General features: G+C 50.7%; 2 protein-coding genes across 3 annotated transcripts; one reads left to right on the forward strand and one right to left on the reverse strand.

Moving 5' to 3' along the window:
- The first annotated feature begins 2,901 nt into the window (after positions 1 to 2,901).
- On the forward strand, positions 2,902 to 16,105 carry LOC101934388 (early activation antigen CD69-like). Its single transcript, XM_065564134.1, has 5 exons — positions 2,902 to 6,916; positions 7,626 to 7,745; positions 9,602 to 9,771; positions 12,658 to 12,761; positions 12,994 to 16,105. The coding sequence occupies exons 1-5, from the start codon at positions 6,724 to 6,726 to the stop codon at positions 13,127 to 13,129; spliced, it is 723 nt and encodes a 240-aa protein (XP_065420206.1). The 5' UTR covers positions 2,902 to 6,723; the 3' UTR covers positions 13,130 to 16,105.
- Positions 16,106 to 33,194: 17,089 nt separating this feature from the next.
- On the reverse strand, positions 33,195 to 49,671 carry LOC101935439 (L-amino-acid oxidase-like). Of its 2 annotated transcripts, none has more exons than XM_005313065.4 (7): positions 49,582 to 49,671; positions 44,299 to 44,522; positions 41,925 to 42,031; positions 40,873 to 41,074; positions 38,108 to 38,161; positions 34,986 to 35,116; positions 33,195 to 34,082 (listed from the first exon to the last, which is right to left on the reverse strand). In XM_005313065.4, exons 1-7 carry the CDS (start codon positions 49,592 to 49,594, stop codon positions 33,287 to 33,289), a joined length of 1,527 nt encoding a protein of 508 aa, XP_005313122.1. In that variant the 5' UTR covers positions 49,595 to 49,671; the 3' UTR covers positions 33,195 to 33,286. The 2 variants fall into 2 exon arrangements, with proteins under 2 accessions (XP_005313122.1, XP_065419218.1); XM_065563146.1 differs by lacking the exon at positions 49,582 to 49,671 and adding an exon at positions 47,609 to 47,860.
- Between the last annotated feature and the right edge of the window lie 21,060 nt (positions 49,672 to 70,731).

The raw sequence follows: 70,731 nt of genomic DNA on the forward strand, positions 1-70,731 counted from the left end.
TACTTTTATGAACCACATTAATGTGTTTGGCCCATTTACCAAATGTTGGTAATATCTGGGGACATATTGGACAATTAAAACTATCAACGGGATACTCTAAATAAAAAACCCCATCCTTCCACGAACTACTTTCTAATATATTTATATTACTACCTGTACTGTTAAGATCCTTATTACGATCCCTATTAAAATCAGTACTTGATTCCCTAACATATGGATCATCAAATGTACTTAAATACTTAAAATCTGGATTAAAACTGTCCATAGTTAAATCATTAAAAGTGTCCCTTGTAAAAACCATCAGTAAGATAGATAAAATCTCCTCACCATGATCATCACAAACATTCTCCTCTACCTCCTCTCCATGCTCCACTGGGAGGACTTGATTCTCACTCTCATGCTCATGAGACTTCATTATAGTCCACACCATTTTATCCATTGGTCCAGCGACCCTGATCACACCCCTAATATATTTAACACTGTCAGCCGGGGCATCAAAGCCAACAGCGGGGGCGTTATTAACCCGGTCCAGCGCCAATCCGGTATAAAAATATAAATTACTTTTTTCCATAGCTAAAAGATTTACCCTTCTCAGGGGGAAACTAACCCTTTCCAGGGGGAAACTAACCCGTACCTGGGGGAAACTTACCCTTTCCAGGGGGAAACTAACCCGTGCCTGGGGGAGACTACCCTTACCAGGGGGAATCTAACCCTTACCAGAGGGAGTCAACCCGTACCTGGGGGAGGCTACCCTTACCAGGGGGGCATCCATGTGGCACCATATGGGGCTGCCCAACCCCGTCCCACACCCCACTGAATGTGGGATGTGGGTTCGTCCTCCGCAATCCGCCTGGCTATCCAAGCCAGTTACCGACTCTCACCACGAGGAGGTAGCGGTTGGACTTGCAATCCAGAGGCTTTCCTCAAAGAGGGGTCCCAAACAGCATAATGTCGAGCTCTAACGGGCGTGTGAGAAAAGGCCCAGATCTTGGTAGGGGTTGCCCCTATTGACCGGGCTCACGCCCAACCCCACCTCACCGATAACCCATTCTCTCACTACCCTCAGGCAATGTTTCCGTCCAAGCCCGACAGCTGAGAGGGTCCAGAGACGCATGGAGAGCCATTAAGAGAGCCATTAAGCCTCCCTGTGCCTTGTCCCCTAACTGCCCCCTCTTGAGAATGCCCTACGACCCTACCTGTCCCCTGACTGCCCCGACTCTTATCCACACCCCCACCCCATATTCACACCCGTGCCCCCAGACAAACCCCCAGAACTCCTGACCCATCCAACCCCCTCTGCTACCTGCCTGCCTCGACCCCTCTCCACACCCCTGCCCCTCTGACAGCCCCCCCAGACCCATCTAGCCCCCCCGCTCCCTGTCCCTGACTGTCCCAACCCCTCTCCACACCCCTGCCCCTCTGACAGCCCCCCCAGACCCATCTAGCCCCCCCGCTCCCTGTCCCTGACTGTCCCAACCCCTCTCCACACCCTTGCCCCCCTGACAGCCCCCCCCCAAACTCCTGACCCATCCAACCCCCCCTCTCTGTCCCCTGACCAGGGCCGGCTTTAAAGAGCCCAGGAATCGGGCTGCGCTCCGGCCGGGGTTGCGGGGCTTGGGGCCGGGCCAGAGATGCTCGCCCGAGCCAGGCTGGGGGTGCTGGGGCCCAGGCTGGGGTTGCTCGCAGCCCCCGCCCCAGCTTACCTGCTGCTGCCTCCCGCTTGCCCCTGCTTCTTTATACACTTCCTGCAAAGATCTGATTGGCAGGAAGCGGGGGAGGAGCAGGTGGGCGGAGCGTTCAGGGGAGGGGAGGAGGGGGAACACAGCTGCGGGGCCGGACAGCGTGGTAAGGCTGCAGGGGATGGGGGGAGCCGGGAAGGGGCTTTTGGTGCCCAGCGGCGCTTGGCCATCGCTTTTCTATCTATAAATAGCCGCCCGGGGGGAAATCCCGGACATTTTTAGATTTTTAAAAATCCCCCCGGACGGCTATTTATAGACCGAAAAGCCGGACATGTCCAGGGAAATCCGGACATATGGTAGCCCTAAAACTGCTGCATTTTCTGTCTCCCGGATTCCTGCCCTTGTAGCATTTTATGACACACAATGGGACTATCAAGCAATTCCCAGCTGGCTGAGGTAGCCGTTACCCCCCTCCCCATTACCCCACGGCTCTGCTAATACCCGAGAGGAGCTGAGAGAGGAGGGGGCTGTTTGTTTAGATGCCTTTTATTGGTTCGTTGATACAGTTTGTGACGTTGTGCAGTCTATATGGTTTTAGAAAAATATGGTAAAAAGTGAATATAACTTAACTGGGATATGCTTCATGCAAAAGGTCTCTTGTAAGGTATCATTACAAAGCTTATAATCTACTGAGTGTGATCATCCTATTTGTATAAATGTATCATTCTTGTATCTAAAACTAGAAATATAAAATATACCGTAACTCTGAGGCCCTATTGTAATTATGTAACGTGTGGGCCATTAATGATGGTTTAGAATCTTGATGACTCCCCATTGTCTGCAGATGGCTGTGTTTACCTGTGAGTCTTCCTCTGTGTGTGTGTGCGCTGGCAAGTGAGTAATGAAGTCTTGCAGTGACATGTGATCATGTCACCTGAACTGGAATCCATCTTTAACCTGGTGCTTTTCCAGTGAGGGGGGGAGGGTTGGAAACCCAGAGGGACAAAGGCTTCCTGCCTTATGCAAAAGATATATAAAGGGGTGGAAGAGAACAGAGAGGAGCCATCATGAAGAATCCCCTAGCTATCACTTGAGCTGCAACAAGAGCTGTACCAGGGGAAAGAATTGTGCCCAGGCCTGGAAGGTGTCCAGTCTGAGAAAAACTTACTGAAGCATCTCTGAGGGTGAGATTATCTGTATTCAGTTTGATTAGACATAGATTTGCGCATTTCATTTTATTTTACTTGGTGACTTACTTTGTTCTGTCTGTTACTACTTGGAACCACTTAAATCCTATTTTCTGTATTTAATAAAATCACTTTTTATTTAGTAATTTACTCAGAGTATGTATTAATACCTGGTGGAGCAAACAACTGTGCATATTTCTCTATCAGTGTTATAGAGGGCGAACAATTTATGAGTTTACCTTGCATAAGCTTTATGCAGAGTAAAACGGATTTATCTGGGTTTAGACCCCATTGGGAGTTGGGCTTCTGAGTGCTAAAGACAAGCACACTACTGTGAGCTGTTTTCAGGTAAACTTGCAGCTTTGGGGCAAGTGATTCAGACCCTGGGTCTGTGTTGCAGCAGATGGGAGTGTCTGGCTCAGCAAGACAGGGTGCTGGAGTCCTGAGCTGGCAGGGAAAACAGGAGCAGGGGTAGTCTTTTGCACATCAGGTGGCAGCTCCCAAGTGGGTTTCTGTAATCCAACCTGTCACACAGTTGTTCCTTTATTGCCCAAGTGATTGAAATGACATTTCATTTCCACTAGGGGGCAGACACTGTCTGACTGGGGCCAGCCAAGGGGGGATCCTGGGCAAAGGGCCCAGCGCAGAAAGACCCCCCCACTCCCCAGCCAAGGGTCCTTGCAGGCCAGATGGGGAGGGGGATCTTAGCCCGATGGGGGCTGATGCTGGGAAGAAGGGTCCCTCCACCCAAAGCCCAGAGGTGTGTGGCCACCACCAGAGCAAGTGCCCAACCCGCAGCGTCCCTGCAGCACAGCCAAGGCCGGAGAAGGAGGCCGTCCCATTCAATTGACAGCAGGGTACCAAGGGAGGGAAAATCACTTTTGAAGTGGTAATGAGAGTGGCCCATTACAGACAGTTGACAAAAAGGTGTGAATAACAGTAGGGGGAAATTAGGTTTAGATTTTGTAATGACCCAACCACTCCCAGTCTTTATTTAGGCCTAATCTGATGGTGTCCAGTTTGCAAATGAATTCCAGTTCTTTATTTTCCCTCCCTTGGTATCCTGCTGTCAATTGAATGGTCTTCTGACCCAGGAACCTATCCTTGTAACAAAGCCCGATGCCAACTCTGTCCACATATCTATTCCAGTGACATCATCATAGGGCCTAATCACATCAGCCATACCATCAGGGGCTTGTTCAGCTGCACATCTACCAATGTGATATATGCCATCATGTGCCAGCAATGCCCCTCTGCCATGTACATTGGCCAAACCGGACAGTCTCTACGCAAAAGAATTAATGGACACAAATCTGACATCAGGAATCATAATACTCAAAGACCAGTGGGAGAACACTTTAACCTGTCTGGTCATTCAATGACAGACCTGCGGGTGGCTATCTTACAACAGAAAAACTTCAAAACCAGACTCCAACGAGAGACTGCTGAGCTGGAATTGATATGCAAACTAGACACAATCAACTCAGGATTGAATAAGGACTGGGAATGGCTGAGCCATTACAAACATTGAATCTATCTCCCCTTATAAGTATTCCCACACTTCTTATCAACCTGTCTGTTCTGGGCTAGCTTGATTATCACTTCAAAAGTTTTTTTCCTCCTCTTACTTAATTGGCCTCTCAGAGTTGGTAAGACAATTCCCACCTGTTCATGCTCTCTGTAAGTGTGTATATATATCTCCTCAATATATGTTTCACTCTATATGCATCCGAAGAAGTGGGTTGTAGCCCACGAAAGCTTATGCTCTAATAAATTTGTTAGTCTCTAAGGTGCCACAAGTACTCCTGTTCTTTTTGAATGGTCTTGTTAGACTGACCTCACACGTGGTAAGGCAAATCACATCTTTTCATGTATTATACCTGCTCCTGTATTTTCCACTCCATGCAGCTGAGGAAGTGGGTTCTAGCCCACAAAAGCTGATGCACAAATAAATGTTAGTCTCTAAGTGGTGCCACAAGGACACCTTGTTGTTTTTGCTGATACAGACTAACACGGCCACCACTACCTGACGTTCCAGAGACACTGTTTGTGATGTTCCCTGCCACAGAGCGGGGTGATGTTTTCCTTTAACCTTTCCCATTTTTCCTTATTCTTTTTTAAATTAATTGCTGACTAAATAAACTGTATTTTCTTTAAATTGTATGTAATGATCAGTGGGTCAGGGAAGTGTCTGGTGCAGAGAGAGCACCCCGGAGTGGGGACACCCTAGCCCCTGTCCCAGGTGATCACAGCAGGGTTGGGGGTCGAGCCCCCCAGGAATCCTGGGCCCAGCCTTGTTGGGGTTATGAGGACTCTGCCAGACAGGAGAGTGGAAGGGGAGTCCTCGAGGGGGAAGGGGAGCACAGTTGTTTGCTCCACCCAGGCCTCTGGGTTAAGAAAGTAGGAGCGAGGACTCAGATCTTTCCGCTAGCTCATTTCACCGGGGTCGCGCAGAAGCCAGGAAAGTTCCCCACAATAGCGGGACCATGGCCCTGCTTACATGTGGGGCAGGGGGTGCTGGGGACAGGGACAGTGATGCCCTGGGCAGGCCCCAGTGAACAGCCTGGGATGTGTCCCCACCGGGCTTTGCAGGGCAGTCTGATCTCTGCACCCCACTGCAGAGCCCGCGGGGTTTGCCCTGGGGTCAGACCCTTGGTGCTGGCTCCGTTTGGTGCCTTTGCTGGGTCCGCTTGGTGCCCTGAGCTGCCGGATTCACTCTCTGGCTCCTGCTCTGTTGGGCTGGCGCTGTCTGTCCTGGCAGGTGAGTCCCTCCTGCAACCCCCCCGGGCAGCAGCTGCTGCTTCTCGCCCTGCCAGACCAGAGACAGACACTGGAGAGTGGGTGTCAGTTGCACTGGCTGGACTCGAGTTACCGATTATTAAACTGCTGCCCCAGCCTGTGTGTGTGTTCGCTGGGTTAGTCTGTTCCTCTGTGATGTGGTTTGCAAATGAAATTCACCAGGGTCTGTAGAGCCTGGATCCCGTGAGCAGCAGAGGACTAATGCCCCAGGGGCAGATGGGGGCTGTGAGGGGGGTGAGCTGCTCCTTTCATTCTGTAATGCAGGAGGAGGTTGGAAACAGCTTTAGGCAGGTGGCCGAGCTGTTACAAGGTGCCGGGCAGGGGAGAATCCGAGTCTCTGTATGAGCACAGGATCAGGCCCCATTGACTGCAGTGGAGCGATGGCTAATTTCACCAGCTGGGGGTCTGGGGTCAGTGATTTCAATGGAGCTGCCCCAATTCACACCAGCCTGGGATCTGGCCCCACTTTCTCTACATGGAACTGACCCCAGTCCAGCACCTGCCTCCGTGTGTTTGTCAAATGCTTTGGGATCCTTCAGATGCAAATCCCTGTAGAGAAGCCAGGGCAGTCCTAGCACCGTCAGCTCTAACCGACCCTGCTGTGCAGGGCTGTGTCTGGGCAGATAAACACCGACACAAGCCAGCCCGAATAACCCGACAATTCTCTCCATAGGCAAACCTCGAACCCAGACCCCACGGGACGGGACGCCAGTGAAAAGAAACAGAACAAGGACGATTCAGTGACCTGGAGTTGATTTGGTCAGCGCCTGCTACGGCCTGGTTGACCCTGGGGATAAAAGCCGTGTCAAGGGAAGCTTTGAAACAGTTCATTCGAACACAGCCCAGACCCAGCCTGGCTGGTCGGGGTATTTGGGCAAAACTCACAAACCAATTATATTTGAAAGGAGTTTTTCCTGATCACCCCACGTAGCCAAACCGCGCCTGAGCTGTAATCGAGTGAGCTGCTTTGAAACTGTCCTTACAAAGGGCTCTGCCGGCACCGCCAGACCCACTGTGAACAGGCCTCAGTTACCGGTGGCTGCAGAACGGTGGTTCAGATGAACAAGTCGCCTGTTTTGGACTCCACGAGTCTTTCAGAGAGAGAAGAGATGTGGAACGAGTCATCTCCTGCTGAGACACCAGAGCCAGATCCAGGCCTGGGTTCCCAGGAAACCCCATTGACACAAAACGGAACAACTCATGTGCCCATCCCCCCACAGGGTGGAGAGAGCTGCACAATCTGCCCTACAGGTACAGCTGCCTCTCTGGGGTCTTCTTACACTTTAACTCAGTGGGGGCCTTTATCTCCCTCTAGTGGCCGGTCCATGTAAGATACATTAGTCAGTTACGGCCCTTAGCCCAGGCAGGAGCAGTCTGTGGCTTTCGATCCCTGCTCAGTCCCTGCATATTCACCCCACTTCCTCCGTCAGTGCTAGACAGGCTGGTCAACTTCCATCAACGCCTTCTGGGCGGAAAATGCTGCTTTGAACAAGACCATTTTTTTGTTCAGAATTTTTCGGGGTTTCAAATGGAAACAATGCCAGTCTTCATTCCAGATGGACAAAATTTTGGGGGGAGGGAATTTTTGTGTCAGAAAATAAGAAAAGAATCAATTTTTGATTTATTATATCAGGGTCTCCTCCCGCCATTCTCTCCCTTTTTAAATAAATACTTTCACTGGAAACATTTTCAAGGGGCCGGGGAAATCTGTGAAAACCTCAAATTGAAACCCCTGTTTTTTCTGATTTCGCCCCCCCTGAAAACTTGAAAGCACTTCCTGCCCCCCCCCCCCCGGGTTGGAATGAAAATGTTCACTTCATTCACTCTAACTGCATTAGCTAGAGCTCGTTTGAAAACGGGGATATTGTGCATATAGAGAGAGACATTTAATCAGTGTATGGCCCCCCCCGCCCCCCTGCCATAGCAGCAGCGTGAGCATGACTGGCTGTTTCTATTACAGGTTTGCTGTCTGGGTTGGAACCACGGGCACGTCGCTGGGCAGTTCCCAGTGTGGTTCTCAATCTCATACTGACCATCCTCCTCCTCCTCCTCATCATCATCTTCACCATGGCACTGTCAGGTGAGTGTGGAGCCCGCACTGACCCCGTCTCTGCACCTTACACTCCGTGCTGGAAACATCACAATCCCCCTTCCCCCCAATTTCTCCTCTCTTCCCCCCCCCCCCCCGGCCCACACCTGCTTCAACTGTCACATCAGACTCTGCTGAGCCCGTGGCTTTTCTGTGGGGTCTTCCCCCTCTGCCAATGTCCCATTGGCTGTTGGGTAACTCTGCCCTGTCACCCAAACACACCTGGTTACTAAGGGCTGTGAGTCACCGTGTTACCCCCCCTGTCTCCAGTGGGAGGGAGCCATATCTGTGCCTGGCTGGCTGGCAGCTCCCTAAACCCACCAGCCTTTCAGCCTCACAAGTCCTCTCCTCCCGGCTAGGCCAGCCCTGGCTTTGTCTTGCAGGTTAACAATACCTGCACCACGGTCCCTGCATCCCTTTGCAGCGCTCCCCCGTGACATCCAGCCCTGACACTGGCTCCTCACAGAAATCCCAGATCCTCTCCCCCAGAGATGCATGTGTCCCTGGTTAATAGTTTTACTTTATATTGCTGTATCACGCACAGCACTTCTGAGCACTGGGTCTACACTCACCTTTCCTGTCTAATAAAGCCACCCCCCCCCCCCAAGTCCAGTCTCTCGCAGAGCTGGCCGGCTTCACAGGAATGAGGATCCAAGCCTTCCTGAAAGCCCCCCTGCTCCTCCTCAGTGAATGGATCCAGTGGGTCCAGTACAGTGAGAAGTTATTTAAAAACTCTGCTCATTATACAAAATGTTATTCTGACCCCAAAGGGCCAGCCTATTATCAGGTCAGTATTAGGTTGGATCTTACCCAAAATACCACGCTGCCAGCCAATCCTTTAGCACCTAAATCTAAAGGTTCATTATAAAAGAAAGAGCAAGAAGAGAGTTGTTAAATGGTCAAGCAGTCAGATACATACAGAGACTTCAAAGTCCATATATCAGATTCTTTGCTGCATTGGTGTTTGCTGGCTTGAAAGTCCCCCTGGAACACATCCACAGCTTGGATGGGTCATTCAGTCCTTTGTTCAGAGCTTCAGTTTGCAGAAAAGTTCCTCCAGAGGTGAGAAGCAGGATTGAAGACAAAATGGAGAAGGTGCAGCTGCCCTTTGTGTTCTTTTGCTATATGGCTGGTACTTCCCGTGTCTCAAACACAAACTTCACAGTACATGGCATGGAAAAGCCTTTGAGTTCTCTGTCCACCGGCCTGCCCCTACATGTCTTGCTGACTCATAAGGTGTAGCCCCTGTCTCCTTTCCATGGGTTCATTGCACAGCTGATGACCCTGGATGGGCCACTGAGCAGGCTGGGCAGTGCTGATGTCAATCTGTCTGGGGGTGTCACCCAGAAACAAAGCACAAGTCTGGAACTACAGACATACCCTACACATGTATAACTCATAACACAAAAGTGATACAAACATATAAACAAGGTTATCGTACTTGGCAAATCATAATATTTTTGCAGCTCCCTCATACGGCCTATCTGGCCAGCTCGTTTGCAATTTGATAATATTGGTATCAATAATATCACTAAGTGTTCCACATATTCCACACAGCGTCACAGTCTGTGCCTGTAGGTAACTGCAGGGGGCAAAATGGGGACCCCAGCAAAGGTGCCCGGGGCTAGAAACGAGACCCCAAATTCACAGCTCGCTTCACTGCGGGGAGCTGGTGGGTGGCACTGGCCTCTCTGTGTTGTGAAGGGGAACGTGTCTAGGCACAAGTGCAGCTTCCCATGGTGTGGAGGGTGTGCGGAGTTCCATGGTGTGGTGTCACTGGGGGCTTATTGCCATGGCTACAGAGGGAGATGGGCAAATCTCTCACCCTGTTACTTTCTCATCTCCAGCAAAGAAATCTGAGCCGTGTCCAGCTGATCCTTCCTGCCCAGACGGCTGGGTCGGGTACCTGGGGAAGTGTTTCTATTTCTCAGAGGCTGAAGAGAACTGGACCAACAGCCAGAGCCACTGCTCTGCCCTCGGTGCCTCCCTGGCTGTGATTGACACCCAGCAGGAAATGGTGAGACCCAGATTCTGGGCTGCACAGGGTGGTGCTGGCAAAGGCGGCTTTATGCTGGGTTTGCCCTGGGGTTGCCATGACCCCAGATGCTGTTTGAATTTAGGGCAACTTCTCACATCCCAGAATAGCCAGAGTACAGATTGCGCCACCCACTCTCCATCCTCCCCGGTCACTGGGGGTTGAGTCGGAGCAGTGTGGGGCTAATATGCCGACCCTTTGCTCCAGGGGAATCCCCAGCAGGGGAATCCAGTTGTTTTCCAGCCCCTTTAATGGGACAGGAGCAGCATTGCCAACCCAAGTGTTCAAAAATCATGGATTGAGACCCCCCCCAAACCATGAGATTGACTTTCAAATAACAGCTTTCAAGGCTTTTAATTTGTTTTCTGGTGTCGTAGCTTTTAGGGGTCACAATTACAAGTTTTTCTCTGCAACCATGAGGGTTAGAAACTTCTGAAAGACGAGAGTATCTTGTAATCACCTGACTCCAGGAGCTGGGGTGTTAAGAAAAACACCAAACAGCACGAGACTCTCAGTAAAATCGTGGGATTTGGTAAGAATGCAGGAGTGGTAAAGGTCTGGAGTGCAGCTGAGAAGCTGAGCCAGGTAGCTGCTAAATCAGAATTGAGGTGGGAAATTCTGATATTTTCACATTTGTGTCTGTCATGAATCAGGACAAGAAGTTGAAATACACAAACTTTTTACTTTGCATCCAGTTCCAGAAATGTGTGAAAATATCTGGTTTCCACATTTGATCAAACCAATTTCTTTCATCATTCACAGATCAAAGCAGTTTGGTTTGTCAAACTAAATCAGAACATTTTGTTTTAGCATGGTTCAACATTGAACCGCACCTGTGGCTCCTCATGGGAGTTGTAGTTTGGGGCCTTCTGCCCCCTTCTGTGTGCTGAGATCCAGGTTGGACTACATCTCCCATGATGCCCAGCAATGGCTCAGCCAATACGGAAACCATGGTGCATTATAGGAGATGTAGTCTGGGGGAACCCAACCCAGAACGGAGGTGTGAGGCCCAAACTATAACCCCCATGAGGCACCTTGGTAACTCAGCTGCCTACAGATTCATAGATTCATAGACTTTTAGGTCAGAAGGGACCATTATGATCATCTGGTCTGACCCCCTGCACGCTGCAGGCCATAAAACCGTCCCCGCCCCTTCCCTGGACTCTGCTGTTGAAGTCCCCAATCCTGTTATTAGTGACCTCAATCGGCAGAGACCCTCCTGCTAGAGATCCCTGCCCCATGCTGCGGAGGAAGGCGAAAAACCTCCAGAGGCTCAGCCAATCTGCCCTGGAGGAAAATTCCTTCCCGACCCCAAATATGGCGATCAGTAAGACCCCGAGCATATAGGCAAGAGTCTCCATCCTGACCCCTTTTAGCCATTATGCTATTTACCTACCATTGCTTGGTTTTCCTTGACAACTATGTTTTACCATTAAACCATTCCCTCCATAAACTTATCTAACTTAATCTTAAAGCCAGACAAGTCCCTCGCCCCCACCGTTTCCCTCGGAAGGCCGTTCCAATATTTCACCCCTCTAACGGTCAGAAACCTTCGTCTAATTTCAAGCCTGAACTTCCCCACGGCCAGTTTATATCCATTCGTTCTCGTATCCACGTTAGTACTAAGCTGGAATAATTCATCTCCCTCCCTTGTATTAATCCCTCTAATATATTTAAAGATAGCAATCATATCCCCCCTCAGCCTTCGCTTTGTCAGACTAAACAACCCAAGCTCCTCTAGTCTCCTTTCATACGACAGGTTTTCCATTCCTCTGATCATCCTAGTGGCCCTTCTCTGCACCCGTTCCAGTTTGAGTTCATCTTTTTTAAACATTGGAGACCAGAACTGCACACAGTACTCCAAATGAGGTCTCACCAGCGCCTTGTATAACGGAAGCAGGACCTCCTTATCCCTACTAGATATACCTCGCCTAGTGCATCCCAAGACCGCATTGGCTTTTTTCACCGCCACGTCACACTGTCGACTCATAGTCATCCTGCGGTCTACAAGGACCCCTAGGTCCTTCTCCTCTTCCGTTACTTCTAACCAATGCGTCCCCATCTTGTAACTAAAATTGTTATTGGTCATCCCCAAATGCATCACCTTACACTTTTCACTATTAAATTTCATCTTATTTCTGACACTCCAATTCACAAGTTCATTCAAGTCTCCCTGCAGGATATCCCTATCCTCTTCTGAATTTACAACGCCTCCCACCGTTGAATTGAACTGATTAATGTTGAACTGACCCCAAACAAAATCATTGCTCAATGGAAAATAGAAACTTTTCCATGAAATCAAAATTCATCTTTGTAGGAAACACATTTTCTGTCACAGAAATATTTTGATGAAAAATCTTCAGCCAGCTCTACCACCCGGGGGGTGTGTGTGTGTGCAAGTGGGGCAATTTGCCCTGGGCCCCGCAGGGGCCCCCATGAGAGTTTTTCAGGGCCCCTGGAGCGGGGTCTTTCACTCGCTCCGGGGGCCCCGGAAAACTCTCGCGGGGCCCAGGCCCCCGGCCCATCTTCCATGGCAATTCGGTGACGGGGGGGGGTCCTTCTGCTCCGGGACCCGCTGCCGAAGTGCTCCGAAGACTCGCGGCGGCAGGTCCCGGGGCGGAAGGACCCCCCCACCGCAGTGCTGGGTTTTTGTCTGCCGCCAAAGACCCCAGGCCCCCTGAATCCTCTGGGCAGCCCTGACTGATAGCTCATGGAGCGGACAGGTGCTGCCTCTGAGGTTGGGAATTCCCAGCCTGGACCACCTGCCCAGCTCCCCCTGTGTAGTAGCCCAGAGAACCCAGTGTAGGTTGTAGAGATCCCAGACATGGAGATGTGTAACATGTATTTCCTGTTACTTTTCTAACAAAGGGTTTCCTGATGCGCTATAAAGGACCCTCTGACCACTGGATCGGCCTCCGGAGGGAACCGGACCAGCCCTGGATGTGGACCAATGGCACCGAATTCAACAACTGGTGGGTCCCTTTTAGTTCTGTTAACTCAGTAAATGTTGCAGGTCACATTTAAACAGGACACTGGCCTTGTGGTTAAGGCCTGCTGACTTGGGAAATGGGGGTTCAGTGCCTGGCTCTGCCATAGATTTGCCATGTGACCTGGGGTGAATCGCTCGAGGCTGGAATTTCACGGCTAGTTGAAGCTGCTCTAACAGTTGTGTCGGGTTTTTATTATTATTTGTTGCGGTTGCAGGTTTCCAATAGTGGAAGGAGGCCTATGTGCTTTTGCGAACAATGCCAATATTGCCAGTTCAGGCTGCTCCAGGGACGCACACTGGATCTGCAACAAACCAGCGGAGAAACCAGAAGGCCGAGCAAAGCGACTGTAACCTGGATGAGTCGGGCCTTGTCCTTTCCATGGGGCTGTCCCAAGCTGCCTCAGCGAGTGGGGAACTGGGTGAGGCTGGTGAAGGGGGACAGCCCCAGCACCAAGGAAGAGAGACGCTCACTGAAGGACATCTGATAGCTCCTCCCCTTGGAGCCTCTGGCACCATTGGCCCATCTGGGGACTGGGGTGAGGGTGCGGATTAGCCAGCAGCCCCCAGCTCACTCTGTGGCACAGAGAAGGGATCTTTTGACTTGGCTGCTCCCCTTCTGGTTTCCAAGCCTGCTGTGTCTCTCCTGTCCGACGCCCAGGGCAGGAGCCTGGCCCAGACTGTAGCTAGAGGCCAATGTATGGGCTGGGCCATCGGGAGGTGCTGTGAACCCTGCAGCCATGGGGCGAAGGGGCCGGTGTGAACCCTGCAGCCTGGGGGAAGGACGCATGAACTCTGCTGTACAGCGAGAAGGGTTGTTGTGCAGGCCCTGCTGAGCGCTGGGGGAGCATGAAGAGATGCTGTGTACAGGAGGGGATTGCTGGGACGTGCTAGGATAGAGAGGGTGGGTGGGTGTGTGTGTAGAATTATTTGTATAATAATACACCAGCTCCAACAAGGGAAACTTTTATTTTGTAAACTTAAGTCCTCATGTGACTGGCTCCTCCCAACTGAGCAGGGAAACAGGAAGCAGCTGCATCCTCCCACCAGGGCTGTGAGCTCCCCGCTCCACAGGGACTAATGCACTGAGGACAATGTGACTGTGTCTCTTTTCTTATCCTCCTCCTCATCTTCCCTTCTGCCTGCCGGGGAGGGGCTCCCCCAGACTGAGGGAAAACTCTGCCCACCAGGGGGGTGATGCCCTCTAGGGGAAGGGCACTGCCCTCACTGGACATTTCTCTGAGCTCTCCCTATAAAGGGCCGGGCTTTGCATTGGTGTCTCTGCCCTGGGGAAGAATGGGTCTGTCACGAGCCCACTGGAGTGTGGGGGAGAGATCACAGAGCCGGGCTGTTCTCTCTCTGGCCAGGCGCAATCCCCAGGAACAATTCCTGATGAGACAAACTGCGAACAGTGACACACATGCACCCTAATCCTTGTGCTAAGCATCAGGAAGATACAAATAATCTTTTTATCACATCAGCACTTGGAAGCCGCAGCTGAGATCCGGGCCCTGTTGTGCCGGGCGCTGCACAGACACACAGCGAGAGACAGTCCCTGCCCCAGCTGAGATCAGGGCCCCGTTGTGCCGGGCGCTGCACAGACACACAGGGAGAGACAGTCCCTGCCCCAGCTGAGATCAGGGCCCCGTTGTGCCGGGCGCTGCACAGACACACAGGGAGAGACAGACCCTGCCCCAGCTGAGATCAGGCCCCGTTGTGCTGGGCGCTGCACAGACACACAGGTAGAGACAGTCCCTGCCCCAGCTGAGATCAGGGCCCCGTTGTGCCGGGTGTTGTACTTAAAGTACTGCACAGGATCTATTCACTGCACAGGATCTTTTCAGGGGGAATAAGACAAAACGCCACATTTATTAGTAATACATGTATTCATTAACACTGTATTATATGCATATAATATATTACACTTACGCTCACACACACACACACACACAAACCCATTCCGTCTTGTTGTTACCAATTAGTTGCTCCCCTTAACTTCACTGGCCAGGTGAGTTAGATGGGGGAGGGGGTGGAGCCGGGCTTCTGCCGATCCGGATCGATGCTCCCATGTTGACAAGACGAGACCCGGGGTCCTCTGCAAGACACCTTACTTTTATAGCAGCTTTTCTCTTATGCAAATTTAGACCAGATTTAAACTCTGTGTCTGTGTCCATTGGTCCTTTGTGCTGCTTTCTTTTGAGTGTTGTCCCAATGCTGCAAAGAGGGTGTTTCCAAAAGAAGGTGCTTGCTTCTAACCCCCGAGGCCATCAGTATGTCTGCTTGTCTTTAATGAGCCCACTTGACACGTTTTATTGTTCTTGGGTCTGGCTCCCAGCCCCTCTCCAACAGTTGAGGCTGTCTGGAGGTGCTGCCTTTCATGCCTTGCTCATCCACACCTCATTCATTCAACAGGGCAATTGATTAAGAGTGGGGGGGGGGGAGAGCTCTTGTTCTACTGCTAGCAAAAAGAAATTTTTCTTCTATCTTATTCTATCCTTAGGGGCTATAATATTATACCAAGGGCAATGCAAAGTTTCTAAATGAGGCTTTGATACAAAGTCCCATGAAAACAGATGTCACACGTGGGTAGACCCACCACAAGGTTATATGAAGAGGCACAATGTAAAGTTATATGAATCTACATTGTCCCCCTTTTGACCTCTCAAGAACAATTCTTGAGTGGTCACCATATAAATCTTTTGTATTTGTTGCAAACAAACCAAACAATTATAACCAGGTGAATACAACTAAAACCATTACAATTGACTAAACACCAGATATAACATAAACACAAATGCAAACAATTATAATTATAATAATTGGAAATACAACAAAACCATCACCATTACAATAATTGGGTACATTGACAAACAAAATGAGGCCCAAGTTTGATGCTGCAATAGCCATCAGACAATAAAAGTCACTGAGGTTAGGACCTTCTTAAGCACACACAACAAATAAGATTTTGTAGGAGTACCACAGTTGTTATGCAAGGTTAAGCTGATTTGGACTTAAACTAACATTCAGTTGCTAAAATGTTGTAGAATTTCCTATTTTTAATAGTTGTTCTTAGAGGTTTTTGGGGACCTGAAAGATGGGGCCATTCAATTATGGGCCAAGGTCTTACAGGTTATGGAGGCCCAAGAACTACCCTTCAGGGCTTGGGGAAGTAGAACCAGAGTGCATAGAGGAAAGTGTGGAATTAACAATACAAGCAAATGTAACTAACAATACAAATGTATTAATAACAAAAATTAACAACAAAATGACTATTAGAGAACCTAACAAAAAAAAAACAAAATAACCCTGATGCACTGGGGACCAAAGTCTTTTGGACACAAGGGGTGACTGATAAGTTGAATGGAGATGGGGGAAGTAGAGAGAGGAAAAGACATTTGCCCTGTCTAGTGTAGTATCCCCTCTTTCTCTGGACCCAATGCTAGCACAGGACACCACTAGAGACAGACACAGAACATGCAACACAGAACACTGAACACAGACTTTGTCATGACACAATAACCATGGTATTTTATAACTCTTCAGCTGGTACCAGCTCTCCTGATGTTCTGGTTCAGAGCCTGAAAGATAGAAGCTTGGAAACAAATTAGCACAGTGCTTTCACCCTGGCAGAACCTGCTTAGTCTCTGCCACAGTGTGTTTGGTACTTGGGGCTGCACAAATGCTAATTAAGTGGTGCATTTTTTGTGAGTGTAAATCCTCCCTTTCTCTCAGTAAAAGGGCGTTAACACTCCATCTAGAAAAAAAAATTTCTGTTTTAAAATCTCCAGCCATTTTGCCATGGCCTGGAGATCTGAGGCAGAAGCAGGCACTGTGGTTAACTGTTTTAATGGCATTTTGGCCCTGGGAGGAGGAATTTACCCAAATATTCCAAATATCCCCCTTCCCAATCTCCAGAGGGGTCCCAAAGGTCTGCCCCCTTCTGGGGTCTCAAATGTTTCTTCTCCTGATGTTACTGCTGCTGTAAGATTTGAGAGTGCTGCTTTAACTCTCTGTACCCAACCTGTTTTTCAGTTTCTCTATATGTTGCTTGCCTGGGCCCGATCCTGCTTTTTTCAATAAACTGTTTTTTTTTCATGGGCACAAGCCTTGTTCCACTACCAATTTAGCAAGGAGGGTGGGCTTTTTAACTAGCCCCCACCCTTCCTGGTTCCGTTTCTTAAACATTTTTTTTTAAATTGTGAAATTACCACAATATTACTTACAAAAAAAACAAAACAAAACAAACAAACATAAACCACACTACACTGCCCAAACTCCTATATCCTTCAGAGTTTGGTTTAACAGAACAAGATCTATATCTTATGTTTTTAACTCACTCTGGGCCAGAGGGAGAGACGCTAAGCTTCCCTCTGTATTGCTCGGTCTGCTACCACCGAGGGTTCATACACCAATTATACAAATCCTTCCCCGGATTAGATCCTTCCCCGGATCAGAGTGAGAAACACTAAGTTCTCCTCTTTAGCTCAGTCTTGCTACGGCTGAGGGTGTATGTACCTCTATAACACAATTCAAACCTAAACTCCTATATCCTTCAGAGTTTGGTTAATCCTTCCCCGGATTAGAGTGAGAAACACTAAGTTCTCCTCTTTAGCTCAGTTATGAACACAATTTAAACCTAAACTCCTATATCCTTCAGAGTTTGGTTAATTAACTGAAAGTTTACACTCTTTTTCCTCTAGTGCCAGGCTTGCTAAAGCTGGCGGTGTGCACACCAGTTTTATAATAACTGTGGGTTCTATGCTTGCTCCCCCTTTTGCATTCTCCACCAAAATGTTGTACTTAAAGTACTGCACAGGATCTTTTCAGGGGGAATAAGACAAAACGCCACATTTATTAGTAATACATGTATTCATTAACACTGTATTATATGCATATAATATATTACACTTACGCTCACACACACACACACACACAAACCCATTCCGTCTTGTTGTTACCAATTAGTTGCTCCCCTTAACTTCACTGGCCAGGTGAGTTAGATGGGGGAGGGGGTGGAGCCGGGCTTCTGCCGATCCGGATCGATGCTCCCATGTTGACAAGACGAGACCCGGGGTCCTCTGCAAGACACCTTACTTTTATAGCAGCTTTTCTCTTATGCAAATTTAGACCAGATTTAAACTCTGTGTCTGTGTCCATTGGTCCTTTGTGCTGCTTTCTTTTGAGTGTTGTCCCAATGCTGCAAAGAGGGTGTTTCCAAAAGAAGGTGCTTGCTTCTAACCCCCGAGGCCATCAGTATGTCTGCTTGTCTTTAATGAGCCCACTTGACACGTTTTATTGTTCTTGGGTCTGGCTCCCAGCCCCTCTCCAACAGTTGAGGCTGTCTGGAGGTGCTGCCTTTCATGCCTTGCTCATCCACACCTCATTCATTCAACAGGGCAATTGATTAAGAGTGGGGGGGGGGGAGAGCTCTTGTTCTACTGCTAGCAAAAAGAAATTTTTCTTCTATCTTATTCTATCCTTAGGGGCTATAATATTATACCAAGGGCAATGCAAAGTTTCTAAATGAGGCTTTGATACAAAGTCCCATGAAAACAGATGTCACACGTGGGTAGACCCACCACAAGGTTATATGAAGAGGCACAATGTAAAGTTATATGAATCTACACGGGCGCTGCACAGACACACAGGGAGAGACAGACCCTGCCCCAGCTGAGATCAGGCCCCGTTGTGCCGGGCGCTGCACAGACACACAGGGAGAGACAGACCCTGCCCCAGCTGAGATCAGGGCCCCGTTGTGCCAGGCGCTGCACAGACACACAGTGAGAGACAGTCCCTGCCCCAGCTGAGATCAAGGCCCCGTTGTGCCGGGCGCTGCACAGACATACAGGGAGAGACATTCCCTGCCCCAAGCAGTTCACAGACAAAGGCTGGGAGAGGAAACAAGCACAGAAAGTGTAAGTGACTTGTGGAAAGTCACAGAGCAGGTCAGAGACAGGAATAAACCCAGGTGCCCTGAATCCCAAGCCGGGGTTCTAGCCACTCTGTGGCCCATCAACAATAAACACACTCAGCTTTTGCACGGTTCAACAGAAATCTTTACAGTCCGTGCGATAGTGATAATCCCTCGCTCGTCTCTAGAGCTTTCCAGCAGTAGATCTCAGAGGGCTTCACCAAGGAAGGTCAGTCTCCTTATCCCCATTTCTCAGCTGGGGAAACTGAGGCACAAAGGGTGACTATAATGCAGTTAGACGCCTGCGGCTGGCCAGTGCCAGCTGACGTGGCCTCAGATGAAGGGGCTGTTTAACTGCAGTGCAGTGACTGGGGCTCCGGCTGGAGCCCGAGCTCTGGGACTCCCAGGAGGGGGAAAGGTCCTAGAGCCCAGGCTCCAGCCCGAGCCAGAATGTCCACCTGGCAATTAAACAGCCCCTGAGCCCGAGCCCCGTGCGCCAGAGCCAGCTGACCCACGTGTCTATTGTCGTGTAGACCAGGGTTTCAAACTGTGGGTCGGGACCCCAAAGTGGGTCACACCAGTGTTCCTTCTAATGTGTTACATCCATGTGCGGAATGAATTTTGTTATGTGACGTGACACAGCAGTAGGTGCTCATACCAAAATTCATGGGGTGGGGCCGAGGGGTTTGCGAGAGGGCCCAGGGCTGGGACAGAAGATTGGGGTGAGGGCTCTGGCTGGGGATGCGGGCTCTGGCGTGGGGCCAGGGATGAGGGTTTTGGGGTGCAGGCTGCCCTGAGGTGCAGTGGGGAGAGACGACTCCCCCCAGCCCTCTCACCACAGCAGCTTGGGGCCAGGGGGAGAGGCGCTTCTCCCCACCCACAGCAGCTCAGGCTGGGCTGGACCCCTCTCCCGGCTGTGGCAAGTAGGGGGAAGGTCTGCGCTGCGGGAGAGGCATCTCTCCCCGCTGCAGCCCTGAGCCCCTGCGTGGGGCTTAATAGGTAGCTGCGCAGCTGAGAGGGATCTTAGGTCGCGACTCCATTTTAATGGGGTCGCCAGGGCTGGTGTTACACTTGCTGGGGCCCAGGGCTGAAGCCGAAGCCTGAGCCCCACTACCTGGGGCTGGAGCCGGAGGATTTCAGCCCTGGGAGGCAGGGCTCAGGTTCCAGTTCCCCGTCCCCAGGGCTGGAGCCCCGGAGGTTTCGCTCCCTGGCCCGGGACAGCAGGATGGCTCAGACTTCGGTCCCCCCTCCTGGGGCCATGTAGTAATTTTTGTTGTCCGAAGGGGGTCGTGGTGCAATGACGTTGGAGAACCCCTGGTGCAGACAAACCCAGACAGATGAAGTGTCTTACGCGGAGTCACCCAGCAGGCCCAGGGCATCCTGCCCGTCAGCCAAGGCCAGGGGCTAGAGAGGGTGCAGCAAACGCCAGGGTCGCCCTTCTGTAGCAGAGCCAGGAACAGACTCCAGCCTTCCATGTGCCAGTCCAGTGTGCTATCCACTAGGCCACACTGCCTTCCTCCCCTGACATCGCTGTCAGCAGGGTGCATTCGTCCAGCCCCAGTGACCAAACCCAAAATGAGTCTGTGCTCGGCAGCCCTGTCTCTCCCGCAGACCGGCCCAGTTCTGTTCTCTGGCAGTCACAAGCCCAGCTGTCTCGGGGGGCGGCTCCTAAAGACACTGGGGTCTGTCTGGCTTGGCCAGTCAGCCTGCCCTCCAGCTTTCCCAGTCCATCTCCTCCTGGGCTGCCGGGCCTCTGAGTACCAGGGCGTTCGTTAGCCCCCAACCCTCCCCATGGTGCTCCCTGCACTGCCACTGAGCACCCCAACCCGGCTCCTCTGACAGAGACAGTGACCCCAGAGATCACCAAGCAACACGCATGGAGAGGCTCGTTTGGCATCGGGGCACTGATCCTTAACGATGCTTTGAGGCGGTAGCAAGTGGACAGCACGTCAGCAGGGTAAAGCTCTGATGCCGGACTAGGGAAGCTGAGACCCCATCGTTAGTGACAGGAGTTAACGATCCATTAGGGCAGGATGGGCAGAGGTGTGTCAGATCACAGGCCGGACGGGAGCAATGGACGGGCCGGGGAAGAGAGCTCAGAGTGGGACCTGGCAGAGAGGTGCAAAGAAATTAATCGGGAGCGAAATACAGGTGAAAACCAAGATCCCCACCTGGTGTGAATCCACCATAGCACCACTGGAGTCAATGGGGCCCGATCCCAGCTCGGGTCAGTCAGTGCTGCTCCATTGGAGTCCCTGGGCGGAGGCTGATTTACACCCGCTGAGAATCTGGCCGATTCCTCCCTCCCAGCTCCGGGGTGGAGAGGGTTAAACTGCCCCAGGGCTGTGCAGAGCATTGTACCTACGGCCCGACCCGGCCCCCGCAGCGCTTCCAACTCCTGCTGGGACATGTAACGCCAGAGCTGGGAATTGTTCTTCTATATGGAATTAACCCTTTAAACTCGTCCGCCTGAGGTAGGACTGGGAGCCAGGACTCCTGGGATTTAGTCCCAGCCCGGGGATAGGGGGAGGGGATGGGGGGTTAGTCCCAGCCCACAATGCGGGGGAGGGGGGTTAAACAAAAGACATCTCTACGACACAGGTTGGCAGTCTAACATTTTTGAAACACTGAGTACTGAAAGTTAGGGTTTTTAACCAATTTAAGCTGTATGTGTACGCACCACCACCACCAACAACAACAACAAACAAACCTCTTCCTGCTTTGCTATCACCAGTTCTGTTACTACAGGAATGAAATCTAGACATCCCGTAATATAGCTAGTTCCACATTGTTCTTCAAACCTCAGATCAGTGAAATGCAGCTGTGCATTGAGATACTATATGACTGTAGTACATTTTGCACTGCCTGCATCTACACTGACATCAGGAGAGGAGGTGACTGACCCTAGCATATATGATTTTTAAAAAAAGGTGAGACACACCCACCCACCATCAGTGCAACAAGGAGGGAGAACAGGAGCTGGGGCCAAGAGAAGATGCAATGAAACCCTCCTGTCCCCACAACTGATGTCTGAACAGCATCCGTCACGCTGCAGATCAAAGAAAGGAAGAGCAGCCAGTATTCAGACAGGTCGGATCCTTATGACCCATAGAGGAGAAGTGCACGTTCTACGTAAACTGTAGCCGTTTCCCAACAGAGTTTTTTTATGGACTTATTTATTAAGCAAAAATTAAGACTAGGAGTCTGGTTTAAATTATGTAAATTTTCAGTTGTAGTTAACTGTGGAACTATTGCAGCGACTTTTATTTTACTCCTGCCTTCATAAAAAGCTACAGAGTTAGAACCGATAATTACAGAGACTAAAGTACAGGCTGGGGCTCTGGAAGGAAAGACCTGGGCTGATTGGAGGAAGCAGCTGCAGCTAGGTCATGCCCCAATCAGGGCCCAGCTGGCCCTATAAAGGCTTGAGCTAGGAGCTCAAGTAGACTCTCTCTGTATTCAGAGAGAGAAGGGCCTGGCGGCAGGGATCTAGAGACAGGGTACCTGAGTGGAGCAGGGTTGGGGACAGGCTGAGGAGCTCCAGCCTAGAAAGCCCCAGGCTGTGGCCTAGCATAAGGCCAACAGGTACTTGGGGTTGCAGAGGGCAGCCCAGGGGTAGGCAAAGGCAGCAGGTCCAAACCCAACCTTGCCAGTGATGAGTGGCTGATACTGCAGTCTGCCCCAGGGTGTGGAACTAGTTGGTGACTGGCAGTAGCCTTAGAGGGAGGTGAGGTGGGGATAGTGGGTGGGGGTTCTCTGGGGAGGGGAGACCCTAAGACTGAAGGGTTACTGCTGGGGGCAGCACCCTAGGTACCAGGGCACCGGGGTCCAGAGGACCGGCAAATCACCAGCCTGCAGAGGGCGCTCTGGAGCTGGAATGAGCTAATTCCCGGAAGTCACCAGCAGGAGGTGCTGCAGGGGTGAGTCTGCACTCTTACACCCTGCCTAAGGGAGGAAGGGCTCCATCAGGGGAACTCCTTCTGCTACATAAACTCAGCAGTCTCTGCTGGGCCCCATGCTGGGAGGGACAGGGGAGGGTGCTGCTAAGGGGTGGCCCTGCCATGGCAGTGACAAAGGGGGGCCCTCAGCTCTTTTCCTGCCCCCTCCCGCCCCTCCCCCCCCCCCCCCCGCTCACACCCCTGGTAAAAGCTAGAAGGTAAATGAAAAAGGTGCTACACAAAAGCTGTGGCCCAAGGTTCCAGCACACGGTGAGCAGAGCCCAGCGGGTGCTATAGGCCAGGGGTTCTCAAACGGGGTCACGACCCCTGAGGGGGTCACGAGGTTACTACATGGGGGCGGGGGTTGTGATCTGTCAGCCTCCACCCCAAACCCCGCTTTGCATCCAGCATTTCCAATGGTGTTACATATATTAAAAAGTGGTTTTAATGTATAAGGGGGGGTTGCACTCAGAGGCTTGCTGTGTGAAAGGGCTCACCAGGACAAACGTTTGAGAACCACTGGTACAGGCTACGCTTGTGTCTAACGCTGTAGAGGAGCGGGAGCCAGTGGGAGAGGCCAGAGAGGCGTCTAGGTTGGCAGGGTAACAATCTCTAAGGGTAATTGTCACTGGAGGTTTTTAGGAACAGGTTAGACAGACGCCTGTCAGGGCTGGTCTAGGTTTACTTGGTCCTGCCACAGCGCAAGGGGCTGGACTTGATGAGCTCTCGAGGGCCTGTCCAGCCCGACATTGCTGGGACTCTGTTCTCAGCAGCCGCGTTGTGAATGAAGTGGAGAAGGGGTGAGCTCTGTTCTCTGTGTGTGAGAGCGGGGGGATGGAGGGAGCGGGGACAGTGGGGGAGGGAGCGAGAATTGCTTCTCTTTGGGATGTTAAAGTGAATGTAGAGAAAACTGACATCAATATGAGAGATGCTTTATGCTGCCAGAGTAAACATGTATATTTAGTACCCAGACCAGTGTGTGCACTGAAACCAAACCCCCATCAAAGAAAACGCTCCCCAGCACGTCCTGTTCTGTTCTCCGGGGCCGGGATGGGAGAGGGAATGAATCCCGTGTCACTGACAGGTGCGCATGTCATGTAGCAATGAGGAGAGGAGAAGAATAGAATTTATATGGTAACATCTGGAGATTTGTTGGGAACAGAGCCCCTTTGCCCTGGCGTTTTACAGACAGAGTTAAGTCCCTTCCCCAAGGAGCTTGTAGTCTGAATAGACACAAAACAGACCAGGAGCTGGGGCCGTGGCTAGAACATGCAAGTGAAAATAGTGAAGAATGGAATAGCTTTCTAGTGATGTGGTTGGTTGTGATTGGCTGCAATCTCATATGTGCCTGTTACTTACCTAGCTAAGTTTAATACTGCAGCTGCTGTCTGGTTTGTTTTTACCCCTAACAGTTTAGTTTCATTCTACTTATAGGATACGAAAGTTCCCCAGTTAATTCGGTGTGACAGGCCCGGCTCTGTGTTTAATCACAATCCGAGAGCCGGGGGCATAAATTTAGGGCTACGCTCGCCCCTCAATGCACAGTGAGGTTCCGGCTAGCATCAGTGGCAGTCTGCAAGGCGATGAAGGGGAAAATCTGTTCTTAGCAGAATAGCAGAATTCTGAGTTATAATTTCTGTGGTTGCCTGTTCGGCCTCACTCACTCGTGTGTGGGAGCCAGGCAGTTTATCCCCCCCACCACCCATGAGACAAGAGAAGGAAGAGAGTGAAAGTCTCGCTGGGGATGGTGGGAGTTTGACGTATGAGCGGACACCTGCCCGACTCCTTTCCCAAGCCAAGGTCAAGCAACCAGTCGGGAGGGGAGCGGAGGGAGGTGTGTGTGTGTGGAGGCATAAGAAAGGCTAAAAGCCAAAGAAACAGTGACCCTGCCTGGCCGATACGCACCCTCACTCCTTGCCCCATACAAAAAGAAGTGGTACTGAAGCCCCCAGACTCCCGATCCTCCAGAACAGAACATGGCCATAAATTGTAAGGGGTGGGGCCGGGGGCAGGCACGACAGGTCTGATTAAGCCTGATAGGAAAGAGGAGGGGGGATGGGAAAAGTTGTGCTGGTGTGCAGAGCTGTGATTGTGGTTGCTTGGTAACTGGAAAGTCGTGCCTGCACCAAGGACTGTGGCCTTCTGCTTTGGGCCTGCGTGACAGGAACTGAGGGAGGGGGAGGGGAAGCCCTGCCAGGGGGAAGTTTGGGGGTGGTTGCAGGAAGTCCTGCAATGGGGAAGTAGAGGAAGGTGACATCAGACAGCCTGTGGGGTGGGGGAAGGGCAGGATATGAGGAGATCCAGGAAGCACCTGGTGGGTGCAATGAGGCCAGTCAGCACATGCTACAAAGTGCCCCCCCCGCCCCCCCCTTAGTAATGTAACACTCCAGGCCCTGAGGGGTTTGTGGTCCCAGCCAGCTCGAGGTGCGGCACTCGACTGAGCCCAGCGATCCACGCTGCCGAACCCGCGGGTGATTTCACGGGCAGCACAGAGACGGGCAGAGCAGAGCGTTTGTGCCCGACGACTTGCGCTAACGACGTCCCCACTGCAGTACTAGCTCTGGCATCAGCAGTGCTCGAGCTACGGGTCCCCCCAGCCCCAGCGGGGCGGCTGGCTCGTGGTTACGGCACCGCTTCGCTTCACTCGGGCTAGAGGTTTGTAGGTGTGCATGGGAGCTGGCTCAGGGCAACGCTCGAGAGGCCCGTCCAGCTCACCCTGCGGCAAAGACAAGTGCCCAGAAGCAGAAGAAAAGATACCACAGCCTGGAGAGTTTTATGGCTAGTAACAAATGTTGCTATTTAGTACACGGGTGTGTGTGTGTGTGTTAACAACACAACCCTGCCCAAACAAAACACTCCAGGGCACTGGCAATTCACCCCCTGGGCAGAGGGCAAGAGAGAATAAACCACCCGTGACAGATGTTCATCTCCGAGCCTGGTGTGACATTGTGCAGTCTATATGGCTTTATAAAAACATAAGTGAATATAATGTAACTGGGATATGCTTCATGCAAAAGGTCTCTTGTAAGGTATCATTACAAAGCTCATAATCTACTGAGTGTGATCATCCGATTTGTAGAAATGTATCACTCTTGTATCTCAAACTAGAAATATAAAACATAACTCTGAGGGCCTATTGTAATTATGTAAAGTGTGGGCCCTTAAGGATGGTTTGGAATCTTGATGACTCCCATTAACAAGGACCATTGTCTGTAGATGGCTGTGTTTACGTGTTAGTCTCCCTGTATATGTGTGTGCTGGCAAGTGAGTAATGAAGTCTTGCAGTGACATGTGATCATGTCACCTGAACTGGAATCCATCTTTAACCTGGTGCTTTTCCAGTGAGGGGGGGGTGGAAACCCAGAGGGACAAAGGGTTCCCGCCTTATGCAAAAGATATATAAAGGGGTGGAAGAGAATAAGACGGGAGAAGAGCCATCATGAAGAATCCCCTAGCAATCACCTGAGCTGCAACAAGAGCTGTACCAGGGGAAAGAATTGTGCCCAGGCCTGGAAGGTGTCCAGTCTGAGAAAAAACTTACTGAAGCATCTCTGAGGGTGAGATTATCTCTATTCAGTTTGATTAGACATAGATTTGTGCATTTTATTTTATTTTGCTTGTGACTTACTTTGTTCTGTCTGTTACTACTTGGAACCACTTAAATCCTACTGTCTGTATTTAATAAAATCACTTTTTATTTAGTAATTTACTCAGAGTATGTATTAATACCTGGGGGAGCAAACAACTGTGCATATCTCTCTATCAGTGTTATAGAGGGCGAACAATTTGAGTTTGCCCTGTATAAGCTTTATGTAGGGTAAAACGGATTTATTTGGGTTTAGACCCCATTGGGAGTTGGGCATCTGAGTGCTAAAGACAAGCACTCTTCCGTGAGCTGTTTTCAGGTAAACTTGCAGCTTTGGGGCAAGTGATTCAGACTCTGGGTCTGTGTTGGAGCAGACGGGAGTGTCTGGCTCAGCAAGACAGGGTGCTGGAGTCCTGAGCTGGCAGGGAAAACAGGAGCAGGGGTAGTCTTTGCACATCGGGTGGCAGCTCCCAGGGGGGTTTCTATGATCCAACCGGTCACACCTGGGTCTACACCAGGGGTGGGCAAACTTTTTTGGCCGAGGGCCACATTGGGGTGGGGAAATGGTATGCAGGGCCGGGGCAGGGGTGCATGAGGGAGTGTGGGGTGTGGGAGGGGGTGCGGAGTGCAGGAAGGGGCTCTGGGCAGGGGTGCATGAGGGAGTGTGGGGTGTGGGAGGGGGTGCGGAGTGCAGGAAGGGGCTCGGGGCAGGGGTGCATGAGGGAGTGTGGGGTGTGGGAGGGGGTGCGGAGTGCAGGAAGGGGCTCGGGGCAGGGGTGCATGAGGGAGTGTGGGAGGGGGTGCGGAGTGCAGGAAGGGGCTCAGGGCAGGGGTGCATGAGGGAGTGTGGGGTGTGGGAGGGGGCTCAGGGAAAGGGGTTGGGGTGAAGGGTGCAAGAGGGGGCTCAGGGTGGGGATTGGGGGTGGGGTGCAGGAGGGGTTCGGGCTCCGGGGGGGGGGGGGGCAGCGGCACACACACCGGGGCCAGGGCAGGCTCCCTGCATGCCTGCCCTGGCCCCATGTCACTCCAGGACCATAGCACAAGCCCGAGTCTGTAGTCCTGGGCTCTGAGACTTGCTGCCGTGGGTGTTGTTTTGCAGTGTAGATGTACCCTGGGTTATTACGGAGAGCCTGGAACCGTCAATCCGAAATATTTGTTGGCTGAAAATGGGGTCAGCCCCGGCTCTGGCTGCCGTTCCACCCCGGGTCAGTAAACGCACAGCACGTAACAATGGCTCCAAAGCTAAAAGCCTCCAAGGCCCATCGACGTGAGAGACTCAAGTTCAATTAAAGGTCTCGCTCCACCAATCCACCTGAAAACGTCTGGGCGAAAGGAAACTAGGTCCATGAAGTGGGAGTGAGGTGAAAGTTCTAGTATTTAGGAACTGTGATTGTAACAACAAGGAGTCTGGTGGCACCTTAAAGACTAACAGATTTATTTGGGCACAAGCTTTCGTGAGTAAAAACCTCACTTCTTCGGATGCACTTCTTTCGTGAGGTTTTTACTCACGAAAGCTTATGCCCAAATAAATCTGTTAGTCTTTAAGGTGCCACCAGGGATGGGCAGGGGATAAACACGGAGACAGGAAATTATGGACCCAGAAGCCAGCCTGGGATAGGATTCATTCTGCATGTAAGGTCCAGGAGGCTGCGGGGGAGAGAGAGAGTGTGTGTGTGTGTACACACACGTACTCCGGGTTGCACAGAGACAATACTACATGGCCTGGAGTGGGGACGAGGCTGAGCTAGAGATAGGCAACAATTTTCAATGTGAAACTTTTCGCCAGCCAAAAACTGCAGATGCCAGTCGGGAAAATTCAATCTGAAACGCTTCCGTTTTCAACTCACGAGAGCTTTTTCCTGTAGAAATTTCCTTCTGCTTTATTTCAGTAAAAAAACAACCCCCAAGCCCAGAACTGAAATGAAACGTTTCCTTCAACCCAAAACTATTTCCCCCTCATTTCTCTGGAACAGCCAGTGACCCGACCAATCACTGTCTCACCCAGCTCCAGCTGTGCAGCCCGGCTCCTGCACGGCCCAGGGGAGAATCCAGGCTGGGGTGCCCCTCCGCGTGCGAATCAGCGGGATCCCAGGGGGACGCGACCCAGGCTGTCTCTTCGGAGCAGTCCAACGCTCCCTCTGTGTTACGCCCTGGCAGCGAATTTCCGTTCTGGGTAAAGCTTCCCAGCAAAGCCTGCAGACCGTGTCCTGGCGCTACGGGAGTGATCCAAACACAGCTGCAATAATCCAGCGCCTTTCGCTAGCCCCTCCCACTGGAGGATCTCAAAGCGCGTCATGAGCCTCACACCCGTGAGGAAGAGGAGAATGAATGAGTCCAGCCAGACCCCACTTCACTGCAAAGAGGCCGCGCTGACAGGATGAGATCGGCAGGTGCACAAGGAATCCAAACTCCTAAGGGCTCTGTCAGGGGGTACCAGCCAGGGTGGGGGTCACGTGTTCTGTCTGGAGTTTGATCTCCTGGGTCTGGGTCACCATTAGTGTCTGTTCCTGCTGCGATGGCGGGTGACTCTGCAGCAGGATAAGCTCTGCTGTCTCCTCCCATGTAAGGTGTGATTCTTTCTCATCCCTCAATCCCCCGATAGCCAATCCCCAGCTGATCCTAACCACTAGACCCCACTCCACTCCCAGAGCCGGGGAGAGAACCCAGGAGTCCTGGCTCCCAGCCCTCCCTGCTTTAACCACTAGACCCCACTCTCCCCGGAGCTGGGGATGGAATCCAGGAGGCCTGGCTCCCAGTCTCCTCTGCTCTAAACACCACAATATTTAACTCTCTCCAGCAGCAATGTGGTGTTTCCGGGGACACCCTGGGGCTTAGCCCCGGCACCGTCCCATCCCTGTTTCTCACACCGCGCCTGGTCTATCGCAATGATTCCGCACTGCCCCTTACCTGTGCTCCCTCCTCTCCAGCCCACTCACGCCCCATGTGCAGGGCAGGGGCTCCGGCTGCAGCCCCAGCTCCCTTTCTCTCTCCAGCATCGTTTCCCGGTGCGCTCAGAGCCAGCGCTCGAGTCGGGGGAATCCACCCAGCGAAATCCACAGAGCCCCCAGCGGTGGGAGATTGTCCCCTGCCCATCTCTGTGCTCCAGAGACATGGGGGTGAATCTACTCCGCAGGGAACTGCCTGCTGGTGAGACTGTCTCACCTTCTGATCTCTGGGTTGCTGCAGTGGAAAAAGGCTCCCCAAATGCTCCTCCCAGGACTGCCCCGGGGGCGGGGCTGGGTTAGTTTATGCACCAGCAGTGCCAGCTAGTGGCTGGTTACAGGCCTAGCAATTGAATGAGACTTGGCACGACACCCTCCGGTGCCAAAGTGCCAGGAAGGCGGCCAACACCTCCGGTGCCTGTCCCAGTGTGACGTTATGAGTTTAATATAATATCTCAGTGACAGGTGACAGGGCCAGAAAGAGTTAATTAACTCACAGACCAACCTGACCCATGGCCGAACTTTAGAGACTGGTTAGGAAGATCTGTAAATGATTAGAGCTTTGAAATGCAGCCGGCATTGTTAGAGATAGAAGGATAGATGTTTGGGGGGCAGGGACTGTCTTTTTGTTCTGAATTTGTGCAGCACCTAGCACAATAGGGCTTGTAGGCCACTTGCCACCAGAGTAAGTGTGTGGCTGACATGTCGTGTCTAACATGTGGCAGCCAAACACTGCAAGTTTGAGTCCTCTCCCCGGCAGCTTTCTGAGAATGTGTGTTGTGCACAGAGCTGCATTCGGAAAGATTTGCCCCAAGAGCAAAACAAGAGCAAATCTGGTTTCATGCCAACTGGCAATGTATGATTTTTTAAGAAAAATAAAATAAAAAGTTTAAAATGTGATAGAAAGGAGCACTTTTTTTCTCTCAACTCTTTTCAGTTGTTTTTTCCATCTGAAAAAAGTTTTGATTCATGTGGGGATTTCACAACCAACCTGGAACATAAGAATGGTCCCTGTCCTGCCTGGCCCTTGAGCTCCCGGCCAGGGAGGCGAGCTCCTGGCCCCTCCCCTGCTGTTCCCCCTCCCCCACAGCCACGCGGGGAGTGCTCTGACCCACTGCTCCCGCCGGGCTGTGCGGCGTGCGCCCGCCCATCTCCCAGGCTTTCCAATAACTCAGTCCTGCCGCTCTGAGAGGCATGGTAAGGGGGCAGGGCGTGGGAGGGTTGGATAGGGGGTGGGGTCCCGGGGGGCAGTCAGGGGACAGGGAGCAGTTGGATGGGGTGGAGGTTCGGGTTGGGGGCTGGTCAGGGGACATGGAGTGGGGGGGTTGGATAGGGGTGTGATCTCAGGGGGCTGTCAGGAGGTGAGGGTGTGGATAGGGGTCAGGGGATGAGGAGGAAGGGTTGGATAGGGGGCAGGGTCCGGGGGCTGGTCCTGGGAGGGGGTGGTCAGGGGACAAGGAACAGGGGGGGCATTGGATGGGTCGGGGGTCCTGAGGGGGGCAGTCAGGGGGCAGGAACTGGGAGGGGGCAGATAGGGGGCGGGGCCAGGCTGTTTGGGGAGGCACAGCCTTCCCCACCTGACCCTCCATTCCCTTTCACATCCCTGATGTGGCCCTCGGGCCAAAAAGTTTGCCCACCCCTGGTCTAACCCCTTTACTTCTGGTGCAAGCCTCAGTCTATTTTAGCTACACTCATCATTGGCATAGCAGGGGGGGAAATCTCTTAGTCTCTAGTGCAGGGGTGGGCAAACTTTTTGGCCCGTGGGCCACATCAGGGTTGTGAAATGGTATGGCGGCCAGATGGGGAAGGGGATGGAGTGAGCGGGGTGCGGCCTTGGGGAAGGGGCAGGGCATGGGCAGGGCCTCAGGGAAGGGGCGTTGGGTTTTCTGCCCACTGCTGCGCTATAAAGGACGCCTTGACCATGGGATTGGCCTCTGGAGGGAACCGGACCAACCCTGGATGTGGACCAGTGGCACCGAATTCAACAACGGGTGGGTCCCTTTTGCTTCTGTTAACTCCGTAAATGTTGCAGCTCACATTTAAAACAGGATATTGCAGGTGTGGCGGGGCGGGGCTGGCTGAGCCCAAAATAATCCCTTCGCTCCTTGATGCCCAGTGTGGCGTTTGAACACCCCCTCATAGGCAGGCGCGCGCTCTTTTTTGTTCTGGGTTTTTTGAAGGGACTCACACAGTGGGACACCGAGGCATCACAGGCACCAACTTTTGTTGGCGCTGGTGGGTGCTCGCACCCCTGTTAAGATATAGATATTCAGGCCTGTCTGTAAAGGTCTATACTTTAAGAATTTAGGTGTATTCTTATCACTTAGCTAGTTCTAGAGGTATAAAAGAAAGAATCAAAATCACTGTCTGTCTGTGAAAGGGCCTTCTCTCACCGTGACAGTCTGAGGCCTGGTTCTTAGGCCAAGTAAGGCCTTCGGCTAAGCAGCAGAGGCAGCCATAAACTGGGAAATGTATGGTCACATCCTCACATTCCAAACTAGTCCCATGGAAATAAGGTGCTATTGGGCTGTTAGGAATACAATCCTGTCCTGATATTCCTGTCACCTCCAGAGAAAGGGAAGAGCCTAGAAGATGTAAAAGGAAACTTAGTTTGATAGCATCCTGTCTGGCAAGAACTCACTTATCAATAGCTGGGATGTAAAATCCCCATTTCTGTATTGTTCCATCACTGTAGTCTCCACTTCCCTATTGTTTGTATAATCTCTGTCTGGTTGTGTGATTGTTTCTGTCTGCTGTATAATTAATTTTGTTGGGGGTAAACCAATTAAGGTGGTGGGATATAATTGGTTAAATAACCATAAAAAGAAGAACAGGAGTACTTGTGGCACCTTAGAGACTAACAAATTTATTAGAGCATAAGGTTTCGTGGACTACAGCCCACTTCTTCGGATGCATATAGAATGGAATATATATTGAGGAGATATATATATATACACACATACAGAGAGCATAAACAGGTGGGAGTTGTCTTACCAACTCTGAGAGGCCAATTAATTAAGAGAAAAAAAAAACTTTGTTCCATTCTATATGCATCCGAAGAAGTGGGCTGTAGTCCACGAAACCTTATGCTCTAATAAATTTGTTAGTCTCTAAGGTGCCACAAGTACTCCTGTTCTTCTTTTTGCGGATACAGACTAACACGGCTGCTACCCTGAAACCTTAAATAACCATGTTACAATGTGTTAGGATTGGTTAGTTAAATTTCAGGAAAATGATTGGTTAAGGTATAGCTAAGCAGAACTCAAGTTTTACTATATAATCTGCAGTCAATCAGGAAGTGGAGCGGGAGAATGGGAACAGGGACGGGGGGAATTGGGATTATGTTTTGTAAAGGGGGGGAATGGGAACAGGGACACAGGCAAGGCTCTGTGGTGTCAGAGTTGGGAAGGGGGATACTAAGGAAGGAAACTGGAATCATGCTTGCTGGAAGTTCACCCCAAAAAATATCAAATTGTTTGCGCCTTTGGACTTCGGGTATTGTTGCTCTCTGTTCATGCGAGAAGGACCAGGGAAGTGAGAGGGTGAAGGAATAAGCCCCCTAACAACCCCCCCCCCCGCCCCAACTCTGCCCCAGCCCTGCTCCGACTCCACCCCCTCCCTGCCCCATTGGATCCCTCCCAAATCCCTGCCCTGGCCCCGCCCCCCAGCCCCACCCTGACTCTGCCCCTTCCCTGCCCCCTTGGATCCCTCCCCAAATCCCCGCCCTGGCCCCACCTCTTCCCCGAGCGCGTGCGTTCCTCCTCCTCCCCCCTCCCTCCCAGGATTGCACCAATCAGCTGTTTGGCGGCACAAGCTCCGGGAGGCAGGGGAAAGAAGCAGGATGTGGCTGCACACTCAGGGGAGGAGGTGGAGGTGGAGGTGAGCTGGGGGAGGGCAGGGCGGTGCGGAGCAGGGCCACAGGGAGCTGCCGAGCACCCACCAATTTTTCCCTGTGGGTGCTCCAGCCCCAGATCACCCACGGAGTCAGCGCCTATGCGAGGCGCTACCACCCGCACAACCACAACAATAAGGACTCTCAATGATCAGTGGCGCAATTTTTAATTCTCCAATCAGAATCCCTCTGGGTTTGTACCTCCACCAAACTCTCATAAATCTATTACAGTTCATTTTCCTTCAGCTCTTCCTGTTGCCACTGGGTGATGCACTGACAGCGCCATGGATGTTCCTGGCTGCTCTCATGGCAGCTTTCATAGCCGTCTCGATCCAGGCGTGAGGGTGAGCGGTGTATTCTCCTGCGAAATAGACCCTCCCTTCGTTCTGAAACAAAGCTTTGGAGTAGTCGACTAACTGATACGGGGTTAATGAAACATAGGCTCCCATCGCATATTTGTCCAGGCCCCATTTCTTGATCACATGTTTATCACAGACGTTCTGGATATAAGTCTTGGGCAGTTGGTGGATTTCTGCCAGGTCCTCCTGTACCAGATCGACGCACTTTTTATCACTAAGGGGAATGAAGAATTCAGCATCATTATCCCAAGTGTAGGAAGCCAGGATCACCCCCACTCCACTGGTGAAGTTGTGGCCGGGGTAGTAGATGAATCTGGATGGGCGATCAGTGATTGATCTCCCATTATAGATTCCATCCTTCTCCCAAAACTTTTCCCTGCAGGCCAAAAAAATCTTCACAGCCTGTGAGTAGCGGAGGGAGCGCAGGGCATGGGTCTTCTTGGAGGAAAGAGGTGGAAAAAATTTAATGAGCCGTACGGCTTTTGCTGTGGTTGTGACAAGGACGTAGTCGGCCGTCTCTGAGGAGGGGAGCCATGTGAGTGGCCTGCGATAAGACACTCTCACTTTTTCATTGTCGTGTAGTATCTTCACCACTGTGGACTGAAATCGAATATCCCTATGCATAGACTTGTAGAAGGCCTCTGGGAGCTGATCGAATCCCCCCGTGATCTCATCAAATCTGAAAGAAAGGCAGGGGGTGGGAGGAGATGACGGTAGAAGAATGACAGCTTCTGTCAATAGTTCTCTGAGTGAATATCACAAAAATACTAAGCGGCTCTGTAAGACGCTGCTTAGCTGAGGATCTAATCCCTCCTCCCCCAGTGACTACTTCAATTCCGGCTCCTCTTATACAGGCAAGTGCCAGGTCTGCGGTAGTTAAAGTTAAGACCAGCTTTCTGGTTAAAGTTTCACTCTTCTACGTGATCTGAATTCTGCACAATTACTAAGATTGCCTTCGAATTAGGTGTGTCTCCTGGGGGCGGGGTAGGATTAGTAATCCTCATTGGGGGTCATTTGACCAAAGGGTTCCCTTGGTATAACCGAGTGATGCTCTAATATCACCATTACAGGTACTCTTAGAATATCAGGGTTGGAAGGGACCTCAAGAAATCATCTAGTCCAACCCCCCTGCTCAGAGCAGGACTAATCCCCAGACAGATTTTTACCCCAGTTCCTAAATGGCCCCCTCAAGGATTGAACTCACAATCCTGGGTTTAGCAGGTCAATGCTCAAACCACTGAGCTATCCCTCCCCATCAACTCTGTCAGAACTTAATTACTGAATTCCACAGGAACGCTCCCCATTAGAAGCCAGAGATAGACCCTTTCAGTCATGTTCGTCTCATCCCTTGTGGAGGTGCCCCCTGCCTTGTATGGCTAGAGAAATATAGTAATGAACACCTGCCCTCTGTGACACTTCAGACCATCGGTGCCTACTTGAAAGAAGGCAACTGGTCGCACTGATAGATGGACAAGATCCGTCTATCTGCTTATCAACCTCAGTGGATAGATAGACAGATCCTACCATAGATACATGTTCTTCTCCATATAAAGCAAGTAATTAAAGATACTCTTCTTCTTACCCTTCTTTGAATGCAATATCAGCCATGAGAGAGTACAGAAAAGACAGATGGAAACTACCATCCATATTCAGCACGTCACCAATCATGTCAATGGCTCCTCTACTTAATTTTCCTTCTTTAATCAAATATTCCTGGTTGGGGAAGAAAGAAAGGGCAGAAAGTGCATATCACATCCACATTGAAACATGACAGCTGAAGAGATGAACATAGGAATTATTCGGTACCCGTAAGGGTTAGCCAAAGGTCACACCCGTACAGACACAGAGACCCCTTGGCAAACAGTCCCCTGTTCTTTGCAAACATCTCTCAGCTCAGACCTGACAAACTGACTACACCGAACACAGCTTACAAGCTATTTATCTATGAAGAGTAACGTGAGGTATCTGCAGACAGCTCACAACTTGTCAAGATTCATAATCGTGGCGAGATGTATGTATGGGTAATATTTAAGGAGTAAAGTGTTTATACTGAACGTATGCTTGGTGGACTTGGGGTAAAAATTAGTCAGCGGGGTACTGTGTCTAGGTGACAACTCATTCAAACCAGACTGTTCCCCTCCCCCAGTCGGCCAGGACATAGTGCAAAGTTCATTTCCCTACCCTGGCCACATCCCAGAACAAATTAGCAAAAAAGACCATTATAACAGGCAGGAGATCGCCCTGGCTATGAATCAAGGCAAAAGCCTGTTTCGGTATAAATAGAGTGTCAGGGAAGGCATTCTGGATTCATTCGCTGAGAAAACCCCATGAGGCAGTGGTCCCCAAACTGTGGGGCATGCCCCCTCCTAACGGGGCATGGAGGAACATTTGGGAGCATGATGGGGCCCAGGCCAGCCCCCATTGGGGGCAGGGAAGGAGCACCACCCAGCCCCACTCTGCCCCATCTCTGCTCCAGCCCAGCACCAACCCCAGCTGAGGCCCTGGCTTCGGCTTCCGGCCCCCAACCATGGCCCGACCCTGGCCTCGGCCACTGACCGCAGCCCAGCTCCCGGCTGCAGCTCAGCTCCCAACCATGGTCCCAGCTCTGATGGTGGCTCCGCTCCTGGCCCTGATCCCCAGTTCTCAGCCCCTGGTCCTGCTCCCCGCCCTGGCTCCTGAGGGGTGGGGGGGCACGGTGCAGATAGATTACATTATGGGTAAGGGGGAGCATGACATCAAAAGTTTGGGGACCACTGCCTTAAGGAGCAGGGGCCTTTCATGAACATTTTGATGCTGGTTCTGGTGAATCCAACCAACTTCGCAACAGCCTGAGCTCTGCAGGGGAAGCCGACTTGAGTATATTGGAAAGGTAACTATTGAGACAGGGACACCCAGCTTTGTGTTTTATGCTATTATGTTCTAGCCATTTGCGTCTATCACTTTCTCTCGATTCTAGTTAAATACTTCTTCTTTCTCAAACAAACCTTCTTCCGTTCTATTCTAAGTGCTCACCAGGGCTATGTGGTTTACAGGAGTGGTGGTTTAAAGTAAACTGGTAAACTGAGGTACACCGCAGAGGAGCTGGGATTTCTGAGAAGCCAGCGGCAGGGACCGGATATCCCAGGGGAATGAGTCTCAGGGACTGGGGTTCACGTACTGTTAACCGCCCGCAAGGCAAAGCTACGACCGGCACAGCCCAGAGGAGGGAGCTTGAGTGACTGAAAGGCTGGTGGTGTCAGGGAGCGGCCCCGCAGCTACCACAACAAAGACTTCCTCGAGCTGGAGGCCGGGAGAAACAAAGTGACTTAGGCCTTGTCTGCACTACCACGCTCAGTCGGTGCTGTTGCCATGGATGCAGCCGGCGTCGATTTAGAGGGCCTGGTGAAGACGCGATAAGTCGATGGGAGAGCTCAGCACTCCACCTCAATGAGAGGCAGAAGCTACGTTGATGGGAGAGTGTCTCCCGTCAACATAGCGTGGCATAGACGTCGACTTACGTTATGGAACTTAACTAGCGTAACTTAGATCAACTCCCAGTGTTAGTAAGTATAGACATGGCCTTACAGTCCCGGCTGACTGGAACACCATCCCAAACATCAACCACCCTCCTGTGTGATTTGTCAGCTTCCTCATAACCAATCACTGGAGTAAGGCTGATGATCCCATTCAGGACACAATCCCTCATCCCTTTTGAGTCACCGTGTGAAATCCTGACCCCAGTGAAATCAACTTTGTCATTGATTTCAGTGGGGCAGGATTTCATTCAGAGTGTCCATAGCAAGATTGTATTGCCTTTGATTAAACAGCCATGGTCCAGGTCACACCTCCGACAGCGGTGGTTCTCAACCAGGGGTACATGTATCCCCAGGGGAATGCAGAGGTCTCCAAGGGGGGACATCAACGCATGTAGATATTTGCCTCGTTTTACAGCAGGCTACAGAAAAAGCACCAGTGAAATCAGTGCAAACTAAAATTTCCTACGGACAATGACTTGTGTGTACTGCTCTGTGTACTAAACACTGCAACGTAAGTACAATATTTATATTCCAATCGATTCATTTTATAAGCATATGGTAAAAATGAGAGAGGCAGCAATTTCCTAGTAATAATGTGCTGTGACACTTTCGGATTTTTAGGTCTGATTTTGTAAGCAAGTGGTTTTTAGTGGGGTGAAGCTTGGGGTATGCAAGAAAATCAGACTCCTGAAAGGTTGAGAGCAACTGTTGTACAGAGTAAAAATAATGGTGGTGCAGGTACACCGAGGAAGGGTATCGCATTGAAATAACCATGGATGAGGACACATAGCTTCAGAGACCCAGGGTGAGAAGAAGAGATGCCAAGTGGGTTACATAGGAATGGAGGAGGGTCCTGTCTTCACTACACAAACACAGGGCAGATGGGAGCACAGAGACCATTGGCTTTCTACAGCCCGATGTCTTGGGTAGGGAGAGGCAAAGAAGATGTGGATCCGTGACCCTGCCCTCCCCCTTCCACAAAGCAGAACCCGGAGGACCATGCAAGGCCCCATGAGGCAAGTGTGTTTCCTCCACGTAGCCAGGAGGCGAAGGAGGATTCAGATGCAATACCGCCTGCCATGGACTGTGTGAACATGGCACAATCTGTCCCACAAGGAGTTGCATTCGCTGGTGGGAGGAAAGCTTTAGGAAATCAGGCACAAGATACTGGAATGGCATCTTCAATTACCTTGATGGAAAATGAGTCGTATTTCTCTTTCAAAGCTCTGCAGTCTGTTGTCACCTGGAGAGCAACGAAGAAAACAGTCGCTAGTGTCACAGATCGCAGCTCTGCCTTTGCAGATTGGTTATTCTCCCTGTTTGCGATCATGTACTTACGGCTGGTATCCTAGTGCATGTGCCCAAGGAGGCAGGACATGAAACGACTGCTCAGGAGAAAGAGCTGTTAACAAGATCTTTTTAATGGGGACATAGGCACGGACTTCTCCTTTAGCTGGGGGGTGCTCGCCCCCCACCCCGCCCCAGGCCTCGCCCCCACTCCACCCCTTCCACCAAGCCCCTGCCACTGCCCCACCTCTTCCCATCTCTGCCCCACCTCTTTCCGCCCCCTCCCCTGAGTGTACCCCATAGCCAGTCCTCCCCCTCCCTCCAGGAGCCTCCTGCATGCCGCAGAACAACTGTTCAAGGCAGGTGGGAGGCGCTGGTAAGGAGAGGGGGAGTTGATCAACGGGGCCGCCGGTGGGCAGGAGCCACTGGGGAGAGGGGGGAGCTGGCTGCTGGTGCTGTGCTAAGCACCCGCTAATTTTTCTACTTGGGTGCTCCAGCCCCGGAGGGGTAAGTTTTGTTTTCCTTTCCTGCAGTTCTCCAGCTCACTCAACCACTTTCGCTCAGACTTTTTGAACAATAAAATAAATAGTTTAAGGCAATGTCTACAGTAGCACTTTTGTTGGTCAAACTTTTGTCCGTCAGTGGTGTGAAAAAACATCCGTCCTGACCGATAAAAGTTTCACCACCAAAAGCACTGGTGTGGACAGCGCCATGTCAGCGGGAGAGCTCATTGGGGGTGGTTTCATTATGAGAGCTCTCTCCTGCCGGCGTAGAGCAGCTACACAGGAGACCTTACAGCGGCACAGCTCTGCAGCTGTAAGATCCATCTTGTAGACAGAGCCTAAAGCAGGGGGTCTCAAACTGGGGGTCGGGACCCCTCAGGGGGTCGCGAGGTTATTACATGGGGGGGTCACGAGCTGTCAGTCTCCACCTCAAACCCCCCCTTTGCCTCCAGCATTTATAATGGTGTTAAATATATAAAAAAGTGTGTTTAATTTATTGGGGGGGTCACACTCAGAGGCTTGCGATGTGAAAGGGGTCATCAGTAAAAAAGTTTGAGACCCACTGGCCTAAAGGGAAAAAGAGAACCAGATTTTCCAGTGTCTTTAGTTGTTTAAATAGGCAGATAGGCATCTACTGGCATTTTCCAAAGCACCCAAGCGTCGTTAATCCCATTGATCTTTTGGAAATATCACAGGAGGCTAGATTCACAAATGGATATAGACATTGCAGCGCTCCGTTCTCGACACCTCACTTTTAGGTGCCTAGAAAATCACCGGGATTCACACAGTCACATTCTCTACGCAATGAAGGGAGGAAGAAACGTTCAGCACCTAAGCATGGGATCCACAATAGACAGCAGCCTGAGCCAACTACACTGGCCAATGGGAGATGCCAAAGAGAGGGGTGTGTCTAGGGTGACAAGAGGTCCCGATAAAATCGGGACCGTCCCAATATTTAGGTGTTTGTCCCACGTCCCGACTGATCTTTGGTCGGAACGCAATTTGTCCCGATATTTCGCTCCGCCAGCAGCACTTGGCTTTCTTTCACCGGCCCCCGTGTGTCCCCATATTTTCTTCCTCTCATCTGGTCACCCTAGGTGTGTCCTAATCCCTACTCCTCCCAGAGAGGCCTATCTCTGCTTGGGGATCTCAGCTGTGAAGCCTTTCCTGGAGTCAGGAGTTTAAGGCGTGTCTTGAAATCAACAGCGCCAGCCTCATAGCTTTCCCCAGGGGGTTGGGTACTCACCGAGCATGTGGGAAACCTCTGGTGCAAGTCTTCCCTCTGTCTGATAGCAGTGGGGATTTGAACAGGGGTCTGTTCCTCTCAGCTGAGATACCGCGCCCTCTCCGGTGACGCATTCCCCCATGTGTATCTCGCTAGGGCTTCGGGGGCCATTTTCCACGGTTCTCTGTACCATAGTAAGCTGAGCCCCTCGATGATTCCTTCCCAGAAAGGTAGGGTGGGGATTGTGGGAAGGCGTTGGAGGACTATCAGAACTCAAGGGTTTTATCTTGCATCTTCCCTGCACACACTGAGTTGCCAACTAGCTCAAGTGAACACAAATCCTTAGCTCTAACTCATGCCTTCAGCCACAGGCACCGACTCCGTGGGTGCTCCAGACCTGGAGCACCCACAGAAAATATTGGTGGGTGCTTAGCACCCATCTTCAGTCAGCTGCCACCCCCTACACCCCAGCACCTCCGGCCCACTAGCAGGTCCAGCTGATCGTCTCCTCCCTCTCCCTCCCAGTGCCTCCAGCCTGCTGTGGTCAGTTGTTCCACAGCATGCAGGAGGTGCTGGGAGAGGAGGACAAGTGGGGACAGGGCTTGCTTAGGAGAGGGGCTGGAACTGGGTGGGAAGAGGTGCAGAAGAGGTGGGGTGGGGGCGGAGTGGGGGCAGGAAGAGGTGGGCTGGGGGTGGAGCCTGTGGTGGAGCAGGGGTGGGACCTTGGGGGAAGGGGTTGAGCTGGGTTTGAGCACGCCTAGGGAAAGGAGGAAGCCGGCGCCTGTGCCCTCAAGCCATGCCAGCTAGCCTGCGTTGAAAGGACCACTTAAGTTGAGCGAGATGGTTTTGTGTGTGGATGAGACGGGGTTTAGGACCAAAATCTAACTTTGAAGTGAAGACCTACCTACAGTACATGAGTCCATTCCACAACACACATACCTCATCCAGTGTCTGGTTATAAAGTTCACTGGCAGATTTCCCCCTCTCTGCGGGAAGCAGAGGGTATTGCAAGATATCAGGGTTTCGGTTAACATCTCCAGATCTTGCCCTGACGTTGTTAGTCAAATACCAGGCATTGTCATTAGTATTATAGAATGGGTTCAGTTTAAGTCTGAATTTGGTAATAAATTCATGCACAATCCTAAAGAAAAGAGAAGGAGTAAAAAGAGAAAAATTCCAAAATGAGAAAGAATGTTATATGCTCATATATGGTCCCGAGCGTGAATGGCCCAATCCTACCTAGGTAAATGACATTATTTGTCAGAGGGGTAGCCGTGTTAGTCTGGATCTGTAAAAAGCAACAGAGAGTCCTGTGGCACCTTTAAGACTAACAGATGTATTGGAGCATAAGCTTTCGTGGGTGAATGTCCACTTCGTCAGACGCAAATAATGTCTGACGAAGTGGGCATTCACCCACGAAAGCTTATGCTCCAATACATCTGTTAGTCTTAAAGGTGCCACAGGACCCTCTGTTGACATTATTTGTGTGTCATATGACCCCAAATCCATATTTTACCAAATCCACATTCAACCCTGTTTTGCAGTAGATGAAAAATGTGGATAACTATTTCAATAACAATTATAAATATGTTCATAATAAACATTTTAGTTAAATGTGTCATGAAACATCTTGCTAAAACTGAAACAAAAAAATGTACTAAACAATTTACTTTTGAAAAAATGCCATTTGGCATTTTAGCTGGTGGAGTAGATTGTCATAACTCAACCCACTCTGCACTTCCACCCACCCAGTCCCATCCCATCTATGCAGGAAGAGTTACAGCTCCATAGAGATCTCAGTCCATGCACAGAGACGGACTGTTTGATGCAATGCAATTCGTCCACATAACGAAGCAAGGGGAGATTTTAACCTACTCAAATTTAAGCCTTCCATGATTTTTTTTTCTTGGAATTATCATAAAAGTCTTTGAAACGGGGCTTCCACGGTTCTGAACAAGGTTGGAGGGTAAGGAGGGCGAACTGGGTATTACCTATGGTTTTTTGGCAAACGCATGGCGCCCAGCTCCGCATACCAATCTTCTTCTCGATAGGTCAAGATACGTCCTCCCACGCGGTTACTGGCTTCCAGAATCACGACCTAGGGGCAAAGCGCAGGTCATGATTTTCAATCCCTGGCTGGTGCCTAGTAGCTGTAGGTAGGGCTTGATTTCTCCCACATCCTTTCTTTTGTAAATGGCCATCAAAGGAAGAACATTACTGTTTTATCAAGATAATTTCAGATGCTATGTAAGCAAACAGGCCTTGCTTCAGGAAAGCAGGTACACATATAGAATATCAGGGTTGGAAAGGACCTCAGGAGGTTCAAGTCCAACCCCCTGCTCAAAGCAGGACCAATCCCCAGACAGTTTTTTACCCCAGTTTCCTAAATGGCCCCCTCAAGGATTGAACTCACAACTCCGGGTTTAGCAGGCCAATGCCCAAACCACTGAGCTTGCTCAACTTGAATTTCAACTTCATAAGACTTAAGCATAGGCTTAAAGTTAAGCACATTCTCAAGCATGCGTCCAGAATCGCGCTGTGTTCCTGCATTGGGTACTCAAGGAACACATTCCCGTATGGAAGTTTTCATAGTAATAGCGATTTTTCCATTCATTATTAATGCCAGATTTTCAGTGAGGGAGGTTTTAGACCAACAACATCAACTAAGCACTTCAACTATAAATACACAAGCTATGTCTGTTGACTTTTCCAGACTCAGGGGCTGTAGTTCTTGGGTGGCTCTGAGGAGGGGGAGTAGAGGATGTTTAGGCAATCTATAGGGATAATGGGTTTTGGTCTTTCCCATGGCCCAAGACAGTCGCTCTTTCTATAGAAAAACAAAACAAACAAACAAACAAACGAGTGAGAGTGAAAGTTAAAGTTGTTACGGGATCGTTAATATCAGTTTTCACAGGTAGAGAATTTTGTCAGAAATGTGCAAACTGGTCTTTTGGAACATTGACTTAACTAATCACCATTTCCATAAACGGTAGTGATTAGAATTTTTTTAGCTGCAGCATTATTTTTCATACAGCTTTGCTATTTTACTAACAACCTTAACTTCAAGGCAATGAACATGTTGTCTGGAAATAATAGATTTCTTTCTTTCATGATTCACCCAGTTTACTTAAGTTCACACCGTTTTGTTCTTCAGCATTGTTTACTCTATCACGGGGCGGGGGGCAAACTATGGCCTGCGGGCCAGATCCGGCCACTCAGGGCTTTGGATCCGGCCTGTGGGATTGCCCCCCGTGGTGCCACGGGCCCCACACTGCTCTCAGAAGTGGCCCCCGGGAAGGGGTGCAGAGGGCTCCATGCGTTGCCCTTGCCTCCAAGCACCACCCCCCGCAGCTTCCATTGGCCGGGAACCTGGAGGCATGGCAAGGGCAGCGCACGCGGAGCCCTCCGCCCCTCCCCTTCCCCAGGGGCCACAGTGCTTCCTGGAGCGGCCCAGCGTGAGGCCAGGGCAGGCAGGCAGCCTGCCCTGGCCCTGGTGCATGCCGCTGCCCCCCCGGAGCCGCTTTAGGTAAGCAGCGCCGGGCCGGAGCCCAAACCCCTCCTGAACCCCACCCCCCACCCCCTGCCTGCACCTCACACCCCTCTTGCACCCCAACTCCCTGCCCTGAGCCCCCTGCCTGCACCTCACACCCCTCCTGCACCCCAACCCCCTGCCTTGAGCCCCCTGCCTGCACCTCGCACCCCTCTTGCACCCCAACTCCCTGCCCTGAGCCCCCTGCCTGCACCTCACACCCCTCCTGCACCCCAACTCCCTGCCCTAAGCCCCCTGCCTGCACCTAGCACCCTTCCTGCACCCCAACTCCCTACCCTGAGCCCCCTAGTACACCCCGCCCCCAACTCCCTGCCCTAAGCCCCCTGCCTGCACCTAGCACCCTTCCTGCACCCCAACTCCCTACCCTGAGCCCCCTAGTACACCCCGCCCCCAACTCCCTGCCCTGAGCCCCCGATGCACCCCGCACCCCTCCTGCACCCCAACCCCCTGCCCTGAGCCGCCTCCCACAGTGTGCACCCCTCCTGCACCCCTGCCCTGAGCCCCTTCCTGCACTCCGAACCCCTACTGCACCCCAACCCTTTTCCCTGAGCCCCCTCATACACCCCGCACCCTCCTCTGCCCCAATCCCTTGCCCTGAGCCCCTTCCTGCACACCGCTCCCCCTCCCACACCCCGCACTCCCTCCCGCACCCCAACCCCCTGCTCCGGCCCGGCATACAATTTCCCCACCCACATGTGGCCCTCGGCCCAGAAGGTTTGCCCACCCCGGCGCTATCCATAAGGAACGATGAGACCATTTCAGAGGAGCACTGCCTCCCTGGCCTGTCTCGGGCTCCTCTCGGGCATTAGCGTTACCTGGCAACCAGCTTCTTTCAGCAGTTTGGCAGCAGTGAGTCCACTGATTCCTGCCCCGACAATCACCACCTTCTTTGAACGACACGCTTTTCCCAGCCCATTTTTGGCAATATCCACCAGTTCTTCGTAGTCCGAGTCAATAAAGCATTTTTCCCACTCCTTCGGTTTGCGCAGGAGACCCTCCGAGCTCAGGACTGCTACAAGGAGGAAGAGCTGAAGAAATACTAGAACAGAGATGCAAAGAAAACACCCACGTTGAAGCAAACTCACTCTCTCAGACAGCTCAGTATCATCACTGACATGCTACTCCTCATCTCTAGGAAGAGGCTAACAACTGCAAATGCAGAGCTCATTTATATCAACAAACCAGGAATGTTATTACGATCCAATACAATCAACGTATAACCCAGAGAAGGGAAGTCAGTTCTCAAATCCTCTCACAGTTCATGCATTCTTATAACTGTAAAATATAAGAACGGCCATACTGGGTCAGACCAATGGTCCTCTAGCCCAGTATCCTGCCTTCTGTCAGTGGCTGGTACCACACGTGGCCACCACCCAGTCTACCACTGAGGGTCGTGGGCCCCACAGATTGACTTAGAGCTGTGCATACCACAGGGATGTGATGATTTTGGGGGCCAGCCATCACCTGAGGGAATGGTGCAGGAGAAATTCATCTACCGTGGACAATGTGACTGAACAAGGTCTTCAAGATTTAACGTCATGAGGTGAATTGAGGAACCTAACCAGAGTCTCTGCTTTATGCCATTAAAAAAACCTCAGTTCTGCTTTTGCTTTCCACAATTCGAGATAAGCTTTTTGTTTTTCAAAATGGAAAGCTGTGATTCCCTCTCTCCATGACCGCGAAGGAGCTCTGTGTCCTGTGGAGTGTAGTTACGGAAGGATCCCACAAAGAAATACGTGGTGCGTGAGGCCATCACTCCCCTAACCCCTTACAGCTTTAAAATTCAAATCAACGCTCGAAACTCTGTCTGGAAGTTCACAGGTGGCCAGTGCAGCTTTCAAAGCAAGATTATTATGGAAAGCTCCTTCCAAGTGAGCACCCACATTTTCTGCTAGTATCAGTTTCTGACTGGTCTAAACTGAAGGTGACAAAGGCGTGGAGGTCCCACATTTCACAGCAATGGTGACTCTGCTCAGCAAAAGCAGATGAAAGAAGATATTAATCTGGGCTATAACTCCATCCTGAGCATCCGCCAGCCCTCTTGGACCTAACCAAACCCCTATCTTGAGTTTCTAATGGTGTCCAGCCCCACCAGGAGACGAAAGGTCTACATGGAACGATGTTCCCTGCTGCTTTTTTCTCAGCCTTTTGAGTTTCCTTTATCTCCCTTTCCTGCCTGATGACTCTCTTGACTGCTTCAATGCAAATTAAGCAGCGCACACAATCCTCTGTTTGAGACAGAGCTGTTTGCCAACCTCAGTTTGGGACATGAGTTAATAACACCATACAGTGGAATCTTATCACTGCATGACAATGTTGCCACACATGTGTTATCAGAACAATATTAATCATCAGATTATGAGTTTTCGATTGATACCTTACAAAACATACTTGGTACAAAAATGATTACCATAGTGTGGAGGGTGTGGACACAGGGCTACATCCTGTCACAAATCCTGATACTCCTTTTAATAACACAAGAACTAGGGGTCACCAAATGAAATTAATAGGCAGCAAGTTTAAAACAAAAGGAAGTATTTTGTCATATAACACACAGTCAACCTGTGGTCCTCTTTGCCAGAGGATGTTGTGAAGGCCAAAACTATAATAGGGTTCAAAAAAGAACTAGATAAATTCATGGAGGATAGGTCCATTAATGGCTATTAGCCAGGATGGGCAGGGATGGTGTCCTTAGCCTCTGTTTGCCAGAAGCTGGGAATGAACGACAGGGAATGGATCCGTTGATGATGACCTGTTCTGTTCATTCCCTCTGAAGCACCTGGCATTGGCCACTGTCAGGAAGACAGGATACTGGGCTAGATGGACCTTTGGTCTGACCCAGTCTGGCTGTTCTTATGTTCTAAATAACTATCCCATGAAACCAAAAATGGTACAGGGTCACCACAGCCATAAACACCCATGGAATGTATTTTTAATGACAGTGTTGGAACGGTTAGCAAAAATCAAAACCAGGAAGGACTGGGTTAACGCCATCGATACTCTTGACAATTATTACATTCTCCTTACTCTTCAGATGTGCTAGGCTGATATGGCCACCGGGAAGCATGGACTGGAGGATTGCCACCATGCCTATTTTTTTTTTTTTTGCAATGACACTGAAATAGATTTAGTAGCATGATCATGTTATTCCCACAGCACATATTTTCTTTTGTTAAAATGAGTGTGTGTGGGGGGGGAAGGGCATGTACTCCTATCCCTCCTGTTTCTGGCACCAGTGCACCACACCCAATTGTGGCCGTGTGTGACATTGAGGTAACTGTGCTTCAGTTTTCCTCATGTCTTTTATTGGCCTATTTTGTCCGTAGGAGTGACCTGACCATCCATCCATGACACCGTCAAATGCCTGACCCCATCCAGGACCACTGAATCCTTTAGCACAAGGCTTTTTAACCCTTTTTCTTTCTGAGGCCCACCTGACATGCTATAAAACCTCACCAGTCCACCTATGCCACAACAACTGTTTTCCTGCATATAAAAGGCAGGGCCAGAATTAATCATAGACTATCAGGGTTAGAAAAGAACGCATCTAGTCCAACCCCTTGCTCAAAGAAGGACCACTCCCCAGACAGATTTTTGCCCTAGATCCCTAAATGGATTGAACTAACAACGCTGGGTTTAGCACGCTGATACTCAAACCACTGAGCTATCCCTCCCAGGGAAATTGTCTAGGGCCCCCTGCCACAAACAACTAAGTTACCTGGGCTTTGGCTTCAGACCCAAGCAGCTGTGCTTGGGTTTTGGGCCCGAACGGCAGGACTTGGCTTCGGCTTTCTGTCCTGGGCCCCAGTGAATCTAATACCAGTCCTGCTTGGCAGAGCCCTGAAACCTGCCCGTGGTCCCAAACGGGGCTGCGGACCCCCATCGGAGAACTGCTGATTTAACAAGTCCAACAGAACAAAAAAATAACGACATCTTCGGTTTCAGCTGGCCACCCCTCTCCTTTGCAGGCGGGACCCAGCTACCATGCACATCTGTCCTCAGTCTCCGGTGCTTCACTCCACCCCCCATCTTGACCTGGCTCAATTCTCCCCACCTTGCCAGGGTTTTGCTGGAAGGTTGTCGTCCCTCAATGGCTCCTGACAGCCACTCAGGCATCAGGCTCACCTTGGGGGCATCCTGTTTGCTTCTTAGCCCCTTCTATCAGATGCAGAGAGAGGGAACTCACTACATCCTCCCTCCTCGGTCTCCTTCCCCAGCTGACCTCGGTCATGGAACCACAGGGGTCTCCTGGTGGGAGAGGCGTAAGGACGCCCATGTGAGTTGGAAATGGTCACTAGACATTCATTTTTCTTGACTTGTTTTAGCTGTTACAAATCAGCTTCGGATGCTGAAAACCAGAATGTATCCAATCCTCCGTTTTTAATTAAAATGTATTTTTAAAAGAAAATTAAAAGAAAAAAAAGAACTAAGGTCAATTTTCCTAAAAAAAAATTCTTCAAATGACATATTTTGACCAGCTTAGTTAACTAAAGTTAACTTAGTTTTTCAGAAACATGCTTTGAATCAGCTATCGTCAAAGAAAGGACAGACCACGTCCTATTCATGGAGCCCTTCCAACAATAAAAGGACATGACAGCAATCATAGAATCAAAGACTTGTGGGACTGGAAGGGACCTCGAGAGGTCGTCTAGTCCAATCCCCTGCATTCATGGCAGGAACAAGCACCATCTAGACCATCCCTGACAGGTATTTGTCTAACCTGCTCTTAAAAATTCCCAATGATGGAGATTCCACAACCTCCCTGGGCAATTTATTCCAGTGCTTAACCACCCTGACAGTTAGGAAGTTTTTCCTAATGTCTCAGCACTGATGAGGCCACAGCTGGAGTGTGGTGCCTAGTTCTTAGCACCACACTTCGGGAAAGATGTGGACAAATTGGAGAAAGCCCAGAGGAGAACCATAAAAATGATGAAAGGTCTAGAAAACATGACACATAGAATTATAGACTCATAGAACTGGAAGGGATCATCAAGTCCAGTCCCCTGCACTCATGGCAGGACTAGCACCATCTATAACTCCCTGACAGGTGTTTGTCTAACGTGCCCTTAAAAATCTCCAATGATGGAGATTCCACAACCTCCCTAGGCAATTTATTCCAGTGCTTAACCACCCTGACAGTTAGGAAGTTTTTCCTAATGTCCAAACTAAACCTCCTTTGCTGCAATTGAAGCCCATTGCTTCTTGTCAGTTAAGAACAACAATTTTTCTCCCTCCTCCTTGTAACAGCCTTTTATGTACTTGAAAACTGTTATGTCCCCTCTCAGTCTTCTCTTCTCCAGACTAAACAAACCCAATGTTTTCAATCTCCCTTCATAGGTCATGACCTTTAAATGCAGGTTAATTCAGGACTGTGAAATACACCGTACAATTTAACTGTAACAGTTGCAGGTGAAAACAGTCAACCAAGGTGTAATAAATAAATAAATAAATAATAATCATAATAAAATCTTCATTTCTCTTCCACCCACATTTCCAAATGGACATTGGACAAGAAATAAACAGGGCCTCTAACATATACCGTGAGGAAAAACAGCCTGCATTTGGGAGCCCCCTTGTCATGGTAACTCAGGGGTTACCTCAGAACCTCTGCAAGAACTTCAGCAGCATCAGTACTTTGATTTTTGAGTAAATGTATTTAAAATCTCAAAGGCTTTTCTGGTGAATTGAAATAAATATGTCCAGCCCTGACTTACAACACTGGTGTCCCTTCACTCGGTGAACAGATCATTTGTTCTCTTAACATTTTAACTGAATCTAATCACCGAGCCACAGCCGCGGAAAGTTCAGAGCTGCTTCACCTGCATCCCACAGTACAATTGATTTACTGTGTCACTGCGGCCAAGCGCAACCGAAAATACCACACTGGTGGTTGTTTCCTCCTATATTCACACTGAAAGAGGAGTAGACAATTCCGGGAGAAGCTCAATTGAAAATGAGGAAGAAAAAAACAAACAGAGAAAGATTATAAGAGAGAGAGAAAGATGTGAAACACGAAAGCCCATTGCTTCAGTAACATGTGCCCAAAGGAACTGTCTATTCCATCGCACTGAAAAAGCTCAAAGAGAAGTTTCACTCACAGAACCTGTCCATTTCAGATGGCGGGTGGAGTCATCCAGTTACCCTCTTATTTTATACCCACCTTTTATATAGACCTACTGATAAATATCTTAGCAGGAACTGCTGACTCTGTGCCTAGAGAAACTGTCACATGGTCTTATTGGACCTCCTCCTGTGATGTGCTCATAGCCTGCAGGTTACTCTGAGTTAGGTCAGCTCCATCCAGGCACATAGGACCTGGGAACAAAGGAACTGTGGTCTTAGTAGACTCTGGCCCATCTATCTTCTTCCATTCCCTGCTGAATCTGGCAGCCTCCTCTTCTTTCCTGGAAACCACCCCAAAATTCCCTCCATATCCTCATGAGCCCATATCCTCTCTCCTGTTGAAGCTGTTCCCCTGTGGGAAAAAACATTAAGAAGTCATTGGCACAGAGGGACTGGATGCTGGGTCTCCCACGTCAATGCTTCAACCACTAGGCAACGGAGTCATTCTCAGGCTTGTTTTCTTTCTCTGGCCCAATGAGTGGGTGCTTTGTTTGGGAGGCACAAGTTGAAATCTGTATTTCCTGGGTTTCAAAACATTTGAAATTTTATTTCATTTGTGGAAAGAACAGGAGTACTTGTGGCACCTTAGAGACTAACAAATGTATTTGAGCATAAGCTTTCGTGGGCTACAGCCCACTTCATCAGATGCATGTTGTGGAAAATACAGTAGGAAGATAGATAGATAGATAGATAGATAGATAGATAGATATACGGAGAACATGAAAAAATGGGGGTTGCCAGACCAATCGATTAAGATGGGCTATTATCAGCAGGAGAAAAAAAAACTTTTGTAGTGATAATCAGGACAGCCCATTTCAAACAGTTGATAAGAAGGTGTGAGTAACAGTAGGGGGAAAATTAACATGGGGAAATAGCTTTTAGTTAGTGTAACGACTCATCCACTCCCAGTCTTTATTCAAGCCTAATTCAATAGTGTCCAGTTTGCAGATTAATTCTAGTTCTGCTGTTTCTCGTTGGAGTCTGTTTTTGACGTTTTTTTGTTGAATAATTGCGACTTTTAGCTAGGTGTGCTGGTAGCGTAGGGCCTGAGGAGAGAGTCTACATAGCCAGACAACCCTGCTGTCAGGGTGCCAATGTCTGAGATGATGGGGCGTCCAGGATTTCCAGGTTTATGGATCATGGGTAGCAGATAGACTACCCCTGGTCGGGGCTCTAAGGGGTGTGTCTGTGCAGATTTGTTCTTGTGCTTTTTCAGGGAGTTTCTTGAGCAGATGTTGTAGTTTCCTTTGGTAACCCGCTGTGGGATCAGAGGGTAATGGCTTGTAGAATGTGGTGTTGGAGAGCAGCCAAGCAGCCTCTCCTTCATAATCCGACCTATTCATGATGACGACAGCGCCTCCTTTGTCAGCCTTTTTGATTATAATCTCCGAGTTGTTTCTGCGGCTGTGGATGGCGTTGTGTTCTGCACACTGAGGTTATGGGGCAAGTGTTGCTGCTTTTCCACAATTTCAGCCCGTGCACGTCAGCGGACACACTCTGTGTAGACGTCCAGTCTGTTGTTTCGACCTTCAGGAGTTGTCCATGCAGAATCCTACTTTCTGTAGTGCTGGGAGGAAGGTTTCTGTGGGTGAGTGCGCTGTTCAGAGGTGTGCTGGAAATATTCCTTGAGTCGGAGACGTCGAAAGGAGGCGTCTAGGTCACCACAGACCTGTATCACGTTCGTGTAACACGATACGGGTCTGTGGTGACCTAGAATCCTACTTTTTGTGTGATCTGAGCAGCCCCATTACCGTGGCTCTGGTTTCTTGAGACCCAGCTGGAGCGCACAGCCCATCCCATGGTCAGTGGACTGAAGGTTGCACACTACAGGGCCACATTCCCCAGCTGGTGTGGATCACTTTTAGCCCCACTGGAGTCACTGGGCCAGCCCTCTAGCTGAGGCAGACAAGCAGAGCTCTGTTGGAGTCAATGGGACCAGGTCCCAAGCTGGGGGATTCTGTGGTGCTTCACTGAATGGGGTATGATTTCCCTGCATCTTAAAGTGCTGAAATGTCTGGGATGCTTTGCTCCCTCCCTGTTAGCAAGGGGTGTTACTGACCGGCCAGACTGGGCATATAAACCACTGCCAGGCAAACTCCTCAGCAGCGAACAAGGTTGTTTCTGAGTGAATAGAGTCTGTGCTTTATTCTACATGAGCAATGGGCCAGTGATTGTGATCATGTTTCCTTTCCTGCCTGAAGACGGAGGAGATTTCCTAGGTAGGAAGTGAACACTGATGGTTGAACTGAAAGAAAAAAGATTGTGACCTTGGAGAACAGTTGTACACCCCTGGCAAAGAACCATCACCCTTCGCTGGTGTCAGAGAAGCTGTAGAATTCTTGGGCAGCCAGGGAACGTGGCATGGTTGTGAAGCCAAAGGAATTACACTGACGTAACACTGGTGCCATCGAGTGGAGGGTCAAACCCTTACACACACGAGTGAACAAGTTTTGCAAGTTCATTTTCACTGTCTCTAACGTTCAAACTTGTGAACAGATTTGTAGGCAACTCTTAAGAAAATTCAGTCCAGGCCCTTAAAGGAGGTGACCTAAGTTGGATGACAATGTGCTGGATTTCTCATGCCTAGAAAATGGATTTCAACACCCAGCACAACTAGAAATTGGCCCATAACTTTGGCAATGCAGCTACCAGCAATAGCTCCATTCCAGTTCTCATTAGAGCTGGTAGGAAATTGGGTCAGAAAGAGAGAGTGAAAATGACTCAGTGGCCTGGTGGTCAGGACACGGTGGGAGATCCAGGTTCCACTCCCCCCTGCGCTAATGCCTATTTAATTATTCATACAAAGGGGAACTGCTTCAATAGGAGAGAGAGAGAGAGAGAGCCCTGCCCCAGGATCCCCCCAGCCCCATGGCTGGGCACTCACGTCAGAGGTTCAAATCCCACTTCCCCATCAGGCGGGGGCATTGAACTCCAGGTCTCCCACATCTTCACTGAGTGCCCAAGTGTGACAGGTTGAATCACAGAAACCCCCTTGGGAGCTGCCGCCTCATGTGCCAAGACTACATCTGCCCCTGCTTTCCTGCCCTGGCAACTTCAGACTTCAGTGCCCTGCCTGGTTTGAGCCAGACCTGCTGGCTTACTGCAAACCCAGACCCAGGACTGAACCACATCCCCTAACAGCTGTAGGCTTGACTGAAAGCAGCTAACAGAAATGTTCCTGTCTTTGACACTCAGATGCTCAACTCCCAATGGGGTCTAAACCCAAATAAATCCATTTTACCCTGTATAAAGCTTATACAGAGTAAACTCATAGATTGTTTGCCCTCTATAACACTGATAGAGAGATATGCACAGCTGTTTGCCTCCCCCCAGGTATTAATACATACTCTGAGTTAATTAATAAGTAAAAAGTGATTTTATTAAATACAGAAAGTAGGATTTAAGTGGTTCCAAGTCGTGACAGACAGAACAAAGTGAATTACCAAGTAAAATAAAATAAAACACGCAAATCTAAACCTAATACAGTAATACAACTGAATACAGATAAAATCTCACCCTTAGAGATGTTTCAATAAGTTTATTTTCTCAGATTGGACACCTTCCTAGTCTGGGCACAATCCTTTCCCCGTACAGCTCTTGTTCCAGCTCAGGTGGTAGCTAGGGGGTTCCTCATGATGGCCGCCCCCTTTGTTCTGTTCCACCCACTTATATATCTTTTGCATAAGGCGGGAATCCTTTGTCCCTCTGCGTCCCCACCCTCCTCAATGGAAAAGCACCAGGTTAAAGATGGATTCCAGTTCAGGTGACATGATCACATGTCACTGTAAGACCACAAGCCTTCATTCCTCCCAGTCTGACTCACAGGGAGGCCTGCAAGCAAACGGAGCCATCCGCAGTCAATTGTCCTGGTCAATGGGAGCCATCAAGATTCCAAACCACCATTAATGGCCCACATTTTGCATAACTACAATAGGCCCTCGAGTTATATTTCATATTTCTAGTTTCTGGTACAAGAGTGATACATTTATACAAATAGGATGACCATGCTCAGTAGATTATAAGCTTTGTAATGATACCTTACAAGAGACCTTTTGCATGAAGCATATTTTAGTTACATTATATTCACACTCATCAGCATACTTTCATAAAATCATACAGAGTGCAACGTCACACCGAGCCACTGGGCAAAAGGTTATAACCTGAGCATTGCAGCACTTCAGTGCCTTTGTGGATCTAGCCCTAAGTGCCGGGGGCTGGTGAGGAGGAGGGAGAGGCTGTTTGGACTTGTAATCGGGTTAGATTAGTTGGTACTGTGCATGTAGCAGTGTTGGGGACTCAGTACATTGTGCTGCGGCTGGGAGGAGGGCTGGGGGACTCCACATGGGGGCCCCTGAATGGTTCCTTGTATCCATCGAGGGTTTGTCCTTGCCCGGATCTAGTCAATGGTGCCATGTCTGAGCCCAGCGCGTATTTCTGGGGCTAATCTCTCCCCCCTCGAAAGCTGTGGAGAGAAGCCCAGGGATTTGGTCTGAGCCAGTGAGGTTCTCCACTCCTGGGGACATGGTGTGGAATTTGGGGAGCACACAAAGAACTGGGGTGCCCCTTCCACATGGTTTCTGTGCGGCCTGGCTTTAAAGAACTTTAACTTCCCTTTAAAAAAGAAGCTACTGTCTGCTACTGAGTCTGATAATGGCTGATATTAACGTCTTCTCTTCCTGGTACTGATAAAACACGGAGTTGATCCATCGATAAAGGGAACAGGATGTCCGCACTGGAGAAGCAGTGAGCATGCTCATTCGATAATACAGTATCTAAGATCTCGAAATCAAGAGTAGAATGAGTCAAAAATTTCCCATCCAAACTGCTAATTGATGGAAAATTGGGTATTTGATTAACTGAAATCTTTCACAGCCAGTGTCTGTTGAGTTTTTATCGACGGATGCTGAAAGATTTTCAGTCTTTTGATAAAATGTCAACATTTTCGCGGAGGGAAAGAATACATTTTTCCAACCAGCTTTATTTGAGATAGTGATGGCTGCCATGATGAACACTAAGACAGATGAGTAGACGGTAGATTTTTCTAAGATGTGTTGTTATCGCTCCATCTCCTGCATGTTCATCTCTTCAAAAACATGTTTCCTCATGCTTGCTTCTTCCTTCCTCTCATCCTTTTCCAGTCTGCTAAAAGGATCAGCAAAGAAATGGTTAATGCTGGCATTCAATGTGTCACCATTACACTTAAGAGTTAACAGTTCTTGAAATTAACAGGGGTGGAGCATTCACACCTCTCTGATTCATTGTTCTGGATTCTCTGTACATCTCAGTGACATGCAAGGAAGTCCCCCCCCTCCTTGGAGAGATTGGCTCAGGCTCTCTGCAGACTCAGGCATATGTTACTATATCGGTTACATGTGGGTCATATTTAGAAGGGTTCCTTTGCAGCTGTGATGGCTAGACACTTACTTTTTATTTTTAAATGAAAGATGAGATGCTACAGAATGTCAATATGCCCTGTAGAGCCACATGGGTACCCCCAGCAGACAGGGCATTTCAAACCCCTGATGAGAGGGTGCCTGGTTTATATAAAAGACGCTGCCTGAAATAAACCATAGTATTATATTGCTGTGCACTCAGAGAGCTCCAAAAGCAGCAAGGAAAGCAATGAAGAAGAAACTGTCATTCGACCTGGAAGGTGGAAACATGGGGGGGTTGTTCTAATTTAAGACAGTAATGAGCTGTCCAGTACAAGCCTGATTTTTAAAGGATCCTAGCAGTTATCGGACTGGATCAGATCCGGGGTACGTCTATATCTTTGGGATTTAGTAGCAGGTGTCAGACGTGTTAGTCTGTATCCGCAAAAAGAAGAACAGGAGTACTTGTGGCACCTTAGAGACTAACAAATTTATTAGAGCGTAAGCTTTCGTGGACTACAGCCCACTTCTTCGGATGCATAGTAGCAGGTGTGTTATAGTCAACACACAAGAAATAATTCTTCCACACTACTCAGCACTGATGAGGCCACAGCTGGAGTGTGGTGCCTAGTTCTTAGCACCACACTTCGGGAAAGATGTGGACAAATTGGAGAAAGCCCAGAGGAGAACCATAAAAATGATGAAAGGTCTAGAAAACATGACACATAGAATTATAGACTCATAGAACTGGAAGGGATCATCAAGTCCAGTCCCCTGCACTCATGGCAGGACTAGCACCATCTATAACTCCCTGACAGGTGTTTGTCTAACCTGCCCTTAAAAATCTCCAATGATGGAGATTCCACAACCTCCCTAGGCAATTTATTCCAGTGCTTAACCACCCTGACAGTTAGGAAGTTTTTCCTAATGTCCAACCTAAACCTCCCTTGCTGCAATTTAAGTCCATTGCTTCTTGTCCTGTCATCAGAGGTTAAGGAGAACAATTTTTCTCCATCCTCCTTGTAACAACCTTTTCACATATCCCCACATTCTTCAAGCATTTAAAGGTTGGTATAAAGAGGAGGAGGAGGAGGAGGAGGAATTGTTCTCTTTAACCACTGAGGACAGGACAAGAAGCAAAGGGCTTCAATTGCAGCAAAGGAGATTTATGTTGGACGTTAGGAAAAACTTCCTATCTATCAAGGTGGGGAAGCACCAGAACAAATTACCGAGGCAGGCTGTGGGATCTCCATCACTGGTGGGTTTTAAGAGCAGGTTAGACACACACCTGTCAGGGATGGACTAGAGAACACGTAATCCCCTGCACTGAGGGGCAAGTTCCCTCCTGACCCCCAATAGTTAGAGGTTGTCTTCTGGCCTGGACGGATTGATTGATCACTTGATGATTCCTTGTTCTGTTCATTCCCTCTGGGGCACCTGGCATTGGCCACTGTCAGAAGACAGGACTGGGTAGATGGACCTTTGGTCTGGCCCAGTATGGCCATTATGTTCGTATGCCCTGAAAGCAGGAGGGTTTACAGCTCTTCGAAAACCCTTGGGTGTCTTTCAGAATCTTTACTATTACACCTCTGGGTACTCCATTATCCATAGAAATGCCTCCTCCTATTTTGAATCCTGCCAAGCTCTTGCCCTCAATAGTCTCTGGTGGCAGTGAGTTCCGCTGGCTAATTGTGTGATTAAAGCAGTGCCTTCTACCGGGATTAAATCTGCCACTTTTCCATGTAAGTGGCTGTTCCACTGACACCCCCCTCCCTGTACTCAACCCATCTTCCTGGTATGTCTTTTGTGTGGCCCCTCGGCCAGAGGAGAGCACCAGCATGTCAGGCTTGGCTTCTCCTCTCACTCCCCCACCAGTATCACTCCACAGGGAGGGACCTCCCCACACAGTGAAACAGGCCTCAAGACAGGTGTTAGGAGATACCCAGATTTGAACCAGGGACTTTCCCAGCTGACAGCATAACGAGTTACAGCGTGAGCTAGAGCCTGGTTTTAGAAGCCGGGGCGGTGATGGTTTATAGTCTCAGTGGATTGAGCACTGCGGGGGACACAACACACTGACCGATGGGCCACACGACCAGAACAGCTGTTGACTGTGGGGCTGTGTGACAGAGCTGCTGGGGGGAAGTTTGTTCAGGGTCTCCTGGTGTGAACGGTGCAATGCTGGAATATCTTCCGGCTGGAGACACCCACGCAGCTGGCTGCATCTCCGGGTCGGGTGTGGGAACAGAACCTCTGAGCCTGCTTCCGCCTGCTCGGCCTCAGAGGAACCCAGGCTGGGGCAGGCTGAGACTCGGGGGGATCCCAGAGAGGCGGGAGGGGCAGAGCTGGAGTATCCTACACTTCAGCCATCCCCAGCCACAGGATGGGCCCCTCGGGGGTCCATTGCAGAGCGGTGCCGTTACAACAGCCCTGAGGCTGCTGGAATTACGCTGGAGGTCAACACAGCCCCCTGCCCCCAGTCTGGTCCCAAGAGCAAAGTTGTCGTGGCCTCGTTTTCCCTTCTCAGCTGCACGGAGCAGACACTGGGGCACCAGAGTAGCCAGCCCAGAGAGTTTCTCTTGGCACCATTTGTACGTCACTGCTCGGCAGCTGTTCACGCCCTGCAGTGCCGAGAGCCACCCAGGCTCCTGTTCACAGACAGCAACCAGGTGAGTGGGCGGAGCCCTCGCCCGTCCCACCCATGTGCAAATCCAGCTGTTCCCTCGATAGCCTGGGACAGCCACACAGCCCAGGCTCCCCTGCCACTGTGTGAAAGACCCACACAAAACTGGGAAACTGACTAATTATATGAAAGAAACCATACGAAAGATGAAGACCGACTAACTGACTATACAGGTTTGTACTTTCATAAGCTCATAAATTTTATAGATTCATAGATGTTAAAGGTCGAAGGGACCAGTATTGCTCATCTAGCCTGACCTCCATCACACAGAGCAAAGCATCTCACCAAGTGACTCAGCCATCAGGCCCGTGACATGCTTGAACCAGACTGTGTTTTCTAGAAAGACCAATCCGGCCTTGGGGCAAGGACTCCAAGTGATGGAGAATCCACCTCGTCCTGGGGGAAGCTGCTCCAATGGTTAATCACCCACCCTGCTAAAATTGTGGGCTTTAATTCCTGTTTGAATTTGTTTCGCTGCAATGTCCCGCCGCTGAATCTCGTTTGCCCTTTGTCTGCGACTCTGAGAGTAAGGAGCCGTCTGCTCTCAGAATCCTTCTTCTTCTGTAGAGACTTATAGACCCACACCTCCCACGTGCCGGGTGAGTGCCCCAACCACTGGGTATCAGTGGGGGCCCTGACATCCCCGCCTCCTCCAGTGACTTAGTAAGTGACACCTAAGTCCCCTGGAGAATCTAGCCCCCAATTTTATTGTTTGGCCTAAACGATTTGGTGAATTCATGAGGAGTTTTGGCTGTCCCGAAACTGTGTTTTGTGTGGAATACACAATGCAGTCAGATAATTGCCCCCAGGTCTGTTATTTAGTCTCTCACTGTAAGACAGGTTTTCCCAGCCTCAGGTCATTCCTGTTGTTCTTCTCCATGAATGCATTTCATTGTGAGCTGTGTTTACACCACTTTAGGTAATAGCTAGTTATTGGCACTGTAATACTGTCACACTAGTGATGCATGGAAAATAAATGTCACAGTTGCCCATTAATGCACTGATTGTCCTCAGCATCCTGCCCAGAAATGAACCATATCTGGTGGTTAACTCTTAACTGATTAAGAGTTGCCAGAGATTGGCAATGTTCCCCATTCAGTGATGAGAAACCCAGAGCCAGCCGGGCTGCCGTCTGATCTCTGCAGGAGTGTGCGGGGCCTGATTTACACCAGTGTGTGGTCATTTGCGCTAGTGCAAAATGCTTCCAAATCCCAGTGCTGGATACTCGCCTTGCACTAGTGTCAATGACTGCACAAGGGGCAGGGCCCTGGGAAAATAGGCCGATAACCTTCGACTGGGTGGAGAGGACACATTTCTGTGACAACACATTCTGGTCATTTCTAGCAATGGAAGGACTAAGAACTCTGTGAGTTCATTTCCTGGAATGGAGCCTCTGTTGTTTATGCAGATCCCAGAGCAGCTTGTTAATAAATTAATCCCTCCTGATCCACGTTAACAAAGATGTCCCCGGTCTCATTATATGGCCTCGTCACCATTGTATCTGAGCACCTCACAATCATGAATCTATTTATACTCATAAACACCCCTGTGAGGACTGTCTGGTACACCCAGATGAAATTTTGGCCAAAATTTTTTGGTGTTACTGAGAATTTTCACCGGATTGGTTGAAATTTTTCAGTTGCTTTATAACTTTGGGGGAAAAAAGGAGTTTGGTTGCTGAAAATGGAAACATTTTTGGTTTCTGATGAAATACCCTCAAAATCTTGTCAAAGGTGAAATTTTCTCACAGAAACATCTGTCTTGCAATGAAAAATGTTGACTACCTCTGCTCTGCCATGACTCCTGAGTTATGAAATGTCTGGATTTAGAGCTAACGCAACCACCTCTTCAGTTGAGCAGCTTCCCCTGCCAATGCGATTTGGCAATAAACCGTGGAGTAATTCCTCTCTGTGGTAACTGCTGAGGCCTCCAGACCCCTGGGACTTCAGTTCAACCCGGCCTAGGGTGAGCAGATGTCCCGATTTTATAGGGACAGTCCTGATATTTGGGGCTTTGTCTTATATAGGTGCCTATTACCCCCCATCCCCGTCCCGATTTGTCACATTTGCTGTCTGGTCACCCTAGCCCGGCCCTGTCTCAGTTTACACAGAGAACAATGCATTTGACTATCCCATGACCCTAATGAATGAAAAGACCCTTGGAGAGCCAGATGGGACATTCCCAACTCTTCTTTAAAGCCTTCCACAGGGAAATCATTATAATTAATACTAAAGAAAGCATCTAAAAGCCTCAAGGTTGGGCCCATTGTGCTAGACACTGCACAAATATACTGCTATGCTGGGTGGGAGATGCTGATGGATGCCATCAAGTGAGTCTTTGCTCCTAAAACAGTCGCAAACCTCGTCAGAGTCCATGGGTGGCTAAGCACAATCCGTCAGACTCAATGGAAGAAGCCAGAAAACCCCTGTTCTGTAGTAAAGGCAGCTGGGAACAATGGAGGGACCATCCAAGGCACATGGCAGGGCACAAGTAAGTCACGTGAGCCAAGGGGTTTCCCTGATTGCAAATGCAGGGGCTAGGAGACTGGTTTGCAGTCTGTGTGCGTGAGAGGCAGGAAGCCGGGGAAGCAGTTGTGAGCATGGCCCTGAGAGGGAGCAGAGAGACTGAGCTTTTTGAGCACAGAGCTCACTGGAGGCGCAGACTTAGGGATTTCTGAGCAAGTACAAGGCATGTGATTGTTTGTTTCTGTTGTGTTCTTCTGAAATACATGAGATTACACCAAGAATAGACCTGACTCATGTCACCGATTTCTCATTCTAATGGAAACAACCCTGCAAGGCCCTGAATACGGGCAAACGGCTCAGGCCAAAGGGGCAACAATAGTAATAAATATACTATTGCTATGGTATCCCATCTCTTCAAACATGGGAAAGTTCCGAGCATGGGAGTACGTTAATGGCACGTAATAAAGACCTGGGTGTGAAATTTACCAGTGTAGGTCAAATAACTCAATGAAGATTTTTTAGAACTGTCCTATCGTCAACTCTGTCACAGAGACCTTGTCTAACTACCACTGACTTTAGAGAGCAGGTCTAGGAGCTTGTAGAGCAGCTATCCCTGTTCTCAGCTACACGTAACAATTCGGGGGTCCCTATTTGGGGGCGCTGCCCCCCAGATCTCTCATAGCTCAGAAGAGAAGCGGAGTGACCACTCACAGTGGGCAGCGAACCACCACCTGGAACCTGAGGGCTGTTCCTCCCCAGCTGAGCTCTCAGAGCATGTGGGACGTCCATGGGCGTGGAGACGCTGCACTGGATTCTCGGTTAGAATCCGTCATCCCTGTCGCTCCACTCGGGCGGCACAAGGATCCAGATTCTGGCTGGAAACGGCCTGCGGAGAATTGCCCCAGTGGTGTAAGGCTGGAGGTGCTGGGTTACTATGACAACAGCCGGCTCCTTCCGCCGCTGATGCAGGGGAAATGTCGGGGTGTGTTACACACTCCATTGAGCCCCCCCCCCACATTCGCTGGGTCTCCTGGCATAAGCTAGAGTATTGTTATGCATAGACAGGAACAGACACTGCCCTGAAGAGCTTAGCTGACGCAGGAAAGACAGACAAAGGAAGGAGCCTTGTTCCCATTTTACAGCTGGGGAAACTGAGGCACAGAGTCTTGCCCCAGGTCACCCAAGGACTCAGTGGCAGAGCCATGAATTGAAATGCGATCTCCTGATCCCCAGCCCATTGGCTCAATCACAAGACCAACCTTCCCCCGTGTGTCCTTCACTCTGGATCTGTGGAGAACCACATTCCCCCATGTTAGAGCCGTGAGAATTTTCTCTAGCCCAGGGGGTTTGAACGCATTCTAAGAACCTGTGGAAACCTGAGGCTTTGGTTACTGCAGAGCCTTTCTCAGCCCACCAGCCCCTGCCAGGGTAGCTGGATCGTTCGTGCTGACACATGGGGTCTGTCTGCCCTGCCCTCCGCCTTGTTGAAGTCATTTACACTTGTGAAAAGTGAGACTGAGGCATTCCCAAAGCAGAATCTCCCCTCGCTCTTTGTGCACTGGTGTCACTCAGGCCTGATTCTCCATCACAATCAGGTCACTTTGTGCTTCTCTGGAAGTGTAAACGCACCTTAAAATGGATACAAACAGCCCCCTGGAAACTCCCTATGCAAGGGATCTCCGTGGCTGGTGTGGAGCTGTTGTAAAGAATTTGCAAACACCCTGCTCCCAGCCCCCTGCATAGGGGGTGGATTGGGGAGGTGTCGAGAGCACACTGCCCTATGGCTAGCCCATGTTGCCCAGGGCCCATGGGGAGCAGAATGTAAATTAGAACAGCCCTGAGGCTGCTCTAAATTCTGCCGAGGGCTGGACAGGGCCCTGCAGAGACCCAGAACACAGGGAGCACAGGGGCAGCCTCTTCATTTGTTGAACTTGCCTTATTGATTGAATGCACTGTGTTGATTCCCAACCACAGGGACTGTGTGACTGAGAGCCAGGCCCCATGTGCTTCCTCTGATAGAGGGGAGACTGTGACAAGCGATGTTAATCATGGGGAGTTAATCATTGTATCTGCGCAACCAGCTGCCCTTGTTTTCCGTCTGTTCAGCTAAGATCTTCTCACTAGGTGCTTTGCTTGTTCTGGGAAATTCACCCGTTGATGGTGACAGATGCAACTGCCTGCCTTGCTCAGACACGTTATCTGGCCTGTGCACATTTCCTAGTGTGGGCAAAGCCGCAGGGACAGCGAATGTTCTTTTCTACCCTCCCTTGGTCCAGATCTCAAACCAGCCCCAGGCCAGATCCCCACTTCGCGTCGATCGGCCGTAGCTCCATTGGCGTCAATGGACAGTAGGTCCAATTTACACCTGCTGATGACCTGGCCCGTTGTTTGCTAGTTTGTCAATGGGCCATTGCAAACTTAACTAACAAAAAATTTCAAATGACTTGAGACCTAGAACGAACCCTGCAGCTGGGCCGGAGAGTCCAGCTTCACAATGGAGAAACATCTGCACAGTTATTGCAACATTACCCTGCCCTAGGGACGCCAGGCCTCCCCTGTGTGCAAAATAGATGGTCCTGTTCATATGCAAACACAGCAACAAAACCAGCTTTGAGGAGGAGCTGATCACATCCCCCAGCACCACCAGGGCAGGGCTGTCTCTGGAGCAAAGGCTGATACCTCAGGAGCACCGAGGAAGAGCCGGGTTCTGTCTCTCAGCCGGCAGCAGAGTAACTGTGGCCAAGGCTGGATCTTACATCTCCCAGTCACAGTCTGACGTCATCACTGCAGTGACACCCCCCTGCTCTGAGTGTGTGTGAAGCGACAGCCCCGGCCAATGGCACGGAAGAGAACCAAGGCCAGACAGTCCCATTATAGCACTGAGCTGAAACACACCCATTGCTCTGCACTCAGGAGACCAGGATTTGGAATTAAGACACTGGCCTGGTGCTTGAAAACCATGAGGTGACCTCCTAGTGTGGTCATGGAAAGCAGTTTGCAGAAGTAGGTTGTTATCTGGAGACTGAGCTGGAGGTGTCACAAAAAAAAAACACACCAAAACCTGGTCATCCTAGATGCAGAACTGGTGGTTTCAGATGTTTGCTAACCAGCCTGGCCTTGCACAAAGTAGGGGTGGCTGAAGATGTTTCTACATATAGATAAATGGATTGTGAGTTCTGGGAACAGGATCTACAAGAAACATTGAAGAAGTGCAAAACTAAAACACAACAAAGGAGATGCTGTTTTGTGCCCATGGGAGTCTATTCCCATTCGCAGCACAACGCACTTTGCACATGCACAAGAGCTATTAAGTAGAGCTGGTTGAAAATTTCCCCATGGAGCGGTTTTTCACTGGAAAATGCTGGTCGGACAAAATCAAAATGTTCTGCGGGAACGGGCCAATTCCGATGCAAGTTCATTTAGAAAAACTCAAAGCGATTGGCTTTGAGAAGGGTGAAACTCTTCATGTTGAATTGGAGTTTACGTTACCTTATGCATCTCAATAGAAAATTTAAAAGTTGAACTCGAAACGATCGACTGAAAGCCAAATTTTAGACACTCCTTTGGCGGGAGAGTCCGAATTCGGCCGTTTCGTTCCCGTTTGGAAGGAATGTCAACTTCAAAACCCGACACTTCCTGCGAATAGAAATTCCAGCCCCTGCCCAGCTCCTGCAGACGGACAAACAGCAGCTGAGGGACGAGGCCTTTGGCAGTGTCAGACGTGGCCTCAGGTGACTGGCTCCCATTGGAGGCAGAGCAGCACTGGCCGGCTCACACTTCACCATTGGCCGCACAGGCCGGGTGATAACGTAGCAGGAGCTCTGCCTGCCCCCCAGCAACTAGCCCCAGCTCGCCCCATGGCTGCAGCGCCGGCGTCTCTTGGTTCCGAACCAGCCCTGCTCCCAGCACCCAGTGTCGGGGGTTTAGGGTCAGAGCCGAAGCCAACACAGGGTGCACAAAGCCCATCCCTTCCCGCTACAAGAGCAGGGCGTGTGTGTGAGAACCAGGCCCCAGGTGTTTCTGGTACAATCACAGGCAGGGCAGCGGCTATTCGGCAGTTATTTGTGTTGCTGGGGGAAGGGTGGTTTAGTTTGGGGGTTTGGTTATACATTATCCCTGCAAACAGGGTGACCAGACAGCAAGTGTGAAAAATCGGGACAGAGGGTGGGGGGTAATAGGAGCCTATATAAGAAAAAGCCCCAAATATCGGGACTGTCCCTATCAAATCAGGACATCTGGTCACCCTACCTGCAAAACAGCTGCAGCTGTTCCCTGTCTATGCAATTAAAAGCCTCTCAACAGAGACCTTGTTTGTTCCGGGAAATGTATCCGCTGCTGCTAATGGCCGCACCTGATCATGTGTCCGTTGCTCACACCTGTTATCCAGAAACTCTACATCTCCCAGAGCAGGAAAAGCTTTTGAGACACTATGAGATCATCTACACAGCGATAAAACCTCAGCAGCTCACCGGGGTCAAGCTGCGGCTGTGGGGTACAAATAGCCGTGCGGATGTCTGGGACTGGGCTGGAGTCTGGGGTCCAAGACCCACCCCCATCACTGGGTTTCAGAGCCCGGACGTGAGCCAGAACCCACATGGCTACATCGTTACTATTAGCCGTGCTGTGTGAGCCTGAGTCTCTTGACCCTGGAGGGGACGGGGATGTTGCTGTGTGGATGTATCCTAAGTCAGAGCCTCACAAACAATGGGGACCTGATCTCAGCTGGGGCAGGCACTGTCTCTCGCTGTGTCTGTGCAGCGCCCGGCACAACAGGGATTTGATCTCAGCTGGGGCAGGGACTGTCTCTCGCTGTGTGTCTGTGCAGCGCCTGGCACAACGGGGCCCTGATCTCAGCTGGGGCAGGGACTGTCTCTCGCTGTGTGTCTGTGCAGCGCCCAGCACAACGGGGCCCTGATCTCAGCTGGGGCAGGGACTGTCTCTCCCTGTGTGTCTGTGCAGCGCCCGGCACAACGGGGCCCTGATCTCAGCTGGGGCAGGGACTGTCTCTCGCTGTGTGTCTGTGCAGCGCCCGGCACAACGGGGCGCTGATCTTAGCTGGGGCAGGGACTGTCTCTCCCTGTGTCTGTGCAGCGCCCGGCACAACGGGGCCCTGATCTCAGCTGGGGCAGGGACTGTCTCTCCCTGTGTGTCTGTGCAGTGCCCGGCACAACGGGGCCCTGATCTCAGCTGGGGCAGGGACTGTCTCTCGCTGTGTGTCTGTGCAGCGCCCGGCACAACGGGGCGCTGATCTTAGCTGGGGCAGGGACTGTCTCTCCCTGTGTGTCTGTGCAGCGCCCGGCACAACGGGGCCCTGACCTCAGCTGGGGCAGGGACTGTCTCTCCCTGTGTGTCTGTGCAGTGCCCGGCACAACGGGGCCCTGATCTCAGCTGGGGCAGGGACTGTCTCTCGCTGTGTGTCTGTGCAGCGCCCGGCACAACGGGGACTTGATCTCAGCTGGGGCAGGGACCAGGGCCGGCTCTAGGTTTTTTGCCGCCCCAAGCAAAAAAATTTTTGGCTGCCCCCCACCCCAGCCCTGGGCTCTCCCCCCCTCCCCAGTGCCATCCCTCACCCGCACCCCCTGCTGCCCCAGCCCTGGGCTCCCCCCCCCCAAACATGACCTCCTTGTTCACCACAGCAATCCCCATTTACACTTGCAGTGGGGAATCAAACTGTTTCTCCTATTTTTATTTCACTTTAGTATAAATCTCAACCCTCCATCCCCCGCAACCCCATCTTTAGTCCTCCAAATGCACATGGAAGGCATAGGGACTAACCCTCCAACCCTGTACCCAGAAAGGGATGGGGAGCTAGTAAAGAGGGTTCAGGCAGAGGAGCGGGTGTCGGGGCGCTTGGGGGCTCTACACTGGCAGAGAGGCGGGGTGTGATGTACTCGCAGAGGAGGGTGGAGGAGGAGAGGGGGTATCAGGAGGGTTGCAGGAGAAGAGGTGCAGGGGAAGGGGGGATGTGTGGGAGGAGAGGGCTGGGGGAGGGTACAAGGGGAGAGGTGCGGGTGAAGGGAGAGTACAAGGGGAAGGGGTGCAGCGAAGGAGTGATGGGGGGAGGTACAAGTGGAGGGGCTGGGAGCGGGATGGGGGGTGCAAGGGCCCCGTGCAGGCAGAGCCGAGAGGACAGACACTGACCCCCAGGTGCCTGAGCCGCGGGGGTCCCCCGGTAGGGCAGTATCCCCTGCTGCCCCGCTCGGAGCCGGGCTCTGCCTCTCCCCGCCCAGGGCAGGCAGCGCGGGGCTGAGGCGGGGGAGGTGCGCGGCGGGCTGGGTCCGGGGGCAGGAGGGGGCGGCGGCAGCTCGGGCTGCCCAGCCAGTCGCCCTGTCAGCGCGCGAGCCGGGATCCGCCCCCTGCCCAGCCCGGCGGCGCCTGCACAGCCCCCTCGGGCGGGGAAACGCCGCGCCGCCCTGGGGAGACTCAGAGCAGCAGCGGCAGCAGGACCCCTCCCCCCTCCCTGCATCCCGGGCCCCACTTCCCTCCCCCCTCCCCGGCTCCTCACCCCCAGGCTGGGCTGCAGGTCAGGCTGCCCGGCCGCTGGAGAGCCGGAGCATCATCCCCCGGAGCTGAGCCCCTCTCGCCACCGCAGCCGGGCTCAGCTCCGGGGATGACGCTCCGGCTCTCCAGCGGCCGGGCAGCCTGAACTGCCGTCCAGCCTGTGCGACTCCGGCTGCCCTGAGCGCCATCTAGCGACTGCAGCCAGAACTGCAGCGTCCGTTCCAGCGCAGCCTGAAAGCCTCAGCGGACAGGGAACAGCTTGGTTCAGGGCCGGCTCCGGCTTTTTGTGCCCCAAGCAAAAAAAAAAAAAGGGGGGGGGGGCTGGAGTGCCGCCCCTTGGAAAGTGCCGCCCCAAGCACATGCTTGGAGCGCTGGTGCCTAGAGCCAGCCCTGAGCCCAGGGAGCATCTTCACTGAGCGCTAAGCGGCGCGGCTGCACCGGTGCGGCGCTGGAAGTGGAGACAAGCCCTGAGTGCGAACACGGCGTCGCAGATCCACAGGGCTCTGTTATGGGAGCACGCCGAGGACTGGAGCTGAGTTTTTCCCCATGGTGGACCCCGCGGCCCCACAGCTCCGTGTCTGGGGCTCCCAGCTCCAGCAGCCCCGGCTTCTCCCCATGTGCTCTCAGAGGGACTGCAGTGAGTTCAGATCCCCGTGGGGACTGCGGTCCCTTCAGACAGCCATGGACCCATTGAGCGTTTTCAGTGCCAGGGGGCCGCCTGTTCACAACAAGGCAGCACTTCTTAGTCCCCTGGAATACAGCGTCTGCGAGTGCTTCGGTCAGCATGGGACAGCCAAGCCTGAGCCAGAGTCAACACTGGCCAAAGCCCCTGCGCTGATATCGTGTGACCTCGAATCCATCTTCTCGCTCTCGCTCTGCGCCTCTGACTTCCTGTGTGTCTGCAGCAACACACTTAAAAACCCCCATCCCACCACCACCTCTTCACACCTCCGCCCTTCAGCCTCCTGCTTGGCACTCTGTTCCCCTGCACAGAGCTGCAGGAAATCACTTGCTCTCGGCTGCTGGTCAGTAGGAGATGATGGCACAGCAGGTCTTGCATTCATTCATTTCTCAATTCCATTCCATTGATGGTGCTCTTGGGTCCAGCCCTGACTGGCACATGTGACATCCACCCCCCCCCCCTTTTACCTGTCCCAGTGGATAGCAATACAGGGTGTGTGTGTGGGAGGGACGGGGAGGACTGAGGCATGCATGTTCATAAAAATATTACAAAAAATTCCCACATTCTCCCAGCTGTAGTTTTTACCTCACTGTAGCCAACCAAGGGATAGGATTGACCTCAACTGGCTACTTAAAGGTAAAAACTGGCTGTGCTTTGCCTCTGCTAGGGTTTTACAGCAAGAGCGCTGTCTGCATGTAGCTGTCTCAGTGTAAACACCCTGGTTGTGCAGTGCAGACACAGGCTATGCCGGCAAAACCAGCCATCAGCCAAAGAAAATGGAGTGAAATAGACATTGCCAGAGTGGATCAGACCCGACGCCCATCTATCCCAGTGGCCTGTCTCCCACAGGGGCCACCACCAGCTGCTTCAGCGCAAGGGACAAGAAACCCTGCAGGAGCCAGTTATGGGATAACCATCCCCCGGGAAACATACCAGCTGCACAAACACAGCCAGGATGCAGGGTATGTGCACAAGTGGCTAGGTCCTGGTGCCGGGGCTTCACTGCTACTGGTTTTTCCAGCTAGTTGGATCAAAGCCAACTGCAGTATGGAGTTGGGGCGGGGACTTTGCGGAAGGGGCGGAGTTGGGGCGGGGCCGGGGAAGGGGCAGGGCCAAGGCCCCGTGGAGTGTCCTCTTTTTAAAAACCTTTAATATGGTAACCCTACAATAGGTATCTCATCTCTCCAACTCTAAATAGATTTACCCCCTTACACAAAGGTTTGAAGTGCCCACACCCTACTCCATGGATATGAACAGAGAGGGCTCCTCCTGGTGGTGAATCTGTTCATTGCACGTATGTGACCAAATGCAAACTCCTCCAGAGAAATCACAGAAGGCGGAAAAAATCCTACATGTCCATGATGCAGCCATTCCCCTGAGGGACCCGTGCAGGGTTCGCCCTCCTGTATCTCATTCTGAGTGGATCTAGCCTGAGCCTTGAGCCAGCAAACACTTAAGCAGCGGCCTCCGTGCACACGTGTGAGCAGCCCCGTGACTGCAAGGGGATGAATCGTGTGTATACAGATACACACGGGCAGCTCTGCCCTGGTTTGAGGCCATGCTTTTCAACGTCCCAAGTGCTGGGTCTCTCCAGCCCTGCCCTGGGTGCTCCCTGGCTGGATCCATGTCCTGGGCAGGAAGGTTTTTCCCCACTAATATTTAGCTTAGTTCCTTCCCTGCCTTATTCCAGCCCAGCTCCTCCTGGCTGCCCCGCACAATAATTACAGCCCAGGGTTTTTGGAGCTACTGGTGATTTTGGTCCACACAGTTTTTGGGGCCCAGCTGAAGGCGCTTTGACAGGGGCTGGTTTCTATAGGGCGGGTGCTCGGCACTTTCTGACAATCGGGTCCCTTTAAGGTGGCGCAAACGGGGCTCCCCAAATCCCCCATCACTCTGGAGATTCTCAGCCCCTGTTCCTGCCAGGTCAGATTGCTATTGGCCCCCACTGCTACATTTTTCACACTGGATATATTTGTAATAAAAAATAATACTATAAAGTGAGCACCGTACACTTTGTATTCTGTGTTGTAATTGAAATCAATATTGAAAATGTAGAAAAACATCCAAAAATATTCAATAAATTTCAGCTGCTGTTCTATTGTTTGACAGTGTGATTAATCACGATTAATTTTTTAATCGTGATTAATTTTTTTGAGTTAATCGCATGAGTTAACTGTGATTAATCGACAGCCCTAGCTTTTATCAGTTTTTCCACGGGAAAATGTAAAGTGAACATTTTCATTTTGATTGTATCATTATTTATTGTTTCCATCTTTAAATTATGTGTTTTGGGTTCCCCACTTTTTTATGACAGAAAATGGAGAAAAAAATCACTTTTCAGTGAGTTGAAATTTTTTCAATGGGGTAAATATGTTAAAATATGTTAAAACGTTGGTTTGTATTTAAACTTCCAAATTCTTCTGTTAGGAGAATATTTAGATACTGAACTCCAGTTTGGTTGCGAGATCCCCAGAAAAGTTGAAACTTTTTTTCAGATGGAAAAGACTGAAGAAAGTTGAGAGAGAGAAAGTGCTACTGTCTACCACATTTTAAACTTTTTATTTAAAAAGAAAATCAGATTTTCTCACTTGTACTCTGAAACATTGGCATGAAACCAAACGTTTTGCTCTCAGGGCAAACCTTTCCAAATGCAACTCATGTGCGCAACACACATTCTCAGAAAGCTGCCAGGGAGAGGACTCAAACTCGCAGTGTTTGGCTGCCACATGTTAGACACAACATGTCAGCCACATACTTACTCTGAGGGCAAGTGGCCTGCAAGCGCTATGATCAGGAGCCCATTGCGCTAGGTGCTGTACAAATTCAGAAAAAGACAATTCCTGCCCCAAGGTGTTTACATTCTAAGTGGACAACAAGTGGTTACTTTTGAGTCCCCACTTTCTGCTTCTAGTGTCTCTGTCCCTGCTGCTGCATGCGAGGAAAGCAAATCTCTGTCAATAGGCAGTGGATGATGTTATGTAACAGTGCCAGCGCCACCATGTGGCCGTTTCATGTCACTAAAGGAATGTTATAGCCCTGTCAGGGAATTTGCTAAGCAGTGTCACTTACAGAGCAGGTGGGACTAGGTGCGTGGAGGGGAGGGGCGGGTAGCCACAACCACAACACAGCTAAGTGAGGGTGTCAGTTAAAAGGCTTGGGGATGGATTCTGATCTCACGTCGGTTTTACACTGATGTAACTCTGCTGACATCTGTGGGGCCACTCCAGATGTACACCGGCGTCACCGAGATCAGAATCCAGCCCTGACTCCATTGCACTGAGCTCTGGCCACTTGTCACGGTCTCTGGGCAGCACACAATAGTGTGTACGTTAGAGATGCCCTCATGTTTGTGGGGCAAATCTGCTAAGAATACCGACCTAAAGGCTCCGAAGCCAGGAGGAAAATGAAAAGAACACAAGAGT

This window comes from Chrysemys picta, chromosome 12 (genome assembly GCF_011386835.1).
Source record: "Chrysemys picta bellii isolate R12L10 chromosome 12, ASM1138683v2, whole genome shotgun sequence".
NCBI classification, from domain to species: domain Eukaryota; kingdom Metazoa; phylum Chordata; order Testudines; family Emydidae; genus Chrysemys; species Chrysemys picta.

Coding starts and splice junctions, on each gene's coding strand:
- LOC101934388 (XM_065564134.1), top strand. CDS start 6,724: ATGAACAAGTCGCCTGTTTTGGACTCCACGAGTCTTTCAGAGAGAGAA. Junction 6,917..7,625: donor CTGCACAATCTGCCCTACAG/GTACAGCTGCCT, acceptor TTTCTATTACAG/GTTTGCTGTCTGGGTTGGAA. Junction 12,762..12,993: donor GGCACCGAATTCAACAACTG/GTGGGTCCCTTT, acceptor TTGCGGTTGCAG/GTTTCCAATAGTGGAAGGAG.
- LOC101935439 (XM_065563146.1), bottom strand. CDS start 47,759: ATGGGCGTCCTTACGCCTCTCCCACCAGGAGACCCCTGTGGTTCCATG. Junction 44,523..47,608: donor GCAAACAGGATGCCCCCAAG/GTGAGCCTGATG, acceptor TCTCTGTTCTAG/TATTTCTTCAGCTCTTCCTC. Junction 35,117..38,107: donor ACGACTCATTTTCCATCAAG/GTAATTGAAGAT, acceptor TTCCCCAACCAG/GAATATTTGATTAAAGAAGG.